Below are 72,089 nucleotides of genomic sequence, written 5' to 3'. Positions count from 1 at the left end.
GTTCAATGTTTAAATTTGAGTTCAAACTTATATGTAAATAAGTATAAAACTGATTTACTTACTCCTCAGTGCACACAGTCTTTCAGGCACATGCTTTCCTGAACACTGACACAGAAAATTAAGATTACCATTTCCTAACATTGGCTAGTCCCAAAAAGCTATTTTCAATCTGGAAGTTGCTCCTGTACTGTGAAGAAAACAATTATACAGATTAAAATACGAATACTGCTAACTCTGTAATGGGTCAGGTACAAAAATAAAATTCAATGGTGAAGTCAGATTGTTAATAAATATTAAGAAAAAGTAACTTTTGAAAGTTAGCTTTACCTTGCCCGGTGCACATTGAGGCTAATTTACATAAAATCTTAGCCTTTACTGGGCCTGAATGAGGTGTGAAATTTCTCCCAGGTGTTACACAACATGTCAATTTAATTGACTGGTCAACCTGGGGAAGCAGAAATGACTCCTTTGAGCTGTGCATAAGATTAAGGGCAGGCACTGTGGGCATCCTATTAGCACAACAGTGAAAAGTCCTGCCTGACATGTCCGTCTGAAGCACTTGCAAATCTTTTGTGCTCTGAAAGGGATCAAAATTGATCAGAGAATAATTATTAAGTATCTGCTGTATGGGCACTTAGGGACCCTGCTTTGTTTCACTAGATGTCTGTCTCTTAGCTTGCTGTGAGTCCAGGGTCTGCTTCAAACTGGATTTTGGTGTTAGATGTGAAAGGACACCAATGATTTCCCTGTGACACTCCCTGACATGCTCCTAGCCTCATAGTCCATGCTTAATGACTCCAAAAATTTCGACATCTTGTGAAATCCCTGGCACGTGGCATTTTGGGCATTTTTGCAGTAAGGCAGACAGGAACAACTGAAAATGATCGTGGAGTTTCCCAAGGAATTCTTACCCCATTGGTTAGGGAGTGCCCAGGAGTCACCCAAATCCATTAGATGGTGCCAGCATAATGTGGCATCCTAGGGTACCATTCTCATAACACTTTCTAGATCTGCAGGAAGGAATACAGATGGGGAATAGACCTGTTGTCTGTGCCCTGAGAGAAACCCTGAAGGGTTGGACCTGATCCACCTTTAACTCCAGACAAAGAAGTGGACTTAAAATATCAGTTGGCTGACCTTCTGTGTGGCTACACAGACACATCAAGTTTCAAGAGTTCTAGGTGCCAAAATGCCCAGCTTACCAGTAAGACCTGGATGTGGACTGGACTGTGCTGTTGACCTCTGGATGAGGATTTGGCACTGCCATTCCTTGAGCTCTGAGGGGCTTACCACTGTACCCCCATGATTGTTTGCAACTTAGAAGGACCTAGATCCATATCTATCAACACTTTATGTCAGTGCAAAGGAACAACAAATTACGCTACCCAGTACAACGTTTTGTTTAGGTACTTCCTTTCCAGTGGAAGACTACTTTTAAACTGGAAAGTGGCCAATAAGTAACACAAAGTAACACTATCTACTGGTTTGTGGTGTGTTTGTTGCATAATGGGACGCCCAATGCAGGGTACATCAGTGTTCCCATGCTATCATCCATAGCTTGGAGGCAAAGCCGTATGTACTAACAATGATAGACAGGTCTCAAAGTAAGAGAAACGTTTTTCTCCAAAATTTACCAATTCTGCCCTTTTCAGCACACTTACATAGCTGAAAAAGTTTTAAAGTTAGTCTAAACAGTGTTTTTCTATTGGAAGGCTACCCTTCCAGTACAAACCACTGCTAATCTCATGCACAGAACGTTCCACTATGATGCAAAGTTGTGTGCATCTGTTGTGTAACAAAGTCCCCCACAGTGTGGGAAGGCCCAAGCTCCAGGGTGCCCCCTCAGTGCAGTATCCTGGCCTAAGAGCTCCTGAGCAATTCTGGAAGTGGGCCCCTCCATGTACTTTGCGGGGGTGCCCCCTCAACTTTTGTCACACCAGTGGTGTGCATTGCACAATGCAGCCAAATTGTGTGCCAGTAAGAGTTACCAGTGCCATATATCAGTAGATAAGGAACTGTCATGCTCTACCTTCCTTGCATCGAAGTGCCGCTACTTTAGTTGGGGAAATAGCCTTTACTACAAAGTTTTTACTTCACATTACTTTTTACACACTTTTTTTTACATTGTAAAGATTGTTGGCACTCAAGTCTTTACAACGCAAGACAAAAGACACACATTTGAGAATAATTAAACAAGAGGGTTTGGGGTCTCCCCCCCCCAAAATTGAAAAATGTTCAAATAGTACCAAACCTGTAAACAACAAGAGCAATTAATTAAATATAGTAAGATTTGATGTATAATTTTTTAACAGTAGGTGGCAGTGTTAGACTGCGACAGGATTTTTCAGAACCAGTAAGGGTGGTTACAGTATGCGTGGTAGTGGAATGCATGGTGAAGGTGTTTTTAATGTGAGTGAATGTAAATGCAAAGTAATGGCGTGCGTTGAAAAATCGTGATGTAAAGATGTACATGGTGAAGAAAGGCGTGGTAATGTCATACAACCCTTAAGTTGCTGCACAGCATATTGTACTGTATAATAATAGTAAATGTGCCCCATTGATGCTTGACTTGCACCACACATTAGCGTTTTGGCAACATCTCAAAACAATTTGCCTCCAATTATCGACCAGTGTCCACTATTTGAGCAACCTTTGCATTAGCTGAAAATAGTCTTACAACATAGGATGGGTTGCATCTGTTGATAAACATCAAGAACTGTTACTCGGTTGTACCAGATGGGAGTTTGCAGTCCCATGTGTGATGTTATTTGGGAGCCACAAATGCAAGGGGGATTGGTGGTCTAAAGTGTGGGTGCTGCTGTATAAAAAATCTAGCTTTATTCTGCTTTCCGTTATAGCAAAAGCCTCTTGAGGGTGTACATGATGCTGTATTCATCATATCCCAAGCTCACAGTATGCACAGGACTCGGAGTTGGAAAAAGAGATTAGATTTATTACGAGCATTGTTGCATGGTTCACATAATTCAGCATCCACTGATGGTCATTATCACTCACTGGGAGTGAAAGGCTTATCGTTATCCACAAGCATACTCATCCTGAAAGTACTAGTGCTTATTGCTTGTTTTGTAACATAATTTGTCCGGGAAACCCATTTTTGCAGCTTCCCCTCAACTTTAACTCACGTGACAGATTTTGATGCCTCAGCCCCAAATTAAATTTGGGTCGGATTGAATTAAAGAGGTAAATGTTAAGGTCAGTAAAAATGTGTTCCTGTAATGGATAAAATAAGTGACTTTACCTTAGAAGTCATTATAGCCAATGCAGCTGTAATAAACTAAGTAGTCAGACTTACAAAATAGTCAATTAATACGAATATATTATGTATATTTTCCGCAAAAAATTGCCATTGAGTTCCATCAGTCAAAGTTTTGAGTTTACCGAAACAATAAATGTGGCAGAAGGTAAGAACACAGATATTTGACATTAGATTTCATCAACAATATAAAATAATCAATATTTTTTATTTTTTTTTACCAGGCACAAGAATGTTGATTGCTCATGAAAATTAGAAGTGCAGAACACTGATCGATCAATATTAATAACACAGAAAGTGCAGATAGAATAAGTTATTGATGAACATCTGGCTAACTTCAACAAATGAAAAAATGTATTCCATTTCATTTAGTAAAAATGTTAACCGGCTTGACGTTATGCACGTGCTATATGTTACAAAAAACGATACAACGAGAAAAACACTGGCCCATATTATCAAGAACGGGCGATAACATTATCGCTGCTTTAGCAGCAGGAAACTGCCGCTAAAGTGGCAATAAGGGGCTTGATAATATGCCCTAGAGAATTCCCGTGAAAGCCCAGGTTCTGGTGGGAAGGACATCAAACCGAGGCTTCTATTTGAATTCTCTAGGACATATTATCAAGCACCTTAAGGCCGCTTTAGCTGCAGTTTCCTGCCGCTAAAGCGGCGATGATGTAATGCCCGTTCTTGAAAATATGGCCCAGTAAGAGGTAAGTTTTAGACCTGGCATCTTTAGCGTGGGCCTCCCTTCCATTCTGTCGGATTGCCGTCTCTGTTTTTGGTATGTTTTTGCTGGTTATATGTTTGGGCACTGTGCCCCTGCTATTCAGTGCCACAGTGCAAGTGCTCCCTATGTTAAATTGATGTACTAATTAGTGATTCCATAATTGGGTTATTTGATTTACTTGTCAGGACCTAGTAAAGTGCACCATGTGTGCCCAGAGCTTGTAAATCAAATGCTGCTGGTAGGCTTGCAGCACTGGTTGTGCCATCCACAGAAGCAGCTTGTAAAATGTGTCTCAGGCCTGCCATTGCAAGGTATGTGTGCAGTCTGTGACTGCCATGTAGACTTGGCAAGTGCACCCATTTGCCAGTCCCTAAACCTTTCCTATGCTTCATATCAGACACCCCTATGGTAGGCCCAAGGGCAGGGTGCATTGTAAGTATAAGGTAGGACATGCCTTCGGGTGTGTAGCATGTCCTAATAGTGAACTACAGCCATTTCCATGTTTCACTATTGCAAGGTTAACTGTTCTCCATAAGCCAGAATGGGCAGTTAGATTATTACATCTTATAATCCTAACTGACTCTGGGAACATGGTAGAAATTTGAATTTAGTATGCCTGAACTCAGAATGATAAAATACATATTTTAGTAAAGTTGGTTTTAACATTCTGAGTTTGAAAATACGACTTTTAGAAAGTAGGTATTTTCTTGTCTAACTGTCCAGGCTTTCCTCTGCTAGGTTGTGTATTCCTTGTCTGGAGTTTGAGTGACAGGGCTGGGGGATTCCAGGAGACAGAATCAGTCAGCCCAGTGGTGAATAGGGAGATCTGCATCTAAATGGCCGGGAGAAGTTGCACCTGGGACGTGAATAGGGCTGGGCCTTACCTCCACAATGCTGGCTCCACCCCCTGTGGGATGTCTGATGTTTCTGCCCTGCACTGTGAAAGAAAAGAAGGAGTCATGTAAACAGAGTGCTCCAGAACTAGCTTGAACTGGGCAAAGGCCCCTCTGCCTTCAGAGAACAAAGAGAAAAGTAGTGTATATATTGGGACCCAGACCCAAGAACTTTAGATCACTTCTGGGAACAAGACAAGCCTTTTGCCAAGTAGAAGAGCCAAGGAAGCTGCAGGAGTTTGGACTGCTCCTCTGCTAGTGTGCTGTTTGCTGGGTTGGCCTGCAGTGGGTTCTTTATTGCCAAAGAAAAGGAGGAGGAACTTTTTAAGGACTTTCATCATCTTACGGAATATTCTCTAAAGGGTTGAACTTGTGCTTGCCTCCTGCTGAAATCTCAGGGTCACAAGTCTTCATCTCCTGCTCCCCTCTGAATTTCCTTGCTGGGAATTCAAACTGCAGAAGCCTGCGTGTTGCTGGGAGCTGGAAGCAAGACCAACGAGAAGAAGCGTGACGCCACCGCAGCTGTAGTCATCGCATTGCCAGAGAAGTGTGCAGCCGCCCCGTCTCCCAGGAAGCGTGTCTTCGTCGAAGCTGCCTGCTGTCGCATCACCGGAGAAGCGTGACGTCATTGAGAGGGTCGCCATCGCATCGCCGGAGAAGCGTGTTGCAGGACCTGTCGCGGCTCCAAAGTACAGAGTTGGCGCAAGACTGCCAGGGCGTCTACGCATGGTCGTCGCATTGTCACATCAAGGGCGCCATCTTCGTGCATCGCACCAGGATTGTCTGTTCACATCGAGGCTTCACCTTGCCCATCACAACCGGGCCACAGGCCGAGAACCTACGCATCATCCCCGCACCGGTAAGGATCACGACGCATCCCCTACTCCGAGCAAACATTGAGGCTCAAAGCATCATCTCCCCCGGAGCACGGAACCGACGCATCTCCCTTTGAGAGCCTTTGAGAGCCTTTTGTTTATTTTGCGTTACGCATCCAGGTACTTTTGTGAGAACTGTGTCGCATTTATCTCCAACTTAAACTAAGCAACTTTTATCATCTTTAAGTCAATCTTAAGTACAGTATTGTGGATTTTTGTTGTTTTCGGACTTGTGTTAAGTCTATATAAAGAATACTTATTTTTATAAAACATGTGTTGTGTCCATCTGTAGTGTTTTCACTGTATTACTGTATTACTGTGTATATTCACAAATGCTGAACACACTGCCTCTGAGATAAGCCCGTCTGCTCGTGCCAAGCTACCAAGGGGGTGAGCAGGGGTTATCTAGGAGTGTAATCCCCTTATCCTGATCTAGAAGCAAGGGTCCCTATTTGGACAAAGGTGAATACCATTGCAAACTAGACACCCCCAGATCTAACATTGGTGGTCAGCGGTGAGGATTTGGACCTGCATTTGTGACTCATATACAGTAATTGGTGTACACTACTAGTGAGTGCAGAATAAATGCAACCACATACTTTCTTTTGGTAGAATTGTTTCCTTGGACTGTTATTTTTTGCTGACAAAGCCCAATTCTTACTACCATGAGCAGACCAGCATCTGTTGCATCTATGGATCTTGATTTTGAGGAAGAGAGGTTGGAAACCTACACTTTGAAACAGCTCAAGCACCTCTGCAAGAAATTGAAAGTTGTTACACCAGGCATTTCTAAAAAGGATGACTACCAAAAGGCGCTGAAGGCCTGGGTAGAAGCAAGAAATGCCCCATATCTTGTGGTGTAGCCAGTTGGGGATGCAGATAGGCAAATGGATATGCCAGTATTTCCAGGCAGGGGAGGACTACTGTCCCCACCTGGCAGTAGTATCTCTTCCAAAGACCTGTCCCCCAGAGAGTTGGAAGACAGGGAGAGAAATAGGGCACACAAGTTGGAGATTGCTAAGCTTAAGATGGAGAGTCAGAGGGAAGCAGAGAATAACAGATTTTCCTTGGAGAGAAAGAGAATGAGAATGGCACATAAGAGGATGTTGAGGGAGTTAGAGATCAAGGCAAAGAGCTAAGAGATCAATCCCTCTTGTGGCAGCGCACCATCTGTGCCTTCAGAAGGCCGGGTATATATCCCCAAGGATATCATCAAAGATTTCCATAATCATGAGGATATTGGGCAGTGGTTTGCAGCCTATGAAATAGCAATGTTGGCCCACCGGGTCCCTGAGAAAGATTGGGGAGCGGGGTTGTGGGGCCGCTTTGTGAGTGAGGGGAGGGATACTTTGTTAGACCTACCCAGTGAGAATAGGATGTATTATGCCCACATGAAAGAAGCACTGATGACATGGTATGGTTTGACCCCAGAACTCTATAGACAGAGATTCAGAAATTGTAAGAAACTGGAGGGAACCAGTTGGGTAGAATATGTATCTTTTGCAAAGCTATGGATGGTTGGGTGAAGCGTAGCAAAGTGGACACTTTTGAAGCTCTCTATGATTTGATTGCCAGGGAGCACTTGTCTGCTAATTGTTTTCCATAGCTATGCCAGCACCTTATTGATAGTAAGTTAGCTAACCCTAGGAAGCTTGCTGAGGAGGCGGACCGCTGGGTCAGTACCAGGGTCCACAAGGGTCATGTGGGAGACTCCGCCAAAGGTGGACAGACTCCCCAGTAGAAGAGTGGGGGGTATAGGGTAAACAGAGGGAGTTCCAGAAAGGGCCCCAAAGTAATTTCCAAGGGAACCAAGGTAAGGTTTCCCAGTCTCCCCCTGAGAAGAAGTCAGAACCCTCGACAGGTAAACCTGTTCATCGGGGGCCTGTTACCTGCTTTCAGTGTAAGCAGGTGGGACACCGTTGGTATTAACCCGTGTCCCCAAAAGGGTCAATATGTGCCACCCCTTGCACCCCCGTCAGTTGGCCAGTGTAGTCCTGGGAGTGGAGGAGGAGTGTGACCAAGGTGGTTGAGGTCCCGGAGAAATGTCCCTTGTCTCATTAGGAGAAATTGAGATGGTCCCAAAGACTCAGCTGCCTGATAACACTAAAACATACAGGCAGTGGGTGACCATCAATGGCCATAGAATGGAGGCTCTTAGAGACACTGGAGCCAGTGTGACAGCTGTCAATTGTCACTTGGTGTATGAAGAGCAGGTGGTCCCCAATGCATTCTTCCCAGTTTTTGCTGCTGACAACACAGAAAGCCATTGCAAAGTGACTCAGGTTCCCTTTGAGTGGGGGGTGTCTCTTCAAGTAGCTATGAGGACAGCCATGCCTGTTGATCGTTTGTTAGGCAATGATTTTGAAAGCTCCCGTTGGGCTAAGGTGGAGAAGAAGGCTCATTTAGAAATGTTAGGTCTGCCTGAGTGGGCATGTGTGACCACTCGGTCTATGACAGCCAAGGGTGCCCAAGAGATCCTGGAGCCTGGATGTATGGCCCAGGAACCTGCCTTAAAGAGAAGAGGTAGGGGGTACGGGAAACCAGCCCCCATTGTTCCCACTGTCCAGGAGGAGGCAGACCTTGAGGGGGATTCCCTGTAACCTACAGGGGAGCAAGTTTCTGAACTGGGGAACCTACCTGAGCTGACCCATTGGCAGCAAGAAGGGGGGCCCTCCAGGGAGGAATTTTGTGCAGAGCAGAAGTGACCTTCGCTTGAGGGTTTGAGGCAACAGTCCACAAACCAGGCAGCAGGTGATCAGTCTGGATCACATTGGACCTACTGGGAGAACAGCCTCCTGTATAGGGAGCCTAAGGTTGCTGAGCCTGGGTCAGCCCGTGTGCTGGTAGTACTCCAGTGCTTCAGAGCCTTCCTACTGGGTTTGGCTCATGACTTACCTTTAGCTGGACCTCTGGGGCAGAACAAGACCTTTGAAATTCTTGTCTCCCACTTTTATTGGCCCCAGATGCTGAAGAATTCAGACCCTCATTGTAGAACTTGTCAAACTTGCCAGGTAAGCCTACAGAAGCTCTCCCTAGCGAGGGGGACTGGGGCTGCGAGCGTCTGGCGAGGCAGGACAAGATCACGATTGTATGCGCACTTTTAGACATTGTTTTTAACATTTATAAAATACTATTTGGAGCGTTTTCTTAATGTTTGTAATTCCGCCTTATTTTTAACTTGGGGGCTGCTACTAGAAGGGGAATTGAGAAATCAGGCACACTGACACCCTACTCACCTTCATTTTCCTCTTTCTTCAGCCCAAACCGCTCTGTATTTGCCATCACTCGGCGGTGGGCGCCATCTTTAGTGAGGAGGGCGAGGTCAGCGCTCAAGTCGGGCCGGCCTCCCGCCCTCCCACTGTATTTAGACGCGCCCCTCACAAGCGCTCCCTGCCTACAGAAGCTCTCCCTAGCGAGGGGGACTGGGCTGCGAGCGTCTGGCGAGGCAGGACAAGATCACGATTGTATGCGCACTTTTAGACATTGTTTTTAACATTTATAAAATACTATTTGGAGCGTTTTCTTAATGTTTGTAATTCCGCCTTATTTTTAACTTGGGGGCTGCTACTAGAAGGGGAATTGAGAAATCAGGCACACTGACACCCTACTCACCTTCATTTTCCTCTTTCTTCAGCCCAAACCGCTCTGTATTTGCCATCACTCGGCGGTGGGCGCCATCTTTAGTGAGGAGGGCGAGGTCAGCGCTCAAGTCGGGCCGGCCTCCCGCCCTCCCACTGTATTTAGACGCGCCCCTCACAAGCGCTCCCTGCCTACAGAAGCTCTCCCTAGCGAGGGGGACTGGGGCTGCGAGCGTCTGGCGAGGCAGGACAAGATTACGATTGTATGCGCACTTTTAGACATTGTTTTTAACATTTATAAAATACTATTTGGAGCGTTTTCTTAATGTTTGTAATTCCGCCTTATTTTTAACTTGTGGGCTGCTACTAGAAGGGGAATTGAGAAATCAGGCACACTGACACCCTACTCACCTTCATTTTCCTCTTTCTTCAGCCCAAACCGCTCTGTATTTGCCATCACTCGGCGGTGGGCGCCATCTTTAGTGAGGAGGGCGAGGTCAGCGCTCAAGTCAGGCCGGCCTCCCACCCTCCTCCTCCTACATTATGTGCAACCCTCCCAGACGGCGCAGCGGGCTGGCGCAGCGGGCGCGCCGGATACGCGCCGAAGCCGTGCCAAAGCCAAGCCCGTCTGCGCCCGTCCGTGCTAAGACCGCGCTAGGCGTAGGACACGCCGTCTCCACTTCCCCTGCACTCAGGTACGACGTTTCCGAGCTGCTGTCTATGCGCCACACCCTTCCTAGTCCTTCCTGTTATGTGCATTCCTTTTCCGACCACCTTTGGGGCCCTTACTTCTGCCGCCAGTGTGGTTGGTCATCTTCCAACCCCTTCAGCCCCATTCCTCCCCCCTTCCCTCGCCCTCGGCATAAGACAGCCTCCTTTAATGGTGGCCTTATCAATGCCAGATCCTTAGCGCGACACGGACAAGACATCCATGATCTTATCATAGCAGCCAATCTAGATGCCTTGTTCATCACTGAATCTTGGTTGCACGATGCTTCAAATCCCGATCTTGCCACCGCTCTCCCCCCTGATTACACCATCCTCAGACGAGACAGACCCATTGGTCGGGGAGGCGGATTGGCCATCATTGTAAAAAAAGCACTTAAGTGCCACACTTTTGACCTGGCCTCCTTTAAGGACTGCGAATCCCTGGGATTTGTTATCCACACTAGTTCCTCCTCCGCCTTTTCAGGAGCACTTGTCTATCGCCCCCCCGGAAATGCCACTACATTCTTGGAATCCCTTGATGAAACTCTGGCAGCTTTTCTTATCCATTACCCCACCTTCACTCTTTTTGGGGACTTCAATCTTCATCTGGAATCTGATACTGACCCTCACACTCTCACTTTCCGCCATTCACTGGAGATTTTCGGTCTCTCCCAATTAGTCTCCCTTCCTACCCATTGTGCCGGGCACACCTTGGACGGCATTTGTACAAATCTGATTTCCTTAGATGCCGCTACCCCCGTGCCACAAATATGGACAGATCACTGTCTCATTCCCTTCTCCATCAATAACAAAACCTTGCTCCCTCCTTCCATTAAACTCTCTCACACCCCTTTCCCTGTTAATTGGAAAAAGGTAGCTGAGTACATCAAACTTAATCCACAACCGGCAGTACCCCCCCCCTACCATCACGGGTGATGCCTCATTAGATTCCACAAACTTCCACCTGTGGATTGAGAGAATAACCTCTGTAAATGCAAAATCCGTCAGCCAAAAACCCGTCCGAGGAAAAAAGAAACCCAATGCCCCCTGGTATACTCCGGCCCTCGCTGACTGCCACCTCAAGTGTAGGCTTTTGGAGAGAGAATGGAGGAAAACCTACAATTCAACGTCCAGATCCATTTACATTCTCCAGAGAAAGCAATATCTCTCCGATATAAAAAAAGCAAAAAAGGCATTCTTCACTTTAGCAATAGATTCAGCAAAACAGAAACAACAAACGATTTTCAATATCGTAAAATCTTTTACTCATCCCAAAGCACTGGCACTTGAAATCCCCCCCTCACAAGCCCTCTGTGATCAAATTGCTGATTTCTTTGAGGAGAAAATTAATAATATCCATAAGGACTTCCCACCGGCTCCCATTCCAATCCAAGAGTCTGACACATCTATTCCCTCACTAAACCAATTTACAGCAGTCTCCCTATTGCAAACGCACAAAGCCATACTAGCCTGCAAATCAGGTGCACCCACAGACTCCTGCCCCCCAGTCATCTTGCACCACCTTATTGAGTCCGTCAACCCTCTAATCAATGCGATTGTGAACGAATCCCTTGACTCCGGTATTGTTCCTATTGAGTGGAAGAAGGCCACAGTCAAGCCCCTCATGAAAAAGCAAAATAAATCCCCTACTGATTTGTCCAATATGCGCCCAATCTCACTTCTCCCTGCGCTAGGCAAAATCACCGAGCAACTAGTCCACGAGGAATTAAAGAATTTTGTGGAAAATCAATGTATTTTGCACCCACAGCAATCCGGTTTTCGCTCCGGCCACTCCACAGAGACCGCTTTGATTGAGTTGTCAGACACCATCAAGCTCTTGCAGGATGAGGGCAGGCAGGCCGTCCTCATCCTGCTCGACTTAACCGCGGCCTTAGACACCATCTCGCACACTATTCTAATTAATAGGATGCGTGAGATTGGTGTCTCGGGCTCCGCACTTGCTTGGATTACATCATTCCTGTCCAATCGCTCTCAATCGATCACCTTAGGCCACTTTGTTTCCAGTGAACGATCCATCACCTCAGGGGTACCACAGGGTTCCATCCTGAGCCCCCTCTTCTTTAATGTGTATATGGCCCCCCTACTCACGTTGATTGAATCACATGGGATTCTCGTGACATCCTACGCTGATGACACCCAGCTTGTCGTCACTATCGATAAAAGACTTCCGGATGCTGCCATTAAATTCCAAAACTGTCTGTCAGAAGTCTTTTCTTGGCTCAACCTGCACCATTTAAAATGCAACAGCGCCAAAACAGAAATAATTCCCCTCGGTAAAGGCACATTCTTTTCCCCAAAAGACTGGTGGCCTCATAATTCCGCAGCACCACCGAGCGCGGTTGCCTCAGCCCGCAACTTGGGTGTTCAATTTGATGCTTCCCTCAGCTTCGATGAACATGTGCGCATTACCGCAGGGCGCTGTTTCAGTTTGATCAGGCAATTAAAGAAATTTTTTAATTTTTTGCCTATCAGTGCCAGGAAATCAGTCGCGGTGGCTCTTATCCTCTCCCGGCTGGATTACTGTAACGGCCTCCTAGCAGGTATCAAGAAGTCCTCTCTGAAAAAACTACAAACTGTCCAACATGCAGCAGCCAGGCTTGTTTTGAAACTCCCCCGCAGGTCCTCGGCCTCTGCAGCCCTCAACGCCCTCCACTGGCTGCCCCTCCACAAGAGAATCCTATTCAAGCTCTTAGTCACTGTATTTAAAGCTAACAGGTGCATGGGTCCATCCTACCTGATTAAGCGCTTCCAGCGCTACAATCCAACTCGCTGTTTGAGGTCATCGGGCGCCAACTTCATCTCTGAACCCCGTATAAAATTAAAATCCAAGGGTGGAAAGACCTTTTCTTTTCTGGCGGCCAAGGCATGGAACCGCCTCCCCCCCAGCCTTAGGCACGCCCCCTCTGAAAGCCTTTTTCGGAAATCCTTGAAAACCTGGATTTATGCTCAGTCCGACTCTTCAGTTCTCGCAGCTATTTGATCCATGCCCCCCATACACGACCTTCTGTGTGCTCAGCGCCAAGATGCTCCCTCCGGAGCGAAAGTTAGCGCTTTATAAATGATAATAAATAAATAAAATAAAAATGGAAGGAAGCACAAGGCTCCTCTATAACCTTTCCGTTTAGTCAGTACCCCCTTTGAACGGGTGGGAATTGACATTGTGGGGCCACTGGACCCCAAGACAGCCATGGGCAACAGGTTTATCCTGGTCTTGGTGGACCATGCTACCCGGTAGGAGTGTTCTGCTTAATTCAGATACTCTGTCCATCACCACCCCCTTTATGAATCATTTTGGCCACCACAAGTGTGGGAGGGTATGCTCAGATGTGAGTCCCTTGCTCACTGCACCATCAGGATTCAAGCAAGCCGGGCCGAACACGGCTGTAATGCCAGAAACCGGTCCCCGGAAGCTTGTTTCCTTTCCAGTAAAGAATTGGCTTGGTAGTTTGGTCTGCCCTGTTCCCATGATGCACTGGGCCAGGGTCAGACTAATTTGCATGTAGCCAGGTTCTGAGCTGGGATGGTGCAGTGAGCTAAAAAACGGTGATGGATCAAGCCCTGATCTTTTGACTGGGTAGGAGTGTTCTGCTTAATTCAGATACTCTGTCCATCACCACCCCCTTTATGAATCATTTTGGCCATCACAAGTGTGGAAGGGTATGCTCAGATGTGAGTCCCTTGCTCACTGCACCATCAGGATTCAAGCAAGCTGGGCCGAAGACGGCTGTAATGCCAGAAACCAGTCCCCGGAAGCTTGTTTCCTTTCCAGTAAAGAATTGGCTTGGTAGTTTGGTCTGCCCTGTTCCCATGATGCACTGGGCCAGGGTCAGACTAATTTGCATGTAGCCAGGTTCTGAGCTGGGATGGTGCAGTGAGCTAAAAAACGGTGATGGATCAAGCCCTGATATTTTGACTGGGTAGGAGTGTTCTGCTTAATTCAGATACTCTGTCCATCACCACCCCCTTTATGAATCGTTTTGGCCACCACAAGTGTGGAAGGGTATGCTCAGATGTGAGTCCCTTGCTCACTGCACCATCAGGATTCAAGCAAGCCGGGCCGAAGACGGCTGTAACGCCAGAAACCGGTCCCCGAAAGCTTTTTTCCTTTCCAGTAAAGAATTGGCTTGGTAGTTTGGTCTACCCTGTTCCCATGATGCACTGGGCCAGGGTCAGACTAATTTGCATGTAGCCAGGTTCTGAGCTGGGATGGTGCAGTGAGCTAAAAAAACGGTGATGGATCAAGCCCTGATCTTTTGACTGGGTAGGAGTGTTCTGCTTAATTCAGATACTCTGTCCATCACCACCCCCTTTATGAATCGGTACCCGGAAGCCATCCCACTCAGGACAGTGACTGCCCCCGTGGTGGGACGCGGACTGATGGGGATTTTCTCTTATGTGGGGTTCCCCAGAGAGGTGGTGTCTGACCAAGGTACAAACTTAATTTCCAGTTATATGAAGTCTCTGTGGAAGGAGTGTGGTGTTACCTATAAGTTCACCACACCTTACCACCCATAAGGTAATGGGCTGGTTGAGAGATTCAACCGGACCCTTAAAGGCATGATCATGGGTCTTGAGGAACCGATGAGGCATATGTGGGATGTCCTCTTGCCATGCCTTTTGTTTGCTTACCGTGAGGTGCCACAAAAGTCCCTAGGGTTCAGTCCCTTTGAACTGTTGTATGGACACCCCGTAAGAGGACCTTTGAGTCTGGTCAAGGAAAGCTGGGAGCAATCTCCCAGGAAACCTCCCCAGGATGTATACAGTTACATGCAGGCCTTCAGGGACCAGACTCGGCGATTCAGAGATCTGGCTCAGGCGAATCTGGAAGCCAGCCAGGAAGAGATGAAGCGGTGGTACGATCAGAATGTCACTCGGATTGAGCTTCAGCCTGGACAGAAAGATTGGGTAATGGCCCCTGTAGAGCCTTTTGCACTCCAGGACAGGTGAACCGGTCCATTTGAGGTGGTGGAGCGCAAGAGAGATGTCACCTACCTGGTGAACTTGCAGTCTCCAAGGAACCCTTTGCGGGTCCTACATGTTAACCGCCTGAAGCCCCACTTAGAGAGGTCCGAAATGGGCATGCTCCTAGTAATCGATGATGGAATGGAGGAGGAGACCGAGACTCTTCCTGACCTCCTGTCTGCAACAGAGCAAGATGGGTCAGTGGATGGTATCAACCTCTCTGCCACACTGACCCCTGATCAGCAGCAAGATTGTCGCCAACTGGTGGGACAATTCTTTGATCTATTTTCCTTGATCCCTGTCATCACAGAGTGGTGCGTACATGCTGTGAACACTAGGGACAGTCCTCCTGTGAAGCTCAAGGCTTACAGAGTGATTGACAAGGTCAGGGCTTACATCAAGGAGGAAGTCTCCAAGATGTTTGCTTAAGGGGTGATTGAGTCTTCAAACAGTCCTTGGGCCAGCCCAGTGGTCCTGATCCCAAAGGCTGCCACGCCTGGTGCCACACCTGAACCCCGGTTTTGTGTGCACTACCAAGGACTCAGTTCAGTCACCAGGACTGACGCTAACCCCATCCCCATAGATGATGAGCTCAATGATCAGTTAGGGGCTGCACGGTACCTCAGCACGTTTGATTTGACGTCCGGATACTGGCAGATCACCTTGACTGATGGGGCCAGAGAGAGGTCAGCATTCTCCACACCAGATGGGCACTACCAATTCCGGGTTATGCCCATTAGGATGAAGAATGCCCCTGCCACCTTTCAGAGGTTGGTCAACCAGGTGTTGGCTGGACTGGAGGATTTCAGTGCCGCCTAATTGGACAACATTGCAGTGTTCCGCGCCAGTTGGGAAGAACATCTGCACCACCTCTGGGAAGTGTTGAAGGCTCTGCAAAAGGCAGGCCTCGCGATTAAGGCGAGTAAGTGCCAGATCAGGCAGGGTTCCGTGGTGTACTTGGGTCACCAGGCAGGGAGTGGCCAGATGGCGCCCCTACAACCTAAGATTGATACCATCCTGGCATGGGAACCCCCAAAGACTCAGACACAGGTGAGAGCCTTTTTAGGACTCACGGGGTACTACAGGCAGTTTGTCAAGGCGTACGGCAACATTGTTGCACCCTTGACTGAGCAGACCAAGAAAGTGAACTGGAATGACACCTTTCAGAAGGCTTTTGACACCCTGAAGACTGCCATGTGCACAGCACCCGTACTTCAGGCTCCCAACTTCTCAAACAAATTCATTGTTCAGACAGACGCTTCAGAGCATGGTGTGGGGGCTGTTCTATCACAGATTAACGAAGAGGGCCTAGATCAACCTATAGACTTCATCAGTAGGAGGTTACTTCCACGGGAACAGAGGTGGAGGGCCATTGAGCGTGAGGCATTTGCTGTGGTCTGCGTACTGGAGAAGTTGACACCATACTTGTTTGGGACTTAATTCCTGGTTCAGACAGACCAGAGGCCACTCATATGGTTAAAGCAGAAGAGGGGTGACAACCAAAAGTTGTTGAGGTGGTCCACTTCCCTACAGGGTATGGACTTTACGGTGCACACCGCCCTGGTACAGAACACGCCAACGCTGATGGTCTGTCCAGATTTTTCCGCCTTAGTGAAGAGAACTCCCAAGGGGAAGGGTAGTTCTCCCCACATTTCAGCTGGAGGGGACACGTGTTAGACCTGGCATCATTGGCGTGAGTCTCCCTTCCATTTTGTCGGATTGCCTCCTCTGTTTTTGATATGTTTTTGCTGGCTATATGCTTTGGGCACTGCACCACTGCTATTCAGTGCCACAGTGCAACTGCTCCCTATGTTAAATTGATGTACTAATTAGTGATTCCATGATTGGGTTATTTGATTTACTTGTCAGGACCTAGTAAAGTGCACCATGTGTGCCCAGGGCTTGTTAATCAAATGCTGCTGATGGACTTGCAGCACTGGTTGTGCCACCCACAGAAGCAGTTTGTAAAATGTGTTTCAGGCCTTCCATTGCAAGGCCTGTGTGCAGTCTGTGACTGCCATGTCAACTTGGCAAGTGCACCCACTTGCCAGTCCTTAAACCTTCCATTTGCTTCATATCAGACACCCCTATGGTAGGCCCAAGGGTAGAGTGCATTGTAAGAATAAGGTAGGACATGCCCTGGTGTGTGTAGCATCTCCTAATAGTGAATTACAGCGATTTCATTTTTTTTCATAACCAGGGAAAACTTGGTTCCAAAGACCTCTAGAGAACCAGGACAATCCTGTAAGGTCAAACCAATAAAAGCGCATTGTCACTTGGCCAAAGATCCAGGTTGCTCCCGCTGGGAATTTTCCACAGCAGCAAATCAGTTTCATTGGGACAAAGTGGAGAAGGTATCCTCCTTCCTGGGCCCCTGTTTGACTACCTGACAAGTGAGGGTCCTTCCTTGAGTGCAAATTCTGAATATCTTCTTCCTGGAACTTCCCCAACAAAAGTAAACAGCTTCACCAGGACACTTACTATTCACTAAATTGAATTGAAAATTGCATTTCCAACACTTTCGATTTACCAAGTGAAATTAAATATTGAGAAACACATTGGAACAGATAATTACAATTGTTATAAATCTAAAGTAGTATTTCACACCTTATTAGTGCTCATTGTGAGTTTAAAAAATATCAATTCAGAAATACTTGAAAATTTTAGTTTTTAAGTAACTACCCTACAATTTTGGATACATTTGCGTTCCTTAACAAAGAACAGGTTCTGAAACTTATAATGAAATGCAAATCAGGGTCCCCTTTAGACCCTCGCCCCCCAAAAATTGTACTTCTAGCCCCCCAGGTTATTGAAGAACAACTCTAAAAAATCCTGAACAAAGTGATCAGCACAGGACATATTCCTTCTAAATGGAAGGCGGCATCTATCCTGCCTCTACTGAAAAAAAGCAATCTCGACCCCAAGGAACTAAGTAGTTATAGACCCATCTCGAGACTTCCTTTCCTCGACAAACTACTGGAAAAAGCTCTGAATAACAAAATGATGGCCTGTATTGACAACCATAATTTGCTGGACCCTAAGCAGTACGGTTGTAGAAAGGCTCACAGTACAGAAACAGCCTTGCTTACTGCCACAGAAGAGCTTTGGTGGATCATGGATGGCAGAGGTCAAGCCGTCCTGTACCTACTCGATCTCTCGACAGCATTTGGTACGGTGAACCACTTCATATTGATCAACCAACTAATGGATTGGGAATAAGTGGCATATCACTGAATATTTTAACTGATAGAACCAATCATGTAACCCAGGGCAATTTCAGGTCAAAACAATTCAGCTTGCTTTGCGGGGTTCCGCAGGGCTCTTCATTGAGCCCTCTTCTTTTTAACCTGCATGTCGCCCCCTGATCAAACTGATAAAATCCCTAGATTTTTCAGTAGTATCATATGCCGATGACACACACATTGTGGTGTCAATCTCCAAAGATCAGGAGAAATGGGTCATAATTTCTGTTCTTGCATGCTCCAAATAGATTATTGGATGAAAAACAATTGTCTAATATAAAATGCTGGCAAAACTGAGGTCCCATTTTTCGGAAATTTTAGATCTTTTTGAGCGCCAATCTGGTGGCCTCAGAATATAGGATCATTACAAAGTCCAGTTCAGAAACAAAGGAACTTGGGAGGGATTTTTGATGATAATCTCCACTTTGACCATCAAGTAAAAAGCGCTCTCTTCGTCTGCTTTTATACACTAAATTCAATCAAAAAGATGTGTCCATACATTCTGAATGATCTACAAAAAACCGTTGTTACATCAATGTTCTTGGCCAAGTTTGGGCTATGTAAACGTTCTCTTTATCGGCATCCAGAAAAAGTTGTTACAAAAACTTAAAACACTGCAAAAAGCAGCAGCGCAACTTCTCTCCGGAATTCCTAAGAAAAAGTGGGTGGTACACGCAGTGGTAATCAGCACTGGTTACCTATAGCTAAACGCATAGAGTTTAAGACCTTATGCATAACCTTTAAAGCACTGCATAATTCAGGTCCAAGCTACTTTTAGGCATAATTTGCCTCGTATTCCCCATACAGAGACCTCAGATCCTCAGACACAATGTTGCTATCCCCTCCTAGAGCAAAATATGCTACATGGGGTGGTAGGAGCTTTCTTCTAAAGGCAGCTACACTTTGGAATGGTTGACTGCTGGACATAAGGAGATGTTTTGACTTTCTGGCCTTCAGGAAACAAATAAAAACCTTGATGTTCTCACGCTAGTCATCTCAGTAGCAATAAGGTCCCCTTCCGGCATTGCTCAAGACAGCAGCAGCGCCAAGACACCTCTGGGCATTCAAGCACTGTACAAAACCAAAAATCAAATCAAAGCATAATCTGAACAGCAAATCATTTCATATACATATACAATAAATACACTTGTCCAGTATTTCACTGGGGCACAAGCAGGTGCTGTGTTCAAATGCATATGAGTTTCACTAACCCCACTTTTAATGTACAGGGGTCTGAGGCAGAACCAAAAAGGTACTTATTGGAGTTAACCTTGCCTGATCTTAGACCATGAGGTGGCTTAATAGGGTAAAATATTTACAGGCCCTGTTTTCTTGACTACCAAGAATCAACACGTTTCAACCCCTCATGTCTTAGGGTCTCCTAAGGTAGGCTTATTTGATTTGTGAAGAATCCTAAATGTCTTGCCTTATGTCTCTTATGTCTCTTTTTTAGGCTTTAATTCAATTGTCCAGAGGTTTAGATTGTACACTTCAAAGCATATGAGCTGACACAAACAAAGGTATTTGGTGCCACTTTCAGTGAATCGGTTAAAGGACAGGGGGTTGTTCCTCTACTCAGGAAGAGTGTGCGTGCTGCTATGGGATGATAATTCTCAGGTCCCTAAGTCTAGTGCAACCAAGTGACTGCAGTTGATGCATGAAGCATTTTGACACATTTTTTATTTAAATCTTTAAAAATTAATTTCTCCGGATCCTGTTATTGGATTATTGTCATTCTGGTGGCATTTTGTTTAATAAATTATCCTCTGTTTAGAAATTGGAGTGGGATTTTTCTGTGGTGTTTTTAACCTTTTAATTGTTTTGGTAGATCTAAATGGATTACACATTTTCCCAAGTGAAGCTTGTTTGCTCTATGTCATAGTTACCAGGGGTTGAGATCAGGTTTATATTACTGAAACCTTCACTAAACCTATTAAGGTTATTGATATTATTACTTGTGGTGCACTACCTTCCACCTCAGCCAATAATCACATTTGACACCGGGTATCACAGAAGAGGCAATCTACTTGAAACAAGCTGTGAGCAGTTTTGATCTGTATGGAAATATGAGGAATGAACTATTGGATATCTGAGTGGGTATTAATATATGTCTGTGATATTGTGTGTTTATGAATAATTAAACCTTAATTGAATATGTGGTGTCTATAGATGTGGGGTGAAGTTTTAAAGTGGTGTTGGTCATTTGTATTTTTAAGTGCCACTGGATCGGAGTATATATCAGTCTATGTGTCCATGGGTGTGTGTATGGTACTGATTTTCTGGAAGGGAGTTTCTTTTTTATTGCAGAGACTATTATATTTCTAGGTGTCAGTTGAAACAAGTAAATACCAGTGTGTGTGTGTTTTTGTGTGCTACAGATTTGCTATAAGGAGGTGCACTTTTTAGTGCAGAGGATAAGTTGTGAAGGTGGGTAAACCCTGGTGATGTGATACATTTAGTTTTATTAATATGAGGGCTTATGTGATTACTGATATTAATTGGATGAGCATTTTTCTTTGACTGTTTGAGGTATGATTGATTTCGTTGTTGTGTGGGTATGGAAGGCTGTAGTAAAGCGCAGCTCTGGATTTTGTGGTTATGGTGTGGTGAATGTGTGCGAATGTGGTAGTTGTGGATCTATAAATGGTAAATAGTTGTGGTGAGTGATGGAGGAGATATGTGCTAGGAGAAGAAGTGATAGGTTAATGTAATAGATTGGACAATAAAAGATGCTAGGTAGGGTTGGTTGAAAGTTTGTATGAGTAGACTACCACACCACCAATAGAATACAGCCTTTTCTGATATCGTATATCTTTTGGTCATGAATGCCCATTATGATCTACCAATTGGTGCAAAATAAATATTTACTAAAATCGAGGTAGCCTCACACACATACTTAACAAACTGAAACATTCTACCATATAAAGAAGTGAGGGCATGTTGAGTCAGGACTTAAAGATTTACATGTGCACTAATGCTTAGTTTCTGACCTAGGAATGGTGTATAACAATAGAAAAATTGAGTGACTCTCTCCTACCACTGACTAGATTATTTCTCCCTTTACTGACACAAAAATGTAATTTCATGTGCACTCTTACAAATAAGTCATTTTAATGTGTGTCATTACTTTTGTGCTTCATTTGTTCCTATTGTCATACTAAACAAAGACATTCATCTCATTATTCGTCTGTATGAATGTCTGGAATCCTTGCAGTGTCTTTTAAAATGATGTATGATCTGCATTGCGTATTGGATGGAATCTAATCAGCTCAGTTTGACTTCCTCCTAAACAAAGTTCTGAATCTTTTTATAGCATTCTTCATGGAGTAGCACATTTTTGACTCAGAAGTAGGCTCCCCGCCTTCCCCCGCAACTTTAGCTAAAAACCTTGGAATAGTTTTTAACTCCATTCTCAATTTCCAACTTTCCAACTTTTCATCTTCAATCTGGTATCTACTTGTTCCCTCATTTATAAAACCTGAACAAGATTTTCCTTATCTACCAACGTAGCACAGAACAATAGCTGCCCAAGCCCTGATTCTATCTAGACTGGACTATTGTATGACCTCCTTATTACAATAGCTAAACGTCTTCCTAATCAACTTCAACTGACTTAGAATGCCACAGGCTGTCTTCTCAATTTAAGAAAGTGTTGCCACTTTACTTCACAGTTCATTTATTATCACTGGTTTCTTGATGGTAAGTGTTGCCAATTTTAGACTCTCCATCTTTGTTACTATGCTATCCATCAAAGTGGCACGACAAATCTGCAGATATTCTGAAAGAACCTTGGATTTAGCTACTGCCAAGCTTCTCTGTGGTCCACACATTGCTCACACCAGAAAGATTGGAATTAGCTTCCTTCTCTGCTTCACTCTTTTGAAGCCCATTCCTCTTTTAGAAAATTTCTAAAAATCGATTATTTTCATCATAACCAGTCTTCTGCTTCTTCCATTTCAGAGGTTTTTACCAAGTGCCAAGACACTCAGAATGATGTAGCAGAGCACCTCACTCGTGCTCTCTGGGATGGCCGTTTAGGGTGATATGGCTCTATGAAAGTATTGCCTTTAGCTTGCCTAAACATACAAAGAAATTGTGAAAAAGCTGATGATAATGACTGGTGAACAGGGAAGAAAGTACCTCAGAGAACCTCTTGAAAACTGATATGAAAATGTGAACATGTGATTTGAGGCTTTATCTTATTTTTGACAAGGCAAACACCACTGCTAATTTTAGGATGAATCTACTTGTTCTGTTTTCCGGTTGGTGTAAAAGATAGGGATTTTAATAATGCACCACTCACCTAATGCAGCAGTTCTAATAAGGGTGCAGGCTGTTTCATAACCACATTTTATAGATGCATGCTGCTCTGTTTTTAATGTTCCCCTCATACAATGCTTTTACTGCTTTGACAGTATAAAAACCTTTCTATTTCTATCATAAAATATGTGCATAATTGGATGGATGATGAAGAGGATAGGCATAAGACCAAAATGTATAGCAGGATTTATTTTCTCCATGCCAACGATATCCTGGAAAATTACACAATTATGTACAATCAATAAATCAATACGGAGTTTTTAAAGCATGACTACTCACCCATATGGGTCTCAAGGCTGCTGGTGCTTCTGGGTGTGGAGGATCATTCAAGAAGCCAGGTCTTCTGGTCCTTCTTGAATTAGGGCAGTAAAGCGGATTGCCTGAGGTGGAGGGGCAAGTTGTTCAAACTCTTAGCAGAGAGGTAGGAGAAGTAACTTTCTCCGGTTCTGGTGTTGTGAATACTGGGGATGGAGGAAAGGGCACGATGAGCAGAACGGAGATGTCTGGTTGGTACTTGAAATGCGAGACAGCGGTTCAGGTATGCTGATCCTATGTTGTGGATCACTTTTTAGGCATGATTGAGGAGCTTGAAGGTGATTTTCTTGTTGACCCGGAACCAGTGGAGTTGTCAGAGGTATTGCATGATGTGGCTGGGGATGTCGAGGACCAGTCTGGCAGTGACATTTTGAATGTTCTGTAGTTTCTTGAGGTTGTTGGTTGTAGGTGACCCTGGCTTGAAGTGCATTGCCGTAGTCGAGTCTGCTGGTGATGAGTATGTGGGTGACAGTGTTTCTGGACTCTGTGGGGATTCATCTGAACGTCTTTTGAAGCAGGTGGAGTGTGTGGAAGCAGGCTGATTTGGCGGTTTCTTGAGAGCGATGAGTCCACTATGATGCCAAGGTTGCATGTGTGGTACATAGGGGTGGGAGGGTACCAGATCAACTGGCCACCACGAGTCATCCCAGGCTGAAGGGATGGGACCAGAGATGAGTACTTCGGTCTTGTCTAAGTTGAGCTTGAGGCAGCTACCTTTCATCCAGGTGGTGACGGCCTTCATTCCACTGTGAAAGTTGGTTCTGATGGTCGTAGGTTTGTTGGTGAGGGAGAAGACCAGCTGGGTATCATCAACGTAGGAAATTATGTTGAGTCAGTGTCTTCTGACAATGTCTGCAAGGGGGTCAATGTAGACGTTGAAGAGGGTGGGTGTTAAATAATTCAACGAGATGGAAATCCAGAGAGATTCTTTATTCTCCTTTTCAGGCACAACCTCAGATCACAGTGACAGTTAAACTGTCAGCCCACAGAACAGGGACAAAGGAAAGTTCCAAAGGCAGGGAGGTGGGAAGGGTAATACCAAAGAACACAGGTAACAATGCATAAATAAAGGTCAAAAGATCAGGGGGTACAATGGAAAAGTAAAACTAGAATTTAGATTACAACAGTGGGGCCCAGTGGGGAACTGTGGGGAACTCCACAGCTGATCTCTGTGGATTCTCTGTGTCCAGCCAGTGAGGAAGGAATGGATCCTGTACAGTGCCTTGACATGCATGCTGGCATGATAAAGTTGTATGATTAGGGTGCTGTCGGAGACAGAGTTGAAAGAAGTCGAGAGGTCCAGTAGGATGATGGCTGCGGTCTTCCCCCGGTCAAGGATGGAGTGGATGTCATCGGTGGTGGAGAGGACTGCGGTCTCAGTGCTGTGGTTTCTTCGGAAGCTGGATTGGTAGGAGTCCAGGACGTGGTTTATTTTGATAAACTCAGAGAGTTGGACGTTGATGGCCTTCTCAATTATTTTGGCTGAGAAGGGGTGGAGGGAGATGGGCCTGAATTTCTTGAGGTATTTTGAGTCTGAGACAGCTTCTTCAGTGGGGTGTTGATCTTGGCATGTTTCAGGTCATCGGGGAAGGTGGCTCCTGATCTGGGGAAGATATGGTACGGTCAAGGATCCAACGGGGCTCAAAGTGGTTGCTCTCCATGGTCTTGAGGGTGTCCTCTGTTGTCAGTGGGGTCCAGCTGAGCATGGTCTGTTTGGGTGCAGCATGTTTGCGTACAGAGGTGGTGAGCATAGCGACAGGGTCTAATGCATTAAAGCTGTCATAGATCTGCCTGATCTTGTAGTGGAAGAAGGTGCCACGTTTTTTGATGAGGTCTTGGGAGGTTGGGACATCTGTGGTCTCGCTGTTGGGGCTGGGGAACTCCTTGATGATGGCGAAGAGTTCTTTGCTGTTGTGTGCATTGGTGATGATTCTGTCTTTGAAGGCTATTTTCTTTGTGGTTTTGAGGAGAAGGTGGTGTGCATTGATGGAAGATTTGCAGGTTGTGTTGGTTTCCAGGGTTTTGTTGTTCCTACATCTCTTCTCAAGTCATCAGTCGGTACATCAGGACTTGTGGACGTCAGGAGTGAACCAGCAGGCTTTCTTGGTGTGTTGCTTGCCTGGTCTCTTCTCGAGGGGTGCAAGAATGTCAGTGCAGTTGGAAATCCATTGTTGGAGGTTGTGTGGTACGTGTTGGCATCAGTTGTCATTGGCAGAGTGGTTGTGCTGAGAGAGTTGATGAGAAGTTGTCCGGTGGCATTGTCCCAGCTGTGACAGGGGTTTGCAGAGGGTGGTGGTGTATGATGGGTGTGGCGAAGGCGAGATGCATGCAGTGGTGGTTTGTCCAGGTGAATTAGGTGCTGTGACTGTAGCTGATATTCCCACTGATGGAGAAAACAGGGTTGAGCACATGTTTGGCTGTGTGGGTCGGTGTGGTGACCCGCTGCTTGAGTACGATATTGATGAAGTTCTCCAGGAGGAAGGCGGTGTTCTGGTCACTGATGTTTTCTATGTGGATGTTGAGGTCCCCAAGTAGAATGTAGTCAGTGGATGCAAGAGTTTGGGGTACGATGAGGTCTATGATGGCATCGGTGAAGGGCGGTCAGGGTCCGGGGGCCTGTTGACAAGGGTCCCGTGGAGAGTAGTGTTGGGGTTGTTTTGGATCTGGAAGTGTTCCATTGTCGTTATTTGGGTCATTACAGTGGATGGTTAGTCGGAGGTTGTTCTTGTGGGTAATAAGGATGCCTCCTTCTGGGTGGTTGGGCGGACTTTGCAGGTGATTCTGTGGCCATCTGGGATGGCGATGTCTGGTCAGGAGCATGGGTTGATCCTGGTGTCCATGAAGAATGAAATCTCAGGAGAGGTGGAGTTGAGGAGGTCCTAGACTTTCTTTGCATGTTTGTGGAGGGATCACACATTGAGGAGTATGCAATTGATTTGGTAAGGTGCACTGTTGGTCGGCGAGAGGAGCTGGTGTGTCGGCATGGGTGAAGGTGTTGTTGGAGTTATTGCAGGCAAAGGGCCCATGGATCTTATAAAGTGATGCTGGGTGGCAGGCAGCATGGCGTCAAGGGTTCAGGGTGTGGAGGGTGCTAGAATCATATCGGTGCGCGGTCCGAGAACCAGGGTCCCTGGTGCTGGGCACAGTCCTGGCACAGACAGGCACAGACGGGCTTGCTTTGGTGCAGTGGCCACAATTAAGTGGTGCTGTGGGGGGGGCCTAGACAGCTGGGAGGCGGTAAAATGCAGGAGTGGAAAGGGACACTGGAGTGGGCGTGGCCACAGGGGATCGCAGCAGCAGGGGGGACAAAAGCAGAGGGAATTAAAAAAGAGCAGAGAAAGAAAATGAAAAGAAAAAAGCGCAGAAACGCAAAGCCCAAAATGTCAGAGGCAGTGAAGAAAAGTAGAGAGAAAAGAAGCGGAAGAACACAAAGAAAGACAGAACGAGCAGATAGGAAGACAATAGGGCTGTCAAGCAGCAGAGGATTGGACCACTAGGAGTGAGGTGCAGGCAGGAGCCTGCTGGTGGAGGAGGGCCTCAAACTCCCGACCTCTGGGTCAGTAGCAGCAGGTGCCAGACTACCAGACTGTGAAAGGACAAGTCCATTAAAGGATAAGGACATTCATGAAACATTATATTAGAACATCCATGAGTTACTTGCCTTAATAACAGTCACCACAAACTCACCAGGACACATTTCGCATGGGTACCAAAGTGTCTCCAACACCTCAAAATCGGGATTAATACATGCGTAGCATACAGGCTTCCCAATACAATTTCCCCACCACAAATTAAAACAGCTGTTGCATACAGTGGAACACACAATACCTTACTTCTGGGGCAGAGTGCTGACAGTCACAATGATAGAGGTTTTCTGTATTAATTACTCGAAATGTTACTACTCTCTTCGCTACATGACATATTGAGAGATATTGGCAAACAAATATAAATAATTTTTCAGGTCGGCAGAAATCAAGGGCCAGATTTAGTATTTTTCAAGCAGTAAAGCATGATAATCCTCAGGGCTGCATTGAGTGAACAAAACAAAATGCTCTGTTTTAAGATACAATAAACGTTGATGTGTTTAATGATAAAATAGCGAGGAACACAGAAAATAAGTAAGACAATTGTCATTTTAATGAACCGGATTCCTAAGCTAAAACGTCTATTTGGAGCATATAATGCTAAAATGTATTCAAAATTGAAAAATGACACTTGTCTTAATTATTTTTCTCTTACAAGTTCATGAGACACAAACAAGAGGGGTAAGTAAGAAAGCAAAGAACTAAAGAGAATACCCCAATAGGAAAATGAAGTTATCATTTCAATAGGAGAACAAAGTTTGCTGCAGAATTTAATCATTTACGAAATCAAAAGTTCTGACAGGTCAACAAAACATAAGTGTATATGGTTGGTCTTAGCCCTCCTATTTCCCCGTGAGGAGGTGTAAATTAACGCACTGTTCACCATCCCCAGACCCCTCCTGAACCTGTATTGTGACTCTCGGATAACTATGTTATCCTCAGTCCATTGTTCTAACCTTTTTAGGATCACTCTACCCAAGATCTTGGTGGAAGAGTCCAGGAGAGAAATGCGGGTTAGCATTTGTGGTCATGTGTATAGTCCCCTTTAAAAATTGGAATTACCAGTGACTCTGCCCAGGTTATCGGAATATTCCCATGTACTGTTGCATTCAATACTTGAGTCAAAATAGGAGCCCATAAATCTAGGAGTTATGTATACAGATCAACCGGGGCTCCATCTGGTCCTACAGCTTTCTGCTAGCATTTTTCTCAATAGCCCTTACAACTTCGTCTAGAGAGATTAAATTACGTGGTGGACTGAAAATGCTGGAAAAACAGTCCACCTATACTTGCATAAGTACAAGTGAATCTAAATCAGGAGCAGTATTAAAACAGGAATTAATTGTCTGGCAAAATAAAACACAAATATTCGTTGCCGCAGCTTCCTCTAACTTTGACCAGGCCTCCCATTGTAGCACTTTTTTTTCTGGCAGACATTGTCTCCTTGTTTCGCTCCCTAAGGATTGTGACCCTTGACCTGTCTTTGAGGCGGCACTCAGGGCAAATCAAAGCTTTTTTGATGCTACAGAGCAAGAATGGCCAAACCAGCCCAGCTGGCCTATCGTACAATGCCTAGCACTCTGTAAAAGATATGCATTAATGGAGTTTGTAATCTTCCCACAAGCTACTTGAATGGCTCTGTAATTAACTGTGTCAGATAAACGGAGCAAGATTCAAGGTCCTGCTTATTAGTATCTATTATTCTTTTGGTAAACGAAATAGGTCCAATACCAGTCCATTTAAGGCATGGCCCATTTGCCCTTGATACTGCAATGTTACTTTTGATGTTTTGATCAATGTGCTCTCTGATTCAAACCATATGGTGAGAACCAGCAGACTATGGTTGCTTACAGAGTTAGTTAGTGGCGCCACATTCAGCATCCCTCCTACTGCCCGCCCCAGCCACACTGACACTAGAAGGTTGGTAGGTGGCAAGATTTAACAAAGGAGAGCAACCCAAAGCCCCCACACCTGTTGTTACCCTATCAAGAGGATCAGGGGCACTGCGACCACCTGGCTGTCCTTCCAGACTACTAAAGGCAGAGGAATGTTTGCCCAAATGCGTCTCATGTGGAAGGTGGGTAATATCCTTGTACGACAACTATTTGTCCCCTATACCCCCTAGAGCTCACTGATTGGTAACAAAAGTAACTCCACAATGTCAACAAGTCTGCACTAAATTTTATTTGTAAACTTGGAAGAAAACGTGTCATCACCACCAAGGCTTGAGAGACCACTAGTGGTGCAGCATTAGCATATACTGGCTTGTTTCAGTTAACTGCCGGACCAGTATATTTTGCACCTGGCAATCTTTTGGGCTTCATAAGTGGCCCTATATCTTGGATAACCCTAAATGACAGAACACTAGGGTCCAACACTATAAACAGGATGGAGGAATTATGAGGTGATTCAGTCGCTGCCAGCCCAGTTTCAGTTAATTCTTCAGGATAAGGAGTTTCAGTTGGAAAATGCACCCCCACCAGATGCTGTGGTTTGGGCGACTGTTACTATAAAATAGAGTGGCGCCATTGTTGGTCCCATTGATGGAAGACACTCTGCCAAGTTTTGCAATTGAGCTACTGGCTCAGGTGTAACAGACAAGCATTGTTCAACAAGTTATATTTTTCTATTGGTAACACCTACTGCATGTTCAATAAAACCATCCAGTGAAGAATTGGACAATATTTGTGGTGTATAAGATATGACCTTACGCTTCCTCAGGATAGGAAGAAGTGCAAACTTAGGGTGAAGGCAATCTGACCATGATCTCCCACTAAGCCTGCCAGGGTCTCTTCAAGGTCCCACAGGCTTTTCTCACTTCCAGAGCTTCCCAGTACCTCTCAGAACCTACCTCCGGAGTCCGCTACTTCTGGTGCCTCCAGTACCCACTCATGCACCTAATGTTCCCAGCAATCGTTTACACAAATCCAAATAAGAATACTGGAGGCAATGGTTGATGAAGCTCCCACTGTAAGTCACAGTGTAAGTCACTGTGAGACACTATAAGTCATAAACATCTGATGTTGCTGAGGTATAACAGCGTGAAAATAAATAAGAAACAGTAGGAACACTCGTACCCTGACTTACCTCCTCCCTTGGTGATCGCCACCTCCACCCTCAGCCACGTTTCTGTTAGTTCAATAGAAGCAATATGTTAGGATTTAATATTTAAGATTTTATTTATTTGCCTGATTACTCAAACCCATTGCAAAATTACAACCATACTAAAACAGAATCCATATAGTATTAAAATCATGTCAATAAATCTAAAATAGCTCGATCATTTTAGACAACTTAATCTGTAGAGTCTACCTCTGAATTCATAAAACCACATTGTTAAAAAAAAAAAACGTAGTTTCAACACATAAATGCCATAATAGCTATGTTAAAACTAAGGATTTCATCCTGGAGATTAAAGTTAATCTAGACTTTTTGCAAAAAAAATTAATCTCCGGCTTGTTTTAATCGCAGGTTTGTGTCCGGAAAATCAGTAAGCTGCTTTATTTAGCTTTGTTCCTGCTGCGCTCTAGAAGCGGACCAGGCTGGAAGATAGCTGAATGTCCCCTCCTTCAAAGCAGGCTTTCACTGCCTGTCTGCATGTTCGGATATGTCTTTCATTCAGGACCGGTTTTAGTAATAATCTTTTTTCCTTATCTAAACCCTTACAAATGCACAGTAAGTGTAGTACATCTTCTTTAGCATCATCGCATAGTCTGCATTGTGTAATTGTTTCTAACCTTTTCCACTTTGGAAGGTGCCCCATAGCTGATAGGATACCTAGGGCCAGATGCAGCAAGGCTATTACCGGTCGGTAACGGCCGAAATTAACGAATTTTGGCCGTTACCGACTGGTAATAGGCTTTTCTGATGTAGGGGCCGAAATTAAGGATTCAGTAATTTACCGAATGGGTAATTTAAGGAATCGGTAAATTACCGATTTCTTAAATACCGATTCGGTAAATTACCGAATTCCTAATGTAGGGAACACTTAAATGAGTGCTTATCCCATGTTAGGATTCGTTATCTACCACCAACTACAAGTTGGTGGTAAATAACGAAAAAAAAAATCAATTTTATGAAAATTGCTTCCGTGCCATGTTGCAGACATACATGTCCTTAGGGCATGTATGTGTCTGCAACATGTGCACCCATACACAATTGAGGGGTGCAACAGGGTATCCAAGTGACACCCTGCCACCCTTCAATGTTTTCCCCATTTTACCGAATCGGTATTTACCGATTCGGTAATTGCCATTCATTCCTATGGGCCTCCAGGCCCATAGGAATTAAAGGGCAATTACCGAATCGGTAATTACCGATTTGGTAAATACCGAAACTTAACGATTCGGTAATTTTTACCGATTAATTTGCTACGTAGCATTTACCGATTCGAAAATACCGAATCAGTAAAATTCTGTATTTTCGAATCGGTAAATACTATTTACATACATCTGGCCCCTAGACTCATCTGCAGGAATATTTCCTTCGCTGCTCTCGAAAACCCTATGCCAAGGTACGTTTGTGGCAAGCACCTTGAATAGCTCTGAATCACAAACCAACCATGGGCCCTCTCCTTTAGTACAGCTTTGTCTTCTACGAGGGACAGTGACTTCAGAGATTTATTTACTAGTTCCTTAAATTTTTTTTGAGATACAGCGGTTTCCGGAAGGTCCTGAAAGACAAGACTGCTTATTGCTGCTTGAAGGTAGGCCATGGCGGGACTATCTTTTTTCTGTCCAAGCACCTTTCATAAATAAGAATTTAGTGATCTAATCTTGGCTCCCTTTATTTTGTGCCAGCATTTAACGTAGGCAACAATATGATGTAAATTGTTGCCAATGAGAACCAATGAGTACCAAGATCAAAGAAAAGTCTCTCGGCAAAAGTCCTACCCCTCTATCACACTTTCTCCTCCAGATCAACTCTACACAAGATTGTGGGCTGCCCAGCCCATAGAAAAACTGGGTCAAAGTTCTGCTCTCTCCTGGCAACCTGGGTAAGAAGAGCAATACTGGCACCAGACCCCACCTTCAAGAAGCAGGGAAGTGGCAGCTGTAACAGGTCTGTAACAGAGCAGGAGTGCATAAATTATGGTAACGAACTGCAATAGAACATCCCACCTTGACCTCTGGCACTCCCCACAGAGCATTCCAAAAAAACACTTGAAGACACAGTGGGCGCTGTAGATGAAACTGCAATGATGCTGTCTTGAAGTGCCACTGACTCAAAAGCAGAAAATACGAGACAAGTAGGAACAGAGACTGGATGTATATAGCTCGTATTATTATGTGGAATGCTGTCAGATACCCCTGAGGGATCTACCACAGCGAACAGAACTCAGTTGTAACGTTGTGCCGACATCGTCTAGAACCGGATTCTACTTTGTCCATTTTATTGGGCTCATTATCGCTTTGATCTACTAAAAGGAACGTGGTACATACCGAAACTTTTTGCCCTGATGAAGTTGCTATTAAAGGAAAGAAACAAGTTGGCGTTGTCCTGTTGTTTGTATTCAAAGAAGAATAAAGGAATTTGAAAAGACCATACCGTCTAAAGTGCGACTTCATCCCTGGTGCTTCCCCCATTTTTCTCCAATTAAATAGTACTTTGCTCAGCGGGTCTACTTGGGTCCCTGTAGCCGGCCCAGATTCCATTGTGGTTGACCTGTGCTTGTGAGTTTGTCTCGGTCCCGCGCAACCTGATATCAAGAGTTGGTGCGTTGTGCTTTTTTGAGTTAATTTCACAAAAGTCTGTAAGAAGATCCATAACTCCCATATCTAGTGATTGGAATTTTGTCGTTTTGGTCCCCAGTCAACCAGTAACGCAGCTTCTTGCAGAGGGCATCAACATAGAGAGTGACAGTTTGGGGCCGCAAAAGGCAGGAGGCGGTGGACCAGGGGAAAAGAGAAAGACAAGATATGCACTTCCATGAGTCTCATGAATGCAACCAAAGTTAGCAGTGGAAAGGTATAAGTCAATCAATGAGAACAAAGTGATACTGAAGTGCTTCTGGGTGAAACAAACACAGGAGTAGAAAGGATAGTCATTTAATCAAGAGAGGGCAAGTGAGATAATCTACAGAGGCATCCATTCAGAATCAAGGGACAGACCCGGAGCTCACAGTATGTATTAGAAACAATAGGTCTGACCAATAGAAAGCTAAAGCTGCCTGTATCTGACATCTAAAAATGGCAACTACCAACCACCTCAACAATGATAGTGCTGGAAATGAAAATCTAAACATTTCACTGGAGAGGCCGCTTAAATCCCCTCATTTATCCACATGAGAAGAGTCTTTCACTAAGACTTAAAAACCTAAATAAAATATTTTGCTAAAAAAAAGTGCCATTAACACCCATGGAAAGTATCAAGAGAAGAATTTATTAGTATTTATCCTTATACTAACGATTATTAAAGTCAAACGCTGCAAGTGGCTTCTTGGCAAAATGAAGACTCTATAGAAAACAAATAAATTAATAAAATTAGTAAATTAATAGATTCCCATGCAACAAATGCAAATGAAAAAAGATCTAACAAATGTGTCCATGAGATATATAAGCCTCACCTGTTTTTTTAACTCCTTCAGGGTACCCTTTTAAACTAAATGTAACCCTCAGGACATCCTAGACTTGGGTCCCACGCAATAATCAAAGAGTTTCCTTGGCTACGAAGGTCAAGCCTGTCCAGATACTCTATGGTGCTTACTTATAAGCAGAGTTGCTTCACTCTTGCGCCATGCCATGGTGATGCACGAGTGAGGCAAGTCCTAAATGAGATTATTGAGCCACGTAAGGACATGTTGTGTGAGCCTGAGTATCTCCATATATCTGGAGTAAACCAATGCAGTGCAAATTGCTGCATTGCCTTGCTCTGCCCTGGAATGGCATGCCATGGGCGTTGCATGAATATTCCCATGTAACTCCCATGGTTTTTGATGCATTCCCAGATTTACCAGAACTGGTGACCCTGAGAATGTGCCCAAAAAGATACGACTTTCCAGGGGAGGTGTAATGAGGACAAATATATTTATTTCTCCTTGCCACTCCCTCTTTCTATATGTGCTGCAGAATATGAGTTTAAAATATTTCTTGAGCGCGCGTACACCGAGCGGTTTCATGGCGCTGTGGATTGCTACAGTTCCTGAGGAAAGAAAACGGGGTCACCTAAAGGATAGTTAAGAAGGGAAGGCTTGAGCGAAAAGAAAGGTTTTAAGTGCCTTGCGAAAGAGTGAGTACTGGGTGCAGGATCTCAGATGGACCGGGAGGGAATTCCAAAAAGTTGGAGCGATTGTGGAAAATTTGGAGCCGCCCCATTTTTTTCTTCTAAAACGGGGAACTGCGAGCAATTGATGAGTAGATGAGCGTAGCTCCCTAGAAGGGATATAGTGATGAATTTCGGAAGTGATATAGGCAGGGGCTGTCCCAGACCGAGAATTGAAAATAATACAGCCCAGCTTAAACTGGGCTCGTTCCTGTATTGGGAGCCAGTGTAGAGCCTTGAGAAGGGGCGAGACATGATGAAATTTGGGTAGGTTGAAAACCAGGCGAGCCGCCTGGTTCTGGACCAGTTGAAGACGACGCACACTGTACGCAGGCATGCCACAATACAGGGCATTGCATAGTCCAGGCGGGAAGTAATCATCGCCAGGACTATAAGTTTGAGTGCGGAAGGAGAGAAGAACCGAGAGACTTTCCGGATGGTACGAAGAGAAAGAAAAGACGAAGAAACGACAGAACTAACTTGGGAATAAAGAGTGAGTTGATCATTGAGTTTGAATCCGAGAGTTTTGACTGAAGAAGAAGGAGAGGGGGGGGACCTAAGGAGGGGGGCCAAAATCGAGAAGACCAAGGACTGGAGCAACCACCCGTCAGCACCAGCTCCGTTTTGTCGGGGTTTAGCTTCAGGTGGTTGTGATTCATCCAGTCTTGGATGAAGGTCATGACTGAGTGAAAATTTGATATTGACTCTGGGGAAGAAGATAGGGAAAAAATGAGCTGGAGGTCATCCGCATAGTTATAAACAGAGACCTCCAGCTGTTGAAGGGAAAAAATAAGTGGGGCGATGTATAAGTTAAATAGCAGAGGGGAAAGGGAGGATCCCTGGGGTACCCCGCATTGAACTGCACGGAAATCTGCAGAATAATCACCCAATTGCACTGCTTGGAAGCGGTCATGCAGGAAGGAGGACAGCCAGACCAGGGCCGAGCCCTCGATTCCTGCCGCTCTGACACGGGAAAGTAAGATGGTATGATCAACCATGTCAAAGGCGGCGGAGAGATCGAGGAGGACCAGGGCCTGAGGATGGTTGGTGTCCATGCCCTCTCTGAGATTGTCAAGGACCGAAATGACTACGGATTCCGTGGAGTGAGGTGGGCGGAACCCAGCCTGCCTAGGGGCCAATACATTGTTCATCTCCACAAAGGTGCTCAGTGTTCTGGTTACATGACGTTCCAGTACCTTCGCCAGAAATGGTAGGAGTGAAATGGGGCGGTAGTTGATAGACAGCGAAGGGTCAGCACCTGTTTTTTTTAAAATGGGTAGAATAACTGCCGATTTAAGAGGGAGATGACAATGCCCTGTGACAGGGAACTATTAAGAAAAGTGAGAGGTGGCAGAGGACAGGTAGAATAGATTTGTTTAAGGATGTGTGCTGGACAAGGATCCAGAGGGGATCCGGATTTAACCAACGGCAGAAGAGATAGAAAAGAATCTTCTGTGAGAAGCGGGATGGATTCGAGGCAGGCTGCAGCTGGGGTACAGGGGGGACTAACAAATGAAGGGGAGGGAGGGGGAATGTTCGCTTTGATAGCGGCGATTTAATCAAGAAAAAAGAAACTGAGGGAATCACAGAGATGCTGTGATGGGGAAGGTTTGAGTGTGGCCCTGTCGGAATATGCAAGGTCGTGCACAATGGTAAAAATTTCTCTGGATCGATTTTCGGCTGTGTGGATTCTAGACGAGAAATAGGTCTTCTTAGTTGTCAAAATAGAGTTTTTATAAAGGGCCAGAAGAGTGGTATACTGATTCCTGAGGATTGGGCAGTAGTTTCGCCGCCAAGAGCGCTCGGCCCGGCGGACGCTGAGTTTAAGAGCCTTCAGCTCCTCGTTGAACCAGCGATTTGCATCATTTGAGCGCCTAGAAGAAATCCGCCTTAGTGGGGCTACTAAGTCGCAACCTGTACGGAGCCAAGCGTTGATGGAATCCGCTTGGCTGAGAGATGAAAGACCACGAAGGTCCGGGCTGGATGTGGAGAGTGTGGCAGCCAGGGAGGCCACATCCACACGGTTCCAAGAGCGCATCCAGATATTTTTGGCAGAAGGGGGCTTGGAGGCTGAGGTAAAGGATAAGGAAAAGGAAATAAGGAAATGATCAGACCAAGTGCAGGGGGAAATAAGCAATGAAGTTACCGGGCAGTTGAGGGACCAGATCTGGTCAAGAATATGACCCTTGCTATGAGTTGGGGCATGGACAGCAGGAATGAAATTAAAAGAGCTGAGAGTTTCCGAGAACTCTTTGGATGATAAGCATTCGGCCGGATCAGAAGGCCAGAAATTGAAATCCCCTAGTACCACAATGGAGGAATTATTTACTACTAGGGTGGCCAACAGATCAAGGAAACTCGAGAGAAAAAGTTGAGGGGAAGAAGGGGGACGGTAGATAAGGACACAAGTGAGTGGGGATTTGAAAGAGAGTGAGCGGACCACTAGACAATCGAATGATCCGGTGGAGGGGCAGGTTAGGGTTTGAAAAGTGATTTCTCTGCGAGCAATCAGAGCGACCCCACCTCCCGGTTTACCGGGGGGACGGTCGGCTCGAAGAGCATAGTAAGATGCGGGAAGCATAGCCAGGAGGGCAGGGAGGGAACTGTCGCAAAACCAGGTTTCTGTAAGAAATAGAAGATCTGGATTGTGTAGGTCGAGTAGGGTAAAAAGTTCATGTTGATGCTTGACGGCTGATCTGGTATTGAGGTAAAAAGCCGAGAAGGCGGCAGGGGGTGAACAAGCAGATGGAGCAGCGCCCGAGCAGAAGGCGGGAAGCGGGGTTGAGGAATGGGGATGGGAGGAAGCGGGTGAAGGAGACAGACCTAGCCTATTGATGCATGCTATACCAGTCTCATCCAGCGTCCATGGGCCTTGGAGACTAGTCAGCTGCGTTGAAGAGTATTGAAAGGGAGCGGCAGGGTGGCCTGCCCCTGGACCCGGTCGGACGCGGATGGGCGCAGATGGGCTTTCCTTAGGCGCGCCTTCGGCGCGCAATCGTCGCGCCCGCTGCGCTTGTCCGCTGCGCTTCCGAGAGAGACACATAATTTATGGCTGGAGGAAAAGGGGCGGTGTGCGTGGCCTCCGGTAAGGGGGCGTGGCCTGCGGCCTCGGCGTGGCGCTAGCAAGGAGTGTCTAGCGCGGATATGGAGCAGCGCTGAATCCGCTGTCGAATTCTGAGAGATAGCAGATGGTAGGCAGTTTTAAAAGCACAAGAAATACAATGCAAGTTTAATTATTAAAATGAGGGAACTCCCCGCTTTCGCCTCAGGAGTGTAGCGCAGTATAGAAGGCGGCGCTAGCAGTCAGCGTCGCTTTATAGTGTGTGGCGGTGGGCGTGGCCTCCGGTAAGGGGGCGTGGCCTGCGGCCTCGGCGTGGCGCTAGCAAGGAGTGTCTAGTGCAGATATGGAGCCGCGCTGAATCCGCTGTCGAATCCTGAGAGATAGCAGATGGTAGGCAGTTTTAAAAGCACAAGAAATACAATGCAAGTTTAATTATTAAAATGAGGGAACTCCCGGTTTCCGCCTCAGGGCACACATGGAAAGATAATTTTTTGCAGGAAGGTGCCACTCCCTACAGAAAAACAATCTGACATGCAACGGAGAGACTCTATCACTATGGTGCAAAGTGCCTGCATTGGCGCTAGGCTGCCAAAAGTGCGTCAGCTTGGAAACAGGAATGAATATGACATATTGAATTCAATAGGCACATTCCTGCTCTTTCTCTGTCATGCAGGGCAGCTCAGCAAGGTGAATTGCTGTGCTGCATCACATGTTCGAAAATAGGCCCTATGTATCTGGACGAGGACTCTGTGATAAAGCAAGCTACTTGGAATCCCAGAGGGTGAGAGTCCTTTTAATACCACAGGGTGATCCCTAGGCTGGTATGGAGAAATAGGCTGAGCACAGTGGGGGTTCCCTTCTGGTGTTTTTTTGTATGGTTAGATGTTTGGGAAGAAGAACAATTCAGGAAGGCATTGGTGATAGCAATATAATCTAGACTACCTCTTTGTAAGAAGCTGGCAGGGCTAGGAAATTGACTTTTCTGACCTTGGGATGTCCTTGCAAAGGAAAAAAACACACCTTCTCTTTGGAAAACATGCCTAAATCATTTGACATTGTCCCACTTTAAGACCTTTATCACAAGGGAATTCAGTTATTCAGAGGATATGTTTCACGTACATCCTCCTCTTGCTACACATTATTCAAACAAAACTCTTTCAGCTTTTTCCAATCAGGCGATTTCAAAGTGACACACTGCACGACTAAATGTCACTTTCATATTAAACGTCTATACATGCGCAGTCAAATATGGTACAGCATCACTGTGTCCCTGTTAGAAAGGGTGGGGTGGGATCGAGGAGATTCACTCATTAGACATTTGTATACTTGATTTCTCGCTGAGAAGTTGGTTTTAGGCGACGGTGATTGTACGCATTCATACAAATAAAACTGCTATTTCTAAAAATGAAAAATGTCTCCAGGTTCTATAAGGAGACTTCAGAAGAGGAGTGTCATTCATTCTGCATTTTATCACTATTATTTTTTCGTCTGCATTGAGTTGAAATTCACAAACAGACATCATTCGATCTGTACAATTGTTAGAAAAGAATCTTTGACAGTCCTTTTAACTCCACCACCAGATCCTGGTATATGTGGAGTTTTGAAGCATTCTAAAATACTGAATGTTGTGTTGGTGCAGTCTGTCTTTTGTCTCACTAAGTTATTCTCCAATGAAGTGCACGTCCGTTTGTGTCACCTTCAAAGTCACTTTAAGCAAAGGGAATCCCATCGATGTATGGTTTCTATATGTTTGTTTTTAATTACATTTTATTGATTGAACATTTTTGCATAGTCTGAAGTGTACTGCAAGGTGTTTTACAATCTCCTTGATCAGAGGACAAAATAACCTAAAACCTTTACAGCTACCTTGGTAAATGCCGTTTATCTCAACAACGCTGCACAAAATATGCAATCTAACGGTTAAACGGGCGAGGAAAAACAATAAGCACTATTTCTAGAAAATCATAAAATAATTGTTTAAAGCTAGATTTAAACAAAATGCCTTAGGCTTTAGTCACTCTGACACTGACAGTGTTGAAAGATTGCTGTTTAAATTTAAAATACACAGACAATGAAACATGAAATTGGAATTATAAACAAATTACACAGGCGCTGGTCTTAAATGGGATCGCCTACTATTTCGAACACTTTAACAACTATCGATGTCATACACACTTAATTTCAGCCAATAGAGTCATTGTGCTCTAAATTCAGAAATATCTCCTTGTGGGGAGAAAGTTTACTTCGCCAAGGATTTTTGTACTGTGGTCTGTCAGAGCAATCCAGCTACAATTTATTGGCACTATAACAAATGCCACTCAACACACCGCCCTTGGTGCTGCTAAGACCTAAGGTCCATCTCATCTGCAACCTCTTAAAACAATTCCGGCGTATGAGAGATTTCCTGCATCTTGTTGTCTCTGAGTTTTCAAGATGTGTCCTTTTTTTTTTACTTTAGGACAATTTTGATAGTTATTTAGGTCACCAGCAAAGGCCACCTCAATGTGCAATAAATTCTAGCTGGAGACGTATTCTTCATCTCGTAAGTACACAGTTATTTTGGAACAGCGTCTTGGCCCACACACATTCCAATGTGCAAAAATCTATCTCAGACCTTTAATGTTTTATAGTCCTACAGAATGTGATTCATGCATTTGTATAAACGTCAATGTTATTTCAAGGACCTCCTTGGGAAATAACTATTGAGAAAATAAGTAAGACGTGTGAATTTTCTCATTTTTGTAAATGAAAAAAGATTTAAAGAACTGTGGATCCGATGTACTCTGACCCATCTGCAAACCAGAACTGGCTTGTGAAGGAATGTGCAATTAGCTTTGTAGCTTATGTACTACTAGGTCATATGACCTGTCTAATGAATATCTATTGTGCTGCTTGATATTTTGCCACCCTCTATTAATGGCAGCCAACATTTTTCAAAGCAGGCTATTTACTTAAAGGAGCAGGAGCTGTTTAAAAATGATCTCGTTTGGAAACACGTTAGGAGGAGCATAAAGTGGCCCGGCACTATTGCATGCTCCGCTGAAGCTGCTCCAAATGCTTCCCAAAAGGGGGCTGTTCAGTGGAGACAGCTTCCTGTTTGCAAATCAGTCATTAATCCCTTTGATTCGCAGGTTTCTTTTCAATGGTTTGCAACCACAATTGTGGCCACAAACCAATGATAAACCCCAATGGGAGTTGCAATGATGAGGGGCTGCTGCTTTCACACACATCCAGTAGTTGCAATCAGTGACACCGGCACCAATCGGGGGTGGCAGGATATAATAAATAAATAACTTAACTTATCGCCGCCTCGTCTCTCCTCCACGTCAGGACTCAGTCAAACAGGAGCCTGGAAGCACCCATGCTCCACTGACCAACCACAAAGTTGCAATGCAGCATTGTGATTGGTCTAATCGCCATGGTTCGGCACTCAGACCAGGACTGGAGCCCTGGGCATGTTCTCCACGCAGGATGTAATGTGCCGGTATGGAGAAAATGCAAAGTGTGCATGACTGGTCGGCTGGCCCCAGTGGGATGGCCAAACAGTCATTGCGCACTTGGAGTTGGCAAGCCACTCCCCCCTGCTCTGCTCCGAGAGCAGAACAGCCCTGCCCGCCTGCTAAGCAGCACAGAAACATAAAATGGTAATACATTTGAGTTATTATCATTTTATATTTCCTTTATATACACTGCTTAAAAGCAGTGTAGCAACGCTCCTCCACCTTATTGGAGGAGCTGCCACTAGTTGCAATTCAAACTGAATCACAACACCCATTTTGCAATCTGAAAGGATTTATAGCTCACAAAAAGGGTTTTATACATGGCCTAACATTAGTTTGCATTAACAAACAATGTGATTTTACGAAGCAAAGTGTTGGCAACTACAAAGTAGTTTAGTGCATCTGGCCCTCTGTTGGCATTTGCATCACCAAATACGTGGAAATTATGAAAATAATATGAATGATGTGCTATATTTCAAGTTTGCCTTATTAAAGATATCACATGAGATCAAATAGTAATGGCAAGAAGGCCATCATTTTCGGATTAAAATTCAGACTAAGTAATGAATGCCCGAGTGGATGCTAAATATTTTGCCAGGACTTGGTCTGATATATTCCATTAGACAAGCCAGTTCTTACGCAAGATAGGCATATGGATGAAGACCAAATCAAATCATCGATCAAACATCAAGTTTAGTCTGAGAGTCCTTGATTTCTGGGGCCTTATTTGCAGTACAGACAGCCTGGCAGAAAATGGCATAACCAAAGGAGCAAAATGACTTGGCTGTGCCCACATAAAGGAACATTATAGCCAGCTTTAATTACCACACAACACAAGCTCCACGTCTAAGCTAACACGCAACACACCAATCATGAAGTTGAGCAGAAAAAAAGTAATGAGAAGTGAGAACATCTCAAACTTGCAAGTTTCTACTCTGCTGTTATGCCAAAGCACAGCAAGAAGTCTGTAGCAACAAGACTGGAGCAGCACTCCCCCATTATGGATGACGTTTTTTCTCCCCACGTAGGTCACATGATAAACATGCACTATGCCAATCATTTACCGCAAGCAGTGCTTGAGCTATCATTGCTATAACATTACAACTTCACCAACTGAAAGCACAAGAACAGCACCAAGTTCACATTGAAATAAATGGAGCACAGATTGTCCTACATGCATGATACCCAATAGGTTCATTTAGGTCAAAGTACTAACATACACACTCCCAACTATGAAAATCGCATACACATGTACCACACAGCACTTCAGACCACACCGATGGCGTAAACGTGTTATAAAAAGGATTCAACACAACGCAGTATAACACACCATATTTGGCTCACGATTCAGCTGATTAAACATAATAAATCTGACACACACCATCAAATGATGGACATACAGATTCTATGCAATGATTAGTGCAACTCTTAAATAAGTGGTGTATTGGCTTCCCCGGTATTGAGCAACAATGCGTTGGATGATATTTACCACTCCATACTAGCAGCATACTGTGCAGAGACCTACATTGCCTTCTGTGATGTTGTGGGGCCCTGGGCCCCCACGCATACGTAGTGACCACACAGACACAGTTGGTTAGGGTGTAGAACTGGCCCAGGGCACATGTGCCCGGCCCCTTTTAATAACAGGATCACATGTCCTGTGACACCTGTGCTGGATGGGTGTGGGGTGGGGTGTAAGCCAGCCCTCTGGGAGTGACTGGTGCTGACAACAACTAGAACAGTGATCAGCAGGTCACTACATCCCCCCCAAAACTTTATTCAAAATGGAACAATAGAGTCCAATGTGTGGGAGAGAATATAACAATAAATAGGAACTTCCACTGAGTCTGTTCAGCTGCTGGCAGAAACAAGCCGATGGTACAACTGCATCTAGGATCACCATTTCTGCTAGGCCCAGTTCAGTGTTGTCCTGCGGGCCCAGTACTCCTTAGATTCCAGGTATGGAAGTAGATACCAACGTCTCTTTTTCTGTACTGTTCTCTGTGACGATACATGTGGAGTGATGGTGAATCACCCATAAGTCTTGGTTGTAGTGGCATCCTCACACATTTAGCATTGCTTCTCTCTACAGAATGACAGAGTAGTGGCAAACAACCCTCTCACCAAGATGCCCCTCTTGCTGGTGTTCCCCTCTCATGGGATGTCCCGGAGGCCCTCTTCACCAGGCTTCCACTGAACTGGGTGTACTTTGTTATGTCGCACCAACGTCACTCTCTAAGTGTGTGGTGGAAAAACTACGAGTCCCACCTTCAAGTCCCTAGCTCCACCTGAATGGTAGTTGTTTACTCCTTCCACTTAGAACAAGATCATCATCTACCAGGGACCTGCGGAAGAGTGTCTGTAGACTCATTACTTGTGGGGGGAACCCCTCTCACTGACGTCCCTAAGGCCTTTGCCCCTGGGTCGCCACAGTCTGGTGTGGAGTGGTTGGATCCTCCACTTCAAGACTTCCGAGCAGCCCCAATGTCCAGTATCCCGTGGGACCCCAAAGGTGTATGTCACAAATGGTACAGCCTGCTCGCTTCTGCAATCACTAGGTTTATCGGTGTTCCGAAGACTCATGGATAGCTATTTCTCCAGGTGCCACCAATGCTCTCCAGGTACTTTGCTCTATGCCAGATGTCCTTGCACTCTGTCACATTTGCCTTCTGGTGTGTGTGTTGTCAGATCACACACTTCTCTCTTCTTCTTTCTTATTTTTGAAATTTCTTTGGGGTGACATCATGCCATAAAGTTTCCTCCTTCTTGTCCTTTTGCTTGGCGACATGGACAAGTCCCCTACGGTCTTGCACTTTTTTGACCAGGCATCTCTGTGTGACATGCAATTCACACAGGTCTCTCTGAACATGTCCTAAACCTAGGACAATTAATTCTCTTCTCTTGGTGTCCAGACCTGTCGTCAGAACCTTCTTCCTTTCATTACTTCAGTTGAATTTTGTCAGACCTTTCCTGAGTCCTCTTGTCAGACCTCTCCTCTGGTCACAGCTTATCGGACCTCTTCTAAGGTCGCCGCTTCTCCGACTTCTTCTCAGGTCGCCGCTTCACCGACCTCTTCTCAGGTCGCTGCTTCTCCAACCTCTTGCAGATTTTCTCTGCTGACCTCTTGCAGGTCATCTCCGCTGACCTCTGGCATGTGGTTTGTTCAGACCTCTGGCAGGTTGTCTCCTCAGACCTCTGGCAGGTTGCCTTCTCAGACCTCTGGCAGGTTGTCTGCTCAGACTTCTAGCAGGTTATCTCCTCACTTGAAGACGCGCTCCAGGTGCCTCAATACCACACTGACGTGGCTCCCCTTTTGCATCCTCCTCTCTGGCCAGAGTCACAGGATGAGTCACATCGTGTGACCACCTGAGCCCTCTTCCTTGCAGGGCACTCCCTCTCAGGCTCCAGCCCATACCGTCTATGTCTGGGGTACATCTTTGGCACAACTTCTCTCCTTGCACTCTCCGTTTTTCATTGGATGGCACTCCTACATCGGGCAACTTGGGTACTCACTTATTCCCCTTATGGTGTCATCATTTTGCCACTGGACGTGCATGCCACGCTCTTTCTTCCATTCTCCAGGGCCTTGCTGATTGGGGCTGCTGTTCTGTACTCCGCCTACTTTCCAGGTGCAGTGCTTCACTGTTATCCTTACTGCTGCTGTGACCACGTGTGGCCACTAGGTGTCACTGCATTCCTTCACTCAAGCCTCAACAGCCTTTTCCAATAGTGTTCTTTGCTTGACCTGCACAACATCGCTGGGGTGGACGCATCAGCTGTTCTGTACTGCAGTCCAAGTCTGTGTGCTCTGTTTTCTCTTTCCTTTGCCCCTCAGCAGCCTTTCTCATAGTATACACTTCAGAGTTCCCTTGCTGAACTGGGGGATAATTCTCTCTCTTCCTGTTTTTTTTTTCGTTTTCTTTGAAGCCACCCACTGTCTTCCCTACAGGTCGGGCAATCTTCAGTGTCCCTGTTGAGTGTTGCCTTTCTTTTCTTTATGCTGCTGAAGTGGCGCTAGATGGCCACTAGATGGCACTGCCTCATCTCTGGCATGGGCCCAGGCTGTTTTCCTGAGGCAAAGGCCTTGCACTGTCTCCACTCTCCTCTTGTGGGAATGTTGGTGCTAGGATTGATTCGTGACCTGGGCAGCTCTGGCGACTCCATTGATGCTGCGCGATCACTTCACACCCTGGCGCAGCCACTTGCACCAAGGTAGGTACTCTGCATTCTTCTTTTTTTTCAGAGGGCCACTAACACCGCCTATCTGCTCCGGGCCAGGGTAGCCTTATTTCCTTCTTTGTTGGTGCTCAGCAGCCTCTCATGCTTAAGGGCAGCGCGGTTCCTCGTCCTGTGCTCGTGCGGCCTCGTCCAGCTTGTTACCCCTCCACTGCAGAGCAAACATCCGCCGGCCTCATTTGCATTACCAGGCCTCTCAATCGCCGGTCACCTCCATTACCGGCTGAGAGCAGGGCCGTTCCACAGCTACTTCCTCCCTCTGGTGGAGAGGGAGACTTCCACCATCTTCCCACAGTTAACCAACTGGGAATAACTGCAGACGCCAGAGCGGGTGTGTGACATCGGCCCACTCATGTTGCTGCCTTTGCGTTATGTCCACTTCTCCCTCGATATTATTCTGGGCTTCACTATATGGAAGCCTCCGGACAGTCTTGACTGCTCCTCTTCCTCAATGTGCAGCCCTGACGTTTCTCTACAATGCCAGGCTTTCGGGGCCAACTTCGCTTTCTTTGCGGGTTTTTGTGACAGCCTGGTCTGGCACTCGTCGCAGTCTAGGGCTCACCTTGTGCCCGCCGGTTGATTGGGTACTCGTCCTTTGTGTGCTGCAAATCCTGCAGTGGGCCAGCACCTCAGCAGTCCGGTACCACTCTCGCTGGCATCTCCGCAGGCCGTTCGCAGGGGTTCATGCCATGAGCTCCCTCACTACGCCGCACAGGGCTCTTGCTTTCCCCACACAGGTCTCACTGCCGTCAGGTGCCACTATGTGTTCACGGGCATATCAGGTGTGGGGTGGGCTTGTGATGACCTCTTTCACCCCCGAGGATCTTCACATGCCCCGCGGATCATCAGGCATGTCCTGTGCCTGCTCGCAGGGGGTGCCCTCGACACAGGCTAATGCTCTCCCCCTACAACCACCAAAGATGACGGCTGCACACGCGGGCTCAGCCCGCTCATCGCCAATGTGAAGTTGTGGGGACCTAGGCCCCCATGCATATGTAGTGACCACTCAGACACAGTGGGGTAGGGTGTAGAACTGGCCATGGGCATCTGTGCCCAGCCCTTTTTATTAACAGGATCACATGTCCTATGATGCATGTGCTGGATGGGTGCAGAGTGGGGATGTAAGCCAGCCCTCTGGGAGCGGCTAATGCTGACAACAAATAGAACCAGCAGATCACTACACCTTCCACTAAAAAAAGGCTCAGTCAGGCTTTCCTGTTAAATATGCCTCAATGATATTGAACACAGTTCTCAGCACACTCGCCCTGTTTTAACATATAAGCATGGTTCAGTATGGATCCCTATGAGGCGTGGGCAAATTACACTTGTGAGCGAAAGAGCAGGAGGCTACATGTGAAAAATCCATGCCTCGCCACTGTTTGGGTGTCTGGGCTCATAACTGAGTAGGTCAAGCAGGCTAGTTTAATCAGAAATAAACACCATGCTTCACAGGCCAGAATACTGCCAACACTCCTTGCACCAGTGACACAAGAGCAGGCATGTCTCCCCAACTGAAATATTGGGCAATACCGCATAATTGAGAATTCTCTATAGCTTTTCACAATCAATACAATCTCCTGACTATATGCACACTGGCTATCAAAAAGGCTCAATCGTCACTTGATATTGCTATCTCCAAAGTGTATGGCATAGGTTTAAATATTTGTTTTTTGTTTTGACTTGCTGAATATGCATTGTTTCTTCCCCTAAGCATCACGTGCCCTTCAAGATACATTTACATCTATAACAATTGTGTCAGAAGGGCACGCATTCCTGAAAATGTTATTGAGGTGGGAGGCTCAATATGAGCAACGGAGGAGATAACATGTTTCTTACGGTTCTTAACATGTATTCTCTAAACTGGAAGAGTATGCATTAAAATCAAGTATACCTGGTGCTCTTAGCATCTTTGTTTGGGTATCCCGGACACCTTGTTTTTTAACATTGACAGATTTAGCAAAGGGAAGAGGAATGAGCTGTGAAAAATGCTTCAAACTCTGTAACTGATGTCCCCGAGAGTCTCTAGTGATAGCACGATACTGAAGGGATGGGCCTTCCTAATTGCAGTAATTTTATTGAGCAGTCGCCCCCCGCGATTAGAGGAGGGGCGGCCTTAGTTGCTCCATGGGACCGGATATCGCAATAGGAGGCTGGTTGAGGAGTGGGCTGGCTAATGACATGCAGCTGGGGGATCGGCGAAAGAAGAAACAAAACCGATTCCTAACGTAGGAGCTATTTAAGGCAGGGTCTCCAGGGGATCGCCCTCTTTTGTCTCCTTGGACTTAGCCGCAGAGCGCTGGAAAAAGCAGCGAGAGGGCTGTCATCAGGATCCGGTCGACAAGCCCGTCTGAGGGCTACGCGGTGGGTTCAGGGGGGCCGGCGTAGTGTGTACTATCAATGGTAGCGTTCTCGCTTAGCATGCGAGAGGTAGCGGGTTCGATACCCGCGTTATTTAAAGAAACAACAAAAAAAGAAATGCATTTTTCGTATTTATGCCTCCCATCTGTCTCAATGTTAATGGTGCTAGCCCGGTGTGTATGATGTCGGGAGTTTGTGAAGGCCCCTGGGTCTCTGCCCGTTTTCGCTGGGATGGATTGTTGTTTTCCTTTATTGGGCTGCCACGGCAAATGCTTTTCATAATGCCGATTCAGTGTAATGCGTGCAGCGGTAGTCTCATGTAAGCGGCAGGCGATGGAAGGTGCACTCGCGGGTCAGTCCGGTTTAATTCTTTCCGGATACTGAGTGCGGGGTTTTCCGGTTCGGTACCCACTGCGGGCAACTGGCATAATTTTCAGTCACGATAGTATAATAATAATGGTATAAAAATTATGTGAGTGCATTGTAGAATAATGTTTGCGAGATGCGGCCCGATGTGGGGGGCGCGCTCCGATGCTGGGTTGTAGGTGCCCTTAACCACAATATGCGGTGCATTGTTGGGTGTGTGGCCAAATACGTGCGGGGCCAGCGCTTGTGGCCGTCATGGTGTAAAATGTGAAGGATCGCACAGCGCGTCTTTGGGGGCGTGGCTAAAGGAGGCGGTAGGAGCGGAAATGCTCTGATGGTTATTTCACCTTACAGCTGGTGTGACACAGCGGGAAGGTTGCCGGTTCGATGCCCTCGCCGCGCGACTGTATATTTGACAATAAATGCGGCAATGTGGTATTCTTGAAGGCACGACTTTGGGGGTGTGGCCAGATGGTTGCGACACAGCGGGAAAATGCTATGGGGTATTTCTCGATGCCTGCAAGAGCATGGGGCACGTGGCGGAGCAAGGCAGCGCGAGTATAAAAGAAGGGGCGTGGCCAGATCCCATGGTGCTGAAGGAAGCATGTGACAGTGTGGGCCACATGATGGAGTAATAAAAAAAAATAAAAAATAAAAAATTACATTAAATTAGTATTAGGTTGGTGCGTTTCTGTCATGGTCCCACTCCGCACTACGAATCCAACATCCTATACGGCGATTAGCGTAGAGAGAGGCCCGCTTAACCTTTGGGGAGGCCTTTTTTGTCTGGAAAGGAAATATTTTGCTGTGTGTGGCAGGTTTTGGTCTCACCAGGTGGCAGGGGCATGTACGTCATTTGAATCTCCCGGTGCTGGTGGTAAAAGATGGAGGCGACCATCAGGTGGTGGGGCGAGGGAATTTTGGTGAGTTTCGTGATGGTAACAATCTTTTGTTTCTGCTAGCAGGTTGTAGCATGCCGCATAAACGCGCTCCCGCCAATTCCCGGAAACCGGTGGACCAGGAGGAGTTTCAAGCCCTGAGTCAGCTTTGGAAAGCAGCTAAGCGGCATGGCATGGAAGTGGCGCTTCAAAAGTTGGCCGGCGGGTCAGAACAACAGTCGGATGGCAGGGCTTCAAAGCGGCAAAGGAAAGTCCCAGCTCGATATAGAGAGGGGCAACAGGACAAGGCGCACACTCAACCGGCGTCAGTGGCTACTGTGGGGGGTGAGTCTACCAACCAGGACATGACGGCACGTAGCACAGATAATGCAGCTCCGGGGCCTGTGTTAAATATGACGGTGGGTACAGTGGGGCAGAGCATTATAGCAATTTCCACAACAGGAGCATCGGTGGGCCATCCACAAGTGGGGGGTGGGCCAGTAGTGTCGCAAGCGGCAGGTAGCGCTGCGGCCTAGCCGCCCCCGGGGAATGTGGCAGGATTGATAATACTGCCAACACATGTGTCAGGGGGGCCTTCAGGAGCTTCAGGGGGTTGCAGGTGACTGGAACGTCTGTCTCCCATCAGCCCCCGGTGGCGTTAGGGGCGGCAAGTATAGCACCACAGGGATCATTGTCAGCAGCAGGAACACAGGTGGCGGTGGCAGCGCAAGTGTGGGCGCAGACGGGAGTCACTCCAGTAACAGCGAACCTGGGGGCAGGCACGCCTGCTGCCACGCTGCCTGCGGCAGCAGCGAGCGTTGTCCAACTACCCCCGGTGGTGACTCCGTTAATTTTGGTTCTTCATCCTTGGTGTTGGCCCCCTCTTCCGCGATTGCTTGGCATGTTCCTTTGGAGATGAGGGAAAAAATTCATATAGGGGAGTTTGTGAACGTGTTTAAGTTGATCAACACAGGGGTGGTCCCAAGTCGTCCAAAAACAACTAAAGAGAGCGAGTTCAAGCCAAAAACGGAGTGGGTGGAATGGTCATTGCGGAATTGGGTAACATGGTTTTCTATCTATGCGGCGATATTAACTGAGAAGACACCAGCGTTAGCGCCGCAGTTGTTTGGATACATGTCGTTAATACACGGGGCGGCTTCTGAGTTCCAAGGGTCGGCCTGGATGCAGTATGACACTAAGTTTAGGCAGATGAAAGCTGTCAGGCCAGAGATAGCATGGGATCAGAGAGAGATCAATATTTGGCATGCAGAGTTTAATATGGCTCACACGCCTGGAAAATCAATCAGTCCTTTCGATTCAACAGAAGTTTGGGAGATACAAAATTGGCCTGCTGGCAGTACAGCAAGAAGAAATGTAGCAAGGGGACAGCATGTAAGTTTAAACACTATTGCTCATTCTGCGGGGGACAGGGACATCCCGAGTTCAAGTGTTTCAGAAAAAGAGGCAAGCAGAGAGAGCATACCCCCTTTAAAAGCATACTGCCCAAACACTAATATTGTGCGTCCTTCGCCAATCTGCATGCATGTTCTCACGCACCTACTCAGCAAATACAATAATCAAGAGGATGCTTCCTTGCTGTATTATGGTTTTAAAGATGGGTTCCGCATTCCTTCCCGCGCTCTCCCCTTATCGGTCCCGCCAAAGAATCAACAGTCAGTTCTCCAACAACGGAAGTTGGTCTGGGACAAGATTATGGGGGAGGTGTCCGCGGGTAGGGTCACGGGACCTTTCCATGCTCCCCGTGTGAGTATTTAGTGTGTTCACCCCTGGGGTTGGTACCAAAGAAAGAGCCGGGCAAATTCCGTTTAATTCACAATCTGTCTTACCCAATGGGCCGATCAGTAAATGATGGTCTGGATCAAGCTTTGTGCACAGTGCGGTACACCACTTTTGACGAGGCCATTGCAAAATTGCCGAGACTGGGTAAAGGTGCGCTGATAGCCAAATCAGATATTGAGTCCGCATTCCGCCTTCTTCCCATTCATCCAGAAGATACGCGCTTGCTGGGTTTCACGTTTGAGGGACAGTTCTTTGTGGACTTGTGTATGCCCATGGGTTGCTCCATAGCGTGCTCGGTATTCGAAACATTCAGCAGATTTCTGGAATGGGCGGTGAAAGACTTGGTGTCATCAGATGATGTGGCACATTACTTGGATGATTTCTTGTTCATGGGTCCCCCGGGAGGTCAGGCATGTGGGAGGGCACTGCAAGCTTTTCAGCACCTGGCCCAGGCTTTGGGAGTTCCACTGGCTGAAGACAAGACTGAAGGTCCTACTACCTGTTTATGTTTCCTGGGGATTGAGATAGATTCAGTGTCAGGAGAGTGTAGATTGCCACAAGAGAAGGTGATGGCATTCAAAGAGTCAGTTAACTCCTGCATTGCGGCCAAGAAGGTTACCTTGCATCAGCTGCAGGTCCTGGTGGGCCAATTGAACTTTGCCTTACGATCGATTCCCATGGGAAGAGTCTTTTAAAAAAACATAGCAAGAGCGATGTCCGGCCTACGGGCCAAACACCATCATACAAGGTTGTCTGCAGAAGTCAAGGAAGATTTGGAGTTATGGCGAGGGTTCTTGGATAACTTCAATGGAACACTGTTATGGCAGCAGCCAGCCTGCACCAACAGTGAGTTGGCCCTCCATACAGATGCAGCGGGCAGCATTGGTTTTGGAGCAGTGTTGGGCTCTAGGTGGTGCATGAGGAATTGGCCAGAGGAATGGGTTACATCAGGGCTCACACGCAACGTCACCTTTCTGGAACTGTTCCCCATCATTGTTGCCTTACACATTTGGGGGGCCTCCTTGGAGAACACGAGAGTCATTTTTTAGTCGGATAGTATGTCAGCAGTACTGGCCATTAATAATCAAAATGCACAATGCCCGCTGGTGCTCCGGTTGTTGAAGATTCTGATTCGCCTGTGTCTCTTGCATAATGTGCATTTTTCTGCCAAACATGTGCCCCGTGTTGATAATGCAGTGGCTGACGCTCTGTCTCGATTTAAGATGGCAGAGTTCAGGGCACGGTGGCCGCAAGCAGACAAACTGATGGCGGAGTCCCCGGAAGAGTTATGGAGGCTTGGTGCCCCATCGCCGCAGACCTAATCACAGCAGCATTGGCACCCCAGATGAAACGTATGTACGAAAGGGCTTGGGAGGTGTACAGTGCGACGTTCGGAACAGGCTTGGAGCAAAACAGATTCACTACAGAAGGGGTGCTGAGTTTTCTGGTAGCCCAGAAGAGTCAGGGAAAGTCTCTTTCGTTGGTGCCGAGGCAGTTGTCTGCCATCGCTTTCTTTGCCGGGTTGCATAGTGTTAGGGATCCCACCAAAGATTTTAGGGTGCAGAAAGTCATCAAAGGGTGGGAGCGCTTGGTACCGGGAGTACAGGACACTAGGAGGCCTATAAATATAGAAAGGTTGAGTTCACTGGTGGGGGCTCTACAGTTAGTGTGCCGTAGTCAATATGAGGTAAAGCTATTCAGCCTGGCTTACCTGCTTGGCTTTTTTGGGGCCTTGCGTGTTTTAGAGTTGATGGTAGCCTCTAAACAGGGTGAAGGTGGTTTAGGATTGGCGGATGTCTTGTTAGGTGACGGGGTGGTCCTTATAAGAATCCGGCGGCCAAAAACAGACACGCATGGGAGAGGCACATGGGTGAGGTTGTATGCGGCCCATCAGGTAGCATATTGTCCTGTACAGTTGATGAAGGAATACCTCACAGTACGACCAGCGGTAGCCTCAACAAGGCTTCTAGTACACAAGGAAGGGGTGCCAGTGACAAGGTATCAGTTTACCCAGGTGTGTAGGAAGGCATTAACATATCTAGGGGAGGTTTTCAGCCGTATGTCCGGCCGAGTCTCGTGTGAGGGGAGGAATGTTGCCCAAGGTACCTATCAGTCAGGCTATTAATACCGATTCTTTCTCTTACAGTTGTTTCCCGCAAAGAGGTGCATATATGTTGGTGTGGGAATTCCTTGATTTGCAGTGGGGAGCAGCAGTTTCGCGGGTCCTGTTTGTTGGCAGCACAAGGGGCTGCTGGGTTGGCACATCACTGGCTTGGGGTGTGGGGGCTTCGATTGCAGGATCTTTTCAACCGATTGCACCAAGGAATTGTCTCCGAAGAGGTGCCTCGCCCAGTCATTTTAGTTATACACGTGAGCGGGGATGACATGCTGCCGCTAGGCAGACAGGGGGTGCGGGAGGCTTTGTTTTCAGTCCTGGCTAGGATTAGGCAATTTTTACCAACTACCTTGTTATTGTGGTCAGAGGTGATACCGAGGATGGAGTGGCTTGTTGGGTCGTCAGCAAAGGCTATTAATAACTCTGTGCGGAAATTGAACGCTTCAATACATAAACTCTTACGTGGCTCTGCTATGGGTACAATTCAGCACAAGTTATTACATCTGGATAGACGGGAGTTGTTCCAGCACAATGGAAAGCATATGTTGGCAAAGGGAGTGGAGATTTTCATTCAGACATTGTTGGGGACTATTCTGGAGCACAGTCAGCGTCAGGGGGGGAGGGCGAGTGCGCCGGGGAGCTTCTCACACTGTGGCGGAGCACTGACAGTTAACAAAGAGGCATGCTCAACAAGGGAGGTGAATAGACCCCCAGGACAGGGTAAGATTGAAGCGTGCAGTGGAGTGGCGGGGAGAGGGACCGGCCTGCCGGCGGTCCTCAACTCTACTGCCGTAACACGTCATTGAAGGACTGAGATGATTCTTGGGAGGCTGCCTGGGTTCAGGTGGTACCTCGGAGGGCCGGTGCGTTATGCGGTGCCCTGGTTTTCAAGCAAGATAACTGTTCATTGTACCACGGTGTGGCCTGCCGGCCCAATGTGCACAGCGGAGGATTCTACACTATGAACAACTTAATGCTGTGTCACCTGAGACTGCAATTATAATTTCATTGTACATTTGGTATGTGTATGCCCGAAGGTTTATCCATTGATCAGGTACCTCTGAGGCGTTAGGTGGTGCCCTGGTTCAGGTAATGCAATTGTTACTGCTAGCGCATTGTGGCCTGCCGGCATAATGTGCGCAGTTGAGTGTTCCAGAGGATGGACAGCTTAATGATATGCTGAAATGTAATATATATTTTACCATATTAGTGTTTTGACATATGAATATCACTAAAGTGTGAAGCATGTATATCTTCAGTTTTCCAAGTAGTATGCCTATATGCATGTAGTGGTTATGTGGAATTTCCCGGTTTGATGTTAATAAAATCTGCGCCCTGGACAATATAACCGCATTATGAGATTTCATGGGCATGATAGGGAGGTGGGGTGAGAAGGATGTAGCCAGTGGTAGTGGTGGAGATATGTGAGTGTCACATTGTGGGCACACTATGACCAGTCGCCTCCCGCGATTAGAGGAGGGGCGTCCTTATTTACACCATGGGACCGGACATCGCAATAGGAGGCTGGTTGAGGAGTGGGCTGGCTAATGACATGCAACTGGGGGATCGGCGAAAGAAGAAACGAAACTGATTCCTAACGTAGGAGCTATTTAAGGCAGGGTCTCCAGGGCATAGCCCTCTTTTGTCTCCTTGGACTTAGCCGAAGACTGCCGGAAAACCACCCACCCGCCCGGCATTAAAGTATAGCGGAGCAGGCGGAGCACTGACAGTTAACAAAGAGGCATGCTCAACAAGGGAGGTGGATAGACCCCCTGGACAGGGTAAGATTGAAGTGTGCAGTGGAGTGGTGGGGAGAGGGACCGGCCTGCCGGCGGTCCTCAACTCTACTGCCGTAACACGTCATTGAAGGACTGAGTTGATACTTGGGAGGCTGCATGGTTCAGGTGGTACCTCGGAGGGCCGGTGCGTTATGCGATGCCCTGGTATTCAAGCAAGATAACTGTTCATTGTACCACGTTGTGGCCTGCCGGCACAATGTGCACAGCGGAGGATTCTACACTATGAACAACTTGATGCTGTGTCACCTGAGACTGCAATTATAATTTCATTGTACATTTGGTATGTGTATGCCCGAAGGTTTCTCCATTGGTCAGGTACCTCTGAGGCGTTAGGTGGTGCCCTGGTTCAGGTAATGCAATTGTTACTGTTAGCGGGTTGTGGCCTGCCGGCATAATGTGCGCAGTTGAGTGTTCCAGAGGATGGACAGCTTAATGATATGCTGAAATGTAATATATATTTTACCATATTAGTGTTTTGACATATGAATATCACTAAAGTGTGAAGCATGTATATCTTCAGTTTTCCAAGTAATATGCCTATATGCATGTAGTGGTTATGTGGAATTAACCGGTTTGATGTTAATAAAATCTACGCCCTGGACAATATAACCGCATTATGAGATTTCATGGGCATGATAGGGAGGTGGGGTGAGAAGGATGTTGCTAGTGGTAGTGGTGGAGAGATGTGAGTGTCACATTGTGCGCACACTATAAACATAAGATTAACTTCACAAAAGGCCTATGTAAATGTTTATATGATTACTAATTCATTTACATCACTAAAAAGCTTGAAGTAATACGTCTAACATGTGGAAACAGTGCTGTCCATAAAAACGGAAAACAACATAAATTATTTTGAGAATATCACAACATGGCACTGGATACTACTTTACCGCATAACCTTAAGCTGTACAAGACAAAAAAAAAGTACTTTGGTGTATAGCTCAACAGATCACTTTTAAACACAGTCAAAGTGTAAACTATGACGGGGGGTCATACTGTGTACCTAGTAGACATTTCACATCATGGCTTGTCTACACAATTGTTTTTATTTAGAACTGAATATAGATATTAATATTCGCACATCTACGTTTTAACACGCCATTCCACACGCCTGCCCTTCCTAAAAACTCTACTTTCATTTACATTTTCGGAAAGATTTACTTAAGTTCCATATAAATACGTAGAGAAAATGGCTATTTTAAATCAAATTGACAAAAGATATTGACATTGCAGTAATACATCACATAGCTAGTTTACAGTATGATAAGGAAACAACCTTTAAAAGAGACTATAGCATTTTTGTTTTTGCATTTAGTACTTGTCGACTACTATAGAGAAGTGAGGGAGCAGACGAATGAAGACAAATGGGACCACTATATTATCCACATTTTGAAACCTTAATTTATCAAACTCAGAAATATGAGGCTGAATTTACCATGCTAGGATCCAAGCTTGTGACTTACAGCTCACCTCATTCATAGAAGTATTCAACTTGCTGTGCTATATTGCCTGGTGATGCTTTAGGTCCCTCTCTCAGCCCATTTTCCGGCATGCTTTTAAAATTACTATGGTCTGGTAAAGTAATAAGTTGCTGGTATGCTGCGTTGCTTGGGATGTAGTTTTATGAAAGGAACTATATCAATGATCCCCTGATCATGTGGGTTAATATATGTCTGTCTTCTTGGGCATTTTTATGAAGACTTCGAGAAATTCCCCTCCTACGTCATACATTGCCTGTGTGCAGTGACACCAATAATTTCTGCAGGAAGGTGAATTTAAATGAAATAGTGCCCTACTCTTTTTCCCTATTGGTAGCAACACACATAGCTGCCATTTTTATTATAAAGATCTAACACCATAAAACCCCTAAATATGAATTTATATTTATAGTGTTCTTTGTCAAAAGTATATTTGACAACTGCAAATTTTCTAGACTGGAGAAGTGAAGAGACTGCAGAAAAACACATTGGGTCTGATTAAAATTGATTTCACTGTGGCTTACTCGTTTCATACTCCTGGATTACAGAAGCAAACTAGAAGTGCTCCGAATTTACACCTGCAATTTATGAATAAGGCGGGAGTAATACATGAATAAGGCATACATACTCATGCTCAAATCTTATTGCATCAGGGCATTCTGTTTATTAATATTCTTGGGGATCTTCATATTTTTGTTGGCTCAGGAGGATGGGACAACTCTCTGCTAACAATTCAAACGGTATAGGCTTTTTTGTCCCAGGTCGAACAAATGACACTATGGAACTTAAAAAATATTGCAAAGTTCAGCCTCCTCCTACTGACAGACAGCTGAACATGTCTTTGATATATTAGAGTATAAGAGCAGTGCAATGCAAAGAAAGTGAAGCCAAGAGCTACGTTTGTGTTTGAAATTAGCAAACCCAAACGCACCACCAAGGGGGGTCATGCTAGAGAGGTGAGAGGTTAGGTTCCCAGTAACATGAAAACAAGTTTAGCTTTAGTTGATAAAATGCTATGCTCTACCCATTAACTCTGCAGCAGTTGTGGAGATTAAGGTACTGCCTTGACAATTATTATGAGATGTGGGGGAAAACAGATTCACAAATATACCTATAGTGAAAGGGGCAAGATATCCTTGACGTTTGAATCTTAACATGCCTACAGCTTGGAGGCACATGTACTAAAAATCGTCAGTAATGGATGCTCAAAATCCATAAGGAGAGACGAAACACATGTGTGTAATGTAAAATGATGGGACTCTCCCTGCAGAATGTTCTGAGGGGGCCCTGAGTCTCAAACGACTCAGAGATATTCATCGGCCCTTGGGCTGAAAGGGGGCTGGTACGAACGGTTGAGGGACCTCTGAATGCTTTGCTGCTCCCCTATGATGTATGAGTTGCTGGAGGCTGCGCTACCCTGGATTTTTCAGTAGATTGCGCACCTGGTCAGGAATGTGCATGTAACCCGAAGGCCATAGGTTTGTATTCTGTCAGGACTGTCATTTTGAATCGTGTTCAATATATTGAAAGAATCCAGTGATAACCCTGCATTTCAACATTGCCACAAGCATAGAGCTAAAACTGCAATAAACATTGTAATACTGCATGCATACGACCGCATTTCTCAGCACAGGTTATATCACTCCCCAGAGTGAAGCGGACCAACACTGAGTAATATTAACGACAGACAGGACAACATTAGCTCCTTCCCGGTTGTCCCTCTTTGCCTCAAGTGAATTTTTTCTCTGCTTACGTCTAAAGTGACAGAGACACAGAGGTCGGGATGCCTCTCAGGTTGCAACATTTATTTGGCAACATTTTTGCCTATACTTTGTGCTTATTCTTCAGAGACTTCCCATGGCTGAAAGAAGGCTGTATGCAGACTAATGAATGAATGAGTGAGTACGCTCTTGTATAGCGCATGGCTACCCTGAGGCATCCCAGCACTATAAGACCATGGACAGAGGAAGACATTCAGTGGAACAAGAATGTCTTCAATCGCTTCCTGAAAACAAGATGATTCATTTCCAGCCTGATGTTGTCTGGGAGTTTATTCCAGCCCTTGGCTACATGGAAAGAAAGCTGGCGGCCACCCAAGCGTGCTCGCTTCACCCTGGGTACCACCAGCAAATTTCGCTGATTAGATCTCAAGGATCTAACGGCATGATGCCGGCAAAACAAGGGCTGGAGAATGGTAGGACCAATATTACTTATAGCCTTGTGCGCCATACAGAACGTTTTAAACAGAATCCTTTTCTGGATCGGCAGCCAGTGAAGTGACCGCAGTGCCGCTTTCGCGGAACAGCGTCTGGGAAGATTCATAAGCAGACGGGCTGCACAGTTTTGTACTGATTGAAGGATTTGGATAGAACCAGCTGGAGCTCCCAAATAAACAGTGTTTGCATAATCCAGACGCGATAAAATCAGCGACTGCACCAGCACGCGTCTGGCCTCAAAAGGTAGGAGAGACAGGACTTTCCTGAGAACCCTCAGCTGTCCATAGCAGGTCGCCGCCACCTTCTTGGCCTGGACCTGAAACCCCAAGGTGGTGTCTAACCAGACCCCCCAAGCTCTTTATTTGGGTCTTTAGGGTGGGCGGGGGTCCCAGACAGTGCGGCCACCAAGGGTCGAGGTTGATGGGAGCTTTGTAACCCAGGAGCATGATGTCAGTTTTGGCCCCATTTAGCTTTAAAAACGACGTCGTCATCCACTCCAAAACCTTAGTGAGACAGGGGGACAAGTTGTTACTCCCCTGATCTCCGGCATCATCCCTTGCCAGGGAGACGACCAACTGCGTATCATCGGCGTAGGTGATAAGCTGAATTCCCCAGGGGCGCACCACCTGAGCCAATGGACTCATGTAGATGTTAAACATGGTTGGACTGAGAGAGGAGCCCTGGGGAACGCCGTGACTAACAGGCTGAGTCTGTTGGCGATAACTGTGCAGGCTTTTTCACACAGGTTAAGAGATGGATGTGGTGTCCCTTCAGCACTGGAACCTTCCCCGCCGCACTGTGGGGGCTGCAGGGGCTTGTGTTACACCCCTAACTAAATCAGAAGTATTTGCTGACATAACTGGGAATCTAGAAGACTTGTTCACCTTACTGAGTATAACAGAACACCTGCCTGATCTAAGCCCTTCACCACACTGGAAAGATTTCTACTGAACCATTGAGTTACAGTTTGCTAAAGGTGTGTGTGTGTATGTGTCTATCCCTTAAATCTGGTTTGTTGGATCAGACATCTGTAAAATCCCAAGAGTGGGAACCAACTGAAAGAAGTTAGTGATGGTATCTGACAAACATGTATTTTAACTCAGGCCTAGATGTGCAGCTTTGATGAAAATTCACACGCTGGAATACATGAAACTGAAAAAGGTTTTCCAATTTTTCGTGCTAGGTCTCAAAACTTAAATAAAGTTGCATTGCTTAAAAACTGCATGAAAAGAAGATTGAATAGAATGTGTTAAAAATGGATAAAAGTGTCCATCTTTTACTCTCTATGATCCTATGTTGTAATGTTGAATACGTTACAGGTATAGAGAAATTAGACACAGGGTTGAGGCAACAATTATCTGCACCTGTTAACATACGTGGCTAATTGTTGTTGTGATGGTGCTTGTGAAACCGGGGAACACAACCCTATCTGTTCCCTCTTGGGCAAAGCCCAAACTACAAAAAAAATTGGATATGGAATCTGCACCCATCAAGGTAATATCATAATCAGTCTTTTTTGTATCTTGAATGAGTCAGAAGAAAGTTTTCTTAAAAAACATGTCCGGACTTTAATGATGGTCATATTCAATTCTTTATTAGTTGATCCAAAAACAGATAAAATCCAAATGTACATGGGATTTCTCTTTTAGCCAACACGTTTCGTCTCATACTCGTGCTACTGAACCGCTGACAATGTTTCCCGTTTTGGGCCACCATGCCTCTCTTCGCACTTACAAGATAAAGCAAGAAAATAACAGATTACTAAATGTCAAGTTACTGATACAAGAACAATTCTTTCGAATTAGCAAAAACAGGTTATTGAGCGCAGAAGAAGTCTCATTTATGAGACGAAACGTGTTGGCTAAAAGAGAAATCACATGTACATTTGAATTTTATCTGTTTTTGGATCAACTAATAAAAAATTGAATACTACCATCATTATAGTCCGTACCTGTTTTTTAAGAAAACTTTCTTCTGACTCATTCAAGATACAAAAAAGACTGATTATGATATTACCTTGATGGGTGCTGATTCCATATCCAATTTGTTTACATTACAGGTATAGTTTCAAGTGCTTCCATCAATTATTTCTGCTTATACAAAGATTACTGATATCATGATTAATTTTGTAATTTAATAGGTAAGGGAAGAGTTAATTTATTGAAAAAACAGAGCTTGAAAGGTGGACTTCACTTTCTTACCTACTTGCTTTTCTCCTTCAATGATGATATTGCTAAATGTTTTATTTTTTCATCAATATAGATGCTTCAACTTCTACATGGACTATTGTCTAAAGAGTCTATATTAAATATAGAGTAGAAGTGGGAAAGTAAGCCTGAGTAAGGCAAACACATGTAAATATGTATTTAATGTAAAATAATTGCAAATGTAGTGTTCTGGTCCGAAGATTACTTTTGCATTTGCCTGATAAGAAGAAGAATGATCCTGTTCCCAGGAGATCATCGGATGCTGATTGACTGATGGGAGACGAGAAAAGAAACACGTTGCTAATAATTTAGCTAATCTGATGTCTATAATAGTGTGTATTCATAGACTAGGTTAACAGTTGCACACTTCTTTTATGAGACACGTGTCCATATCCTTAATTCTTTTTTCAGAGAGCCATTTACCCAGACTGTATGTCACATTGCCTGGGACTCTACTGACTTTTTCTCAAACCTCTCTTTATGGGAAGATCTTTGCTTCAATATTTTGATTTATTGAGCTGATTACAAACGATGAAGCTTTATGCTTTATGCTTTTCTCACTCTCTCAAACAAGAGCTCTTTATGGGTTCAATTTTTTCTCGATTTTTAGAATAGAAATCCTTTCCTTTATGGAACGTACATATGATTGCCTTTATTATATCAATAGATTAACCAACATTGATTTTACATTTCTGTTATTTATTGACTATTGAATTTGAATTAACTTGTGATTTGCAATAAAGATGATCAACTAAAGGATGTGATTAATAAAACCATTAAACCCTTAACAACTTTTAATATTGACTACAACTTTCTTCTTCTCTAAAACAATGGCAAGGATCTATCTCAGTGACTAGTGGGAGACAGGGTTTAGCCCGGATGCTAGTAAACTGAGTCCATTTCAAACCCTGTTTTCGACTTTAACAAATGTATTAGAGAACAGCAAAATCTAAGGAAAGGAAACATTTCCCACCTTACCATCTCTTATAAGTGTCTACCCTAGTGCACTTGTTAACTTTTTCCACCATTAACATAAAAAAAAACAATTATCAGCACTAACTTTCCCCTACCTAATGTTAGAAAGGATCCTTTCAGCAGGCTGAGGAAAAAATTGCTGGTACATTTATGCATGATATTCCAAAGCTCCCAACTACATAGAGATAAAAGGCACTTCAAAAAGCAAACCAGAGACTCCGAAAAGTATCATTATATTCACTTTAGAAAAGTAAAGTTGTTTTCAATAGCCATATGGGTGTCAATCAAACAGACCTGAAGCAGAAATGCTGGTCATAAAGAAGATAACTCGAATGTTTAACCCAAATTTAATAAAACGAGAATAACGCAATGACTGCAAAGCAATACAAGTACAAAATGGAAAGTGTGGTTTGGAAGTCAAGGAAATTAGGTTAATCAATGAAAAATTATAGCATCTCTTAAAATTGACCAAACCTTTGGAATGTTAAGCCGATCTTAATGCCCTATAATGGTTGTCATACTTCCCCTAGGCCACAATTATCACTGTAGGCAGAGGCTACATCAAGTCTTGTTAGACATGGAGTCTCTAGTTGGTAGTGGTTTCTACCCTGCCCAAAAAGGGACCCTCACTCTAGTCAGGGTAAGGGAGTCATACAGCTAAGATAACTCCTGCTCACCCCCTTTGTAGCTTGGATTGAGCAGTCAGGCTTATCTCAAAGGCAACATTTAAAGCATTTCTACCTACACACATGGCAACACAGTGACAACACTACAAAAGGACACCACCCCAGCTTAGAAAAATACCCAATAATTATCGCCAAGACCAAATAGACAAAAGTCAAACATACACAAGTCAAGATATCACATTAAAAAAGATGACAATAAAAATATAGATCCTAGAAAACAATAGCTCAAACTAGGGTTACCTCGACGTCTTACTAATCCAACAGTTCGGTGCCGCATCCGAGAAGGCCTGGCCGGCCATGGAGTCATACGGACCCCCAGTAACAGTACCTTGAAAACGATGAGACATTGGGCGGCGTTAAGCAGGTGAGGCATCTCTGGTGCCAGTGCGGTGTCAGTTCCTTTGTGCTGCACAAGAGAGGTGATGCAGCATTGGAGGTGAGGCATCAATTCCTTGTGACAGTGCGTTGTCGATGAGTTCGGGAGGTCACCCACGTCGGTTATCGACTCCGGGATGATGCAGTTGAGGCATTGTGTCCGGAGAGGTCAGACCTGAGGTGGAGATCAGGTTGTTGCATCGTGCTCTGATGAGCGATGCCCTCAACTCTGGTGCAGCAGAGGCATCTCTTTTGGCGTCAATGTTGCTTCTTGTTAGAAATGGGATTTCTGGTTGGCTAAGGTTTGCACCAAAGCCAGGCAGAAACCACGACTCAAATCAGGGCAAGGGAGTTACACGCTGAAGATAACTCCTGCTCACCCCCTTGCTAGCTTGGCACAAGCAGTCAGGCTTATCCCAGAGGCAATGTGTAAAGCGTTTGCGCAACACACACACATAGCAGCAACACACTAGGCACACCACAAAAGAAACGCCACACAAGGTTATATCAAAAATAGCCTTTGTATTATCATAAACACATTAGAAACATAATCACACATTTACACTGTGCCAACCTGCACTAGGCAATATTCACAGGAGATTATATACAGGACAGGGCCAATCAGGCCGCTGTCAGAACAATCGGAACAGGTAAGAAAATATAAAACACAGCCAGTAACTACTGGTACCATAATAACTGCAGCATTATCACATTAGCATTAGACACCATCCTAAAATATCACAGCATGACTTTAGGCATAAACACATTAGGCCCAAACCTCATTAGCATAAACACATTACACATTAGGTATCACATTAGAGCCTTGCATCCTCCCAATATAGAACTGACCCCAGGCCAACTGGCCTTTCGCTGGGGCTCAAATTCCCTCTGTCCAAAAATGTCAGGTCATCTAGTGGGGCCTTCCAAATGGCCCTTTTTCTGCCTATGCAGTCAAAGCAAAGTGTGCACTGCACTGGGGCCTGGGGTGCTTCGCACCCTTTCCTGCTGAAAGCACAAATGCCCCCAAGTTCCACTCTGGGACTTCTAGAAATGATCTGGCCCACAAAGATAAATGACACTGGCACAGACTTTGCCTTGAGAGCCCCGCGGGGACTCTATCAAACAGGCCCAATGAGCATGGACAACTCAGGGCCCCAGGGTTTTCCAACGTGGCTCCAGGTGCCGACATTGTGCTTCGGGGAGCCCCAACACAGTTCTTCTGGTGCCCCCTCTGGCAGGGGGGCAAGGCACCGGCAATATGCCAAGGGGAAGCCCCACCCGCTGGGGACTCCTTCTAGTGCCCTTGATCGGCACCCACTAGGCCCGTCTTGCAGCTCCACTCACCGGGCTTCTCTGTCTCCATTCACTGCTGGGACTGGGACCGAAAATGTGCAACTGTTGGTCCAGCACTCGGTTCTCCTCCGTCTACAGCGTGGGGCTCTCCCCAGCTCAAGGGAGCACAACGCAGATGTGCCCAGACTTCCTGACTCCACGGGGCTCTCTACAGCATACGGGAGCCCCGCTTTCATTCGGGACGCCCGGCCTGGATTTGGTAGGCCCTGCCCACAACCAGGCATGGCCGCCTGGCTTCCGGGTAACTCTAGGAAGGGGCGGCTTCTTCTCGGCAATGAAAAGTGCAGGGTGGGCTCCCGCCAAAGAAATAAAATACTCATGCGGGGTGGGCACCTGCTCTTCACTCAAGACGCAGGGTGGCCTCCTGCAATCAATAAAACCAAAAGCAGCAATGTGGGGTAGGCTCCCGCGTAGGAAACAGCACATAGAGGAGGTGTGGGCACCCGCCCTCACATAAACATCAGTGTGGGGTGGGCACCCGCTCCTCTGCAAAACACGGGAGAATCCCCAACTCGGGATTCCCTCGGCACACACGCCACAGCCCAAGGCTGCAAAGCACGAACATCCTCTCCTCCTTAACAATCCAAAGATAGCGCTCACAAGGCGCCAAGAACCAAGAGGCTCACAAAGGCAAGTTGGGCACCAAAGGTGTGCCAAGCCACAGGAGCAGTACTCTCCTCTTGCCCCAAAGTCCCAGGGCAAAAGCTGGGCAAGGAATCCATCTGACAGGACTTGAAAGTCCTTGGGGCTGGGGATACCCCAGCAGGGCACAGCCAGACAGACCAGCACGCGGGGATCCATAAGAAGCTGCAGCTGGGTCCCACAGTGGTTCCTCCTGGCACAGTGTCCCCCCAGCCCAAGTATGCACAAGCACAGTTCAAAAACATTGGGTCACAGCCCCTACATTTATACTCAGTTTTCCTTTGTCTGCCCTGGCACAGGGCTTGGAGGAACCAGTCCCAACTGCTTCTGAGGGGTGTAGTAGCACTTTGTGTACGGTGCTCACACCCTCCTTTGTGAGATGGGGGCTCTGCCATCAGACACAGCACAGGGGGTAGAGCCAGCATTGTACAGGCTAGGCATATACCTATTCAGGGACCAAGAAGATCTCCCACTACTCCAAATGCTGATGTCCTATTCAGCCTAGTTCTGACTCACCCTGCCCCTCCTAGAGCAACACATCTCACCAGCCCCTGTCACTCACAAGCCAGGCATGCAATTCACATCAGGCAGGCAGACACATAGCACACAGAAATGCCACTGTGAGGCATTATTAAAAGGCAAACAAAAGGTATGTTTACCCACACCATTTTATGAAGCACCAGAAGATTCTTTACCCTTGTGGTTGTTTAAGAAGTTTCTACGAACCTTTTTCTTGCTTTTTAGGCCCCTCTTTGCCTAATAAAATCTTTTTGCAGCGTTTTAAGGCACCCCTCTCACCAAGTAAGTCTGTTATTGAGCTTGCACTGCTTTTTAGATCTACCTTGACATGTCTAGATGACTGTTCCCTGACATCCTTCTCTGCTCTTTTTTTGTGGGTTTCAGAAACTTTGCGACTCCAATTTTGTTTGACTCATGTTGCGAAATCGGCTGATTTTGCCTAAATAGGTAAGCTAGGTGCTTTTAGAACACAGCAAACCAATAAAAATGAATATAGAGCATTCTTCAGCCCCCACACAGATAGATCTATCCCTAAAACCTTTTTTTCATTATTGTCTTTTAGTGATCGGTCCTGAAGAGAACCCCCACCTTCCAATCTACGGGGTTTGAAACGCGTCAACCTTCCATGTTGTTTTGGTCTTCTATTTGGCTGTGTACCAAGTGTAATTAACACAAAGTTATAATCTCACACTGTTACCTTTGGTTTTTCTTTAACTGATCAATCATTGCCATTGTATTTTTGAAAAAACAGACAAGACCTTGATGTTATATGTTCTGTGTTCCATGTCGTCCATGTAAGTGAGTGATTTGTCCTTCATGTTGTCTAGCATTTATGCATTCTTTTTTAGACATTCACGGCTCTTTGAGTAAAGTTGTTGTTGTTGGTTTTGTGGTATATTGCTCTAATAGGTTTTTATTTTCAAGTGAAAGGAGTAGCGATGGGGTGTTCTTTCGCCCCAGAGCTAGCGATTTTGTACATGGCCAATTTTGAGGAGAAATTCATCCATAACAACAATCCTTTCCTGGAATATTATTTCTAATTATGTCCGATACATAGACAACATTTTTTTGGTCTGGATCGGTAATGATCAACAGCTACTCAGATTCCACGAATGGCTAAACACAAGGTCAGCTGATATAAGATGCAGCATTAACTATGCAAAAGAAAGGATGGCATTTTTGGATGAGGAAGTCTATTTTTCAGATAACAAGCTAGTAACCACGCTTTTCAGTAACCCACGGATAGGAACAAAGCTCTACATTTCATGAGTAATCATCCGAGAAACCTAAGAGAAAATCTGCCCTTTGAACAGTTTCTAAGGATTAAGCGAAATTGTTTCTACAAAGCCAAGTAAATGGACCGTGCTGCAAAACTAGTTGAAAGACTGATGGATTGGGGATACCCAAAAAATTGCTAAAAAGAGCATTAAGAAGAGCGTGGTGGACAACACAGGAACATTTATTACAGAAAAAAGAAACACCACATATGGAGAAAATCATATGTGTTACAACTTTTTGTCCTAATTCAAATTCATTGAAGAAAGTTATAAAACAAAATTGCCATCTGATCGAAATTCTGGACCCATCCTTCAAAAGCCACCCACTGTTTGCCATGAGAAACGAAAGAAGTATTTCGAACCAAATTGTTCGAGCAGCATTACCGAGAATTTCTCCAAAAACCACCATTCGCAAACAGTTTGGATTACCTCCAATTTTAGGCCACCACAAATGTGGGACTTGCATCTGCTGTGAGAAAACCATTGAAGGTATGCTTTTTTCCCACAATAATGTAATTTGTAAACATGAAACCTATACAAACTGTTAGACTAAAAATGTAGTTTATGGCATTTTATGCCCCTGCCCTAAATTACACATTGGAAATACAACGCAAGAGGCAGGCCACAGAATTACCCAACACAAATTGCATATTAAGAAAAATGTACAGACTGCCCAACTTGTTAATCACTGACGAAATCATAACCATCAAGAGAAATACCTCACTTGGACAATAATATCTAAGGTTGAGCAAGATCCTCGTGGAGGTGATTTGGAACAAAAGCTGAGCTGCCGCGAAGCGTTACTCATTGTTAAATTCAACACGGCCATAGATCGCCTTCATGACCTCTCTTAAATGTATAAATTGTAAGTCCAGACACATAACAGTCATAGCGATAGTATGTGGATTCCAGCATACCTTTTTGTTACCCTCAATGATGTTGTTCCTACTCTCAATGGAAGCTTATTTGCATCCCCTTTATGTCATTGCGTAAGAATAGCAAGATGACTGAGGTATGAGTTTTATCATCCATGTCATTTAAGCTCTAAGGACCTCCTTTTGTAATCAAACAATACAATGGACCTTTGGACAAGGATTTGATTACGTAGTGCAGGAAATTGTTCTCCCCCGGAAGACGTTAGGATGCCGTACTGGCTCTGACGATAAATAATCATAGCCGGGGTGTGGCCATTCAAACAAGGCAGACAGAGTCACTTTACCAATTTTTCGAGTGATGTTTTAAAGATTGAATATAGATGAAGTTTGAACCCATTCATCCATTTGGAACAAATGCTTGGCCATTATGCTAAGCTAAATAAAGTGCATTCCTTTTTTATGAATTTTGGGACACAGACTTTTGGAATTAGTTTTTGGACATATTTTTGGGCACCTTGTATGACAAATGACCACAAATTATTCTTTGGCACTTCGTGCTTTTTTTAATAAAGTTTGCACGTGACAGGAACTTCTTACAGAAGAACTCCATTTCCCTTGAGACATTGCAACTGGGAAGCTCTTACGTTCTTGGCATCACAAACATGTGACCTCTTTCTTCAAACCCGCAAACCCGGAAGTCCAAATGCTCCCCCAGCTGCTCCATCCCGTAATGTACTCCGGTCGAAGGAATCCAAGCCGTACCGTGAAAGAAAAAGGTAACAGCGCGCCCCTTTTTTTTATAATCTGTTTTCACCGAAGCTGCAATACTAATACGTGGTTTGTCACCATTATTTAAGTAAAATAAGCATGCTCTCCTTGCAGGTTTTTGGCACAGCTAAAAGGCCGACCTCCCACTGCGAGGCATTGTTAAAAGGCAAACAAAAGTTATGTTTACGCACACCATTTTTTGAAGCACCAACAGATTCTTTACGCTCGTGGTTCTTTAAGAAGTTTCTCACAAGCTTTTCAAAACTACATTGACATGTCTAGCTGACTGTTCCCTGACATCCTTCTCTGTTCTTTTTTGTCTGTTTCAGAAACTTTGTGACTCCAATTTTGTTTGGATCATGTTGCGAAATAGGCTGATTTTGCCTAAATAGGTAATCTAGGTGCTTTTAGGACAAGGCAAACCAATATAAATTAGTATAGACCATTCTTCAGCTCCCACAGAGATAGATCTCTCCCCGAAAACTTTTATTCATTATTGTCTTTTAGTGATCGGTCCTGTAGAGAACCCCCACCTTCCAATATATGGGGTTTGAAACACGTCGACCTTCCATGCTGTTTTGGTCTTGAATTTGGCTGTGTAACGAGTGTAATTAACACACAGGTATAATCTCACACTGTTACCTTTGTTTTTTCTTTAACTGATCAATCATTGCCATTGTATTTTTGAAAAAAAAAGACAAGACCTTGATGCTATATGTTCTGTGTTCCATGTCGTCCATGTAAGTGAGTGATTTGTCCTTGATGTTGTCTAGCATTTATGTATTCTTTTTGAGTCATTCACGGCTCTTTGAGTAAATTTGTTGTTGTTGGTTTTGTGTTATATTGCGCTAATATGGTCAAATATATGAGAAGTTAAAAATTAATTAATTCTCTGTAAAATTAAATACATTTTCTAGAATTTAATTTGAATAGGTAGTCATGGTTTCATTTTTTGGCGCCTTGACCTTTTTGGTGGCAAAATAGGTATCATCTCGTTGTTGTTTTTTGAACTTCTGAAAGTGGCATTTCTAAAAATAGTTATAATACATCTGCACACACCATTGCGTAGCATTTATTATTACTATTCCAATCATGCTAAACTTGACCACGCTGCTCCTCTCATATCAGGAATTACCACTGAAACACTTATCAGGGAATCCCCAATGCATTCCTATGGGAGGGCAGCCTCACAGTAGTGATAAACCAAAATGGCTGTTTGTCACTACCAGGACATGTCATACACTTAAGGTACATGTCCTACCTCTACCTACAATGCACCCTACCCATAGGGCTAGCTAGGGCCTACATTATGGGTGACTGATATGCAGTGAAAGGGGGGTCACAGACATGGCACACACTTTAGGTGCAACGTCACAGCAGCAGTAACACTGCACGAACAGGCCCTGCCATGGCAGAGGCCTGGGACAGGTTTAAAAGGCTACTTTGGTGGGTGGCGCAATCAGCGCTGAAAGCCCACCAGTAGCATTTAATTTACCAGCCCCGGATATATGAGATACCACTTTACAAGGGACTTGTCAGGTCTCGTCGGGGCGCCTGCAGTGTAGCGCACCGCGAGACGAATGCCTTTTCAGACTCAATACGGGGTAAGAACTACATTACCCAGATGCCCTAGCTGAGGCTACATCAGTCAGGGCGACACGCATCCTGTTGCGTGTTATTCCGTTTCCTGGTATCCGGTTTTTGGAGGAAGGAGTCGCGTCTTGCTGCTGGCGGAGGGGCTCGTCCTGGACGATTGCTGTGGTTCAGCTGGTCAGGTAGGATCGGCCCCTCGCCGGTGTCTTCTCCGTCATTAAGCGGAGCGCTGTGGGGATTCCACGCGTTGCCGTTTGTTGCTAGGAGCGCGCAGTGAAGTAACTGCTGCGTTTATTTGCCTTTTTGCTTTGGGACTATTCCGAGGAGCGGAGCGGAGTGGTAGGAAGCCACACGTTGCCGTGTCTTCTTTCTTGTGTTTGCTTTCGACCTGGGTTATACTCCTGAAGGAGGCGGTGCACTGAGGTGGTCACAGCTTCAGGCAACCAGTGCAAGCGCTTGTGTGTTTACTTATGGTTTATGGAACAATCAGTATGCTCAGTACTTAAGGAGCGCTGTAGTGGTCGCAACTGCGCGTTGCCATAGGATCAGTCCTCTTGGGATTGTGTGTGGTGTCATACTGGAACATTTCCGCTTTCTTCCCAAGCCCCTTGCTTATTTACTTTGCTCTCTTTTCCTTGGTATCTGGGGACTGCCTGGTGTTCAGAGGGTGCTTTTCTCGAGGGAGCGGAGTGCAGTGGTCATTGCTTCCCACGCACTACCGTGTCCTGGATTGAGACGTGTACACAGCTGCCTAGTGCAATATCATTTCGTTGGTTTTCTTTTATGGTGGCGAAACTTCCACGGAATCCCGTATTCTACAGGCATAGGCTGTGTTCAAGGTATAGAGGAGGGTTCTGTTTGGGTGACAAGCGTGTTAGTGTATGGGAAATGCAATGTGTCTAATCTATGTGTGTTCCTTATAGGTTTCATGTTCATATATGTCTACAAAGAGAACAGCCAAAAACAACCAGTGGGAAAGACTTGCCTTTTTCCTCACAGGTATTCAGACTGCCTATCTATACCTTAGATGTTACGGTGTTGTACGACAGGTGGCCTTACCTTTATGTGTTCTGTCGTTACAGGTACCTCCCTTCCCAGCTGTCCCCTTCCTTCCCTTCCCTGTTTGTTATTTTACTTTTCCCCTCACCTAATGGCTCAAATCCTCTGTTAACTCAAAGTCAGAGTGTTTGTGACGTTTGGAGGTGGGCTTTATATTCATCACTCGGATCCTGTGGAGCGGACCTGACAGAATAACACGCCCACGAATATAGCTACACCCGATCCGAGTGGGGACTATATGGCTACCTTAGAGGATGTGCTTCAGGCACTGGTGTTGGTGCAGCAAGAACTCGCTGCTTCCAAGACTGAGGCCGCTGCCCTGAGAGACAAGGTGGACAGAATGAGTAGGAACCCTTTTGATGCCTCTCCCTCACAGATTCAGGTTACGGTTCCTCCTCCAATACCCCTTGCCAGCCCAGAGAGGTACTCAGGGGATCCGACAAAGACCCAAATATTCCTGACACAAATCATGATGCATTTTTCGTGCAAACCGGCCTCTTTTCCGACCAACCACTCCAGAGTGGCTTTTGCCATTTCATATTTGATTGGGGATGCGGCTAATTGGGCTGTACCGTTGGTGCGTAACGATGACCCTATGTTGAACAATTGGTCGGCCTTTAGGGCCGAATTCGAGCGAGTGTTCGATCGCCGGGCTACAACTTTCAGCGCAGATCGAGAGTTGCTAACATTGAGACAGGGTAAGAGAGATCTGATATCGTATATGACAGACTTCAACCGGCTGATAGCAGAAACCGCTTGGCCAGAAGAGAAGAGAATGTCTCTATTCTACCAGGGGTTGAGGGATGGCCTCAAGGATGTTATCGCCCAAATAGATCCCCAGCCCACCACCTGCACAGACATGATAAATTTGACCCTACGTCTGGTCAGCAGAATGAGCGATAGAGGGAGCGATCGGAGAAGATGGGATAGGGGGTTTCTTGGGTCTGAGGTTAGCCCCCGGAGAGCAATTACGGCTCCAGAATCTGGTACAGAACCCATGGAGATAGGGGCAGTCAAGGCCCCGTTATCCAAAGAAGAAAAGGAACACAGGCGGGCCTTGGGCCTCTGCCTCTATTGTGGTAAAAAAGGCCACTATGTTAGGGACTGCCCTACCAAACCCAAAATCGGTGGCGTGTGGAACCGCAGCAAACGGTTGGCAGTCACGGCGTTGGGGGCAGGGGACAAGGGAGGTAGGGCGGACTCATCCCTAGATGTCAGTACTCCCCATCATCAGATCCCTTCGTTAACGGTCATGTCCCTGTTGGAAACCGAAACGCATATACTCTTGCCCATGTGCTTAGAGAGCCAGTGTCAGAGTCACCAAGTGAGGGTCATGATAGATTCCGGAGCTACGGGGAACTTCATAGATAGTAGATTGGTAACCGCACTGGCCTTGGAGAGGGTGCCGAGAGACGTCCCAGAGGACGTATTGGCAGTGGACGGAAAGCCGCTGAAGTCAGGAAAGATCACCGAACAAACCGACTCTTTGGTGTTGTCAGTCGATATCCCGGGTGGTGCTCACAGGGAAGAGGTAACATTGAATATCATCGAGGCGCCCCAATATGAGGTCATTTTAGGTATGCCCTGGTTAAGCTTGCACAATCCCACTATCAATTGGAGGTCCAAGGAGGTCCGGTTTGCATCAGAGGAATGCAGGGAGCATCTGGTTCCCGTATGTTTGACGTCCGCAGCAGTATCCTATCTGCCTTTGGTGGTTGCCACTGCTGCGGAGAAACTGGTGGTTTTGCCTTCGCAGTATGAGGCTTATGCGGAGGTGTTCAGCGAAAGCATGGCAGAACAACTACCTCCCCATCGGCCTTATGATTGCCGGATAGATTTAGTGGATGGGGCCACTTTGCCTTCTTGTCGTGTGTATGCCCTCTCGGTTCCTGAGACCGCTCACTTGAAGGCGTATCTCGACCACTATGTGGATATCGGGTTTATCCGTCCCTCCAGATCACCGGCGGCCTCCCCCATGTTTTTCATTAAAAAAGCGAATGGCGAGTTAAGAGCGTGTGTCGATTATAGGGTATTAAACAAGAACACCGTCAGGAATAGATACCCCTTACCCCTCATTACCGTACTTCTGGATCAGGTGAAGGATGCTCGAATATATACACGGCTTGATTTGAGGGGGGCCTATCACCTGGTCCGGGTAAGAGAAGGCGACGAGTGGAAGACCGCATT

General features: G+C 45.7%; 1 protein-coding gene across 1 annotated transcript; it reads left to right on the top strand.

The window, feature by feature from the left end:
* The first annotated feature begins 48,740 nt into the window (after positions 1-48,740).
* On the top strand, positions 48,741-49,675 carry LOC144773772 (uncharacterized). Its single transcript, XM_078658892.1, has 2 exons — positions 48,741-49,450; positions 49,486-49,675. Exons 1-2 carry the CDS (start codon positions 48,741-48,743, stop codon positions 49,673-49,675), a joined length of 900 nt encoding a protein of 299 aa, XP_078515018.1.
* The last annotated feature ends 22,414 nt before the right edge of the window (positions 49,676-72,089 follow it).

Source organism: Lissotriton helveticus, chromosome 8, assembly GCF_964261635.1.
Source record: "Lissotriton helveticus chromosome 8, aLisHel1.1, whole genome shotgun sequence".
In the NCBI taxonomy this organism is placed as follows: Eukaryota; Metazoa; Chordata; class Amphibia; order Caudata; family Salamandridae; genus Lissotriton; species Lissotriton helveticus.
The sequence above is the reverse complement of the archived record's forward strand: the minus strand, read 5'-3'. Positions and strand labels throughout refer to the sequence as shown.

What these genes read in the sequence shown, in the direction of transcription:
- LOC144773772 (XM_078658892.1), top strand. Translation starts at nt 48,741, where the DNA reads ATGTGTCAGGGGGGCCTTCAGGAGCTTCAGGGGGTTGCAGGTGACTGG. An exon ending in GAGTTTAATATGGCTCACAC is followed by an intron (nt 49,451 to 49,485) that starts GCCTGGAAAATC and finishes TCGATTCAACAG; the next exon opens with AAGTTTGGGAGATACAAAAT.